This window comes from Sorex araneus, chromosome 2 (genome assembly GCF_027595985.1).
Source record: "Sorex araneus isolate mSorAra2 chromosome 2, mSorAra2.pri, whole genome shotgun sequence".
NCBI classification, from domain to species: Eukaryota; Metazoa; Chordata; class Mammalia; order Eulipotyphla; family Soricidae; genus Sorex; species Sorex araneus.
The window spans coordinates 273978427-274048824 of NC_073303.1; the positions used below are offsets into that span (position 1 = coordinate 273978427).

The window sequence follows — 70398 nt, forward strand, 5'->3', positions numbered from 1 at the left end:
GGTAGCTTGCCAGGCTCTCCGAGAGGTATGTGTATATCTTTTACTGTATTTGGGATATGAATACGCCATGGGGAGCTTGCAAGGCTCTTCCATGTGGGCAATAGAGTCTTGGTAGCTTGTCAGGTTCTCCAAGAGGGAGAACAAGGCTATTACATGTACGGGAGCTTGGTTTTATATAGTCTCTGGCTGTTGGCTGTTGGTGGGATTACACAGTGCCAGGGGCAGTCTCTGGGTGTGGCTGCCAAGCTACAGGAAAATGGGGGGTCTGGGTGGAGAAGGCCCAGTCCCAATCTGAGCAGGCTTGGAGATCTCAGCCCTGGGTCCCGCACACCTGGATTCCTCTGCTGGTCCCTTCATGCGTGAGGCTCATCCTAATGTGTGGAGAGGGGCCTTGAGCATGGCTGTGGTTGGGTTCCGGAGGTCTTCAACTGTCACAGCTCTGCTTGGGGCGGGGAGGGAAAGGCAACCCGTCCCCTCCGAGGGGCCCCGGTGAAGACAGCCAGGCGTCGGGGGCGAGACTGCATCGTCACTCTCTTCCGGGAGATTGGTCTTATAATCTCTGGATGTTGGCTGTTGGTGGGATTACACGGTGCCAGGGGCAGTTTGTGGGTGTGACTGCCAAGCTACAGGAAAATGGGGGGTCTGGCTGGAAAAGGCCCAGTCCAATCTGAGCAGGCTTGGAGATCTCAGCCCCGGGCCCCGCACACGTGGGTTCCTCTGCCAGTGCCTTCATGCATGAGGCTCATCCGAACGTGTGAAGAGTGGCCTTGAGCATGGCTGTGGTGCATAATTATATAAATATATATATATATGTATATATATATATTGCAAAGCCAGTGCCCTGCACCACCTATCCACTTTTTTTTTCTTTTTACTTTTTGGGTGGAGAAAGAACACAGCAAGTAGGGTGTTTGCCTTGCACGAGGCTAACCCGGGTTCGATTCCTCTGCCCCTGAGAGCCCAGCAAGCTATTAAGAGTATCTCGCCTGCATGGCAGAGCCTGGTAAGCTACCCGTGGTGTATTCAATATGCCAAAAACAGTAACAAGTCTCACAATGGAAACGTTACTGTGCTGACAGTGCTACAGTGATATATACATCATACAAAAATTATATATGTCTGCAGAGTATGAACACCATTTTGAAACTAAATGTATATATGTGTAATATAATCTATTGCCATATTTATACATTAAGAACATAATTTTGATACTCTGCATATTCTATGTAGCACTGTGATAGCATCAGAATGTTTACTCCTCAGTCAGACTCCAGGTTGATGACCTCTTTTGTCCTAAAGCCCCAGCCCTGAGGAGGGGTCCGGCTGTGCACTCCAGGTTCCTCTCCTGCTCCTTCTTCCAGCAGCTCCCCGCAGGCAGAGGCCCGGCCCGGCCCACAGGGCTCCCCTGGATCTGGCTTCTTCCCAGTGACAGTTTCTGCTGACTCCAGCCTCTGCAGCCGCTCTGCAGTGCTTTCTCAGCGGAGACCTCGCCAGCAGACCGAATCCTTCTGCAGTCCTCATTTCCATCCCGATCTCAATGAATCAGTGACGGGAAAATGACCAGAGAAATACGAAGAGTAACTAGATCTTTGCTATGGAGCATTCACTTTTTTTTTTTTTTAAGGTAGGATCATTGTGGTCCATTTTTCTTTTCAAACGGTCCTTCTTTAGAGATACATATTTACATAGATGATATGTAATATGTATGCAAATGAGGTGATGGCAAACATTTGCTTCTCCGGGGGAAAAGGCTACAGCCCATCAAGACTGTCGGAGCAGGGAACCGATGGATCGTACACCAGGCAGGGAGCTTGCCTTGCACTCTGCCTACCCTGGTTTGACGGCTGGCCCACATACGAGCACCCCAGGAGTGACTCCCTGATCACAGGGGCAGGAGTAAACCCTAAGCACTGCCAGGTGTGGCTAAAACCAAAAGAAAACCAAAAAAGCCAAAATTGCAGTAACTTGTGTTTTTCTTTTTTTTTTTTTCGGGGTGCCATGGTGTTATGAGTGATCACTCCCAATGGTGCTGGCTGGGGGGTGCCAGCGCTGACCCCACCGATCGCAGGGCATGTGCTCTACCTCTTGAGCCATGTCCCGCATCCCTCCAGAAATGTCCTGACACACAAACGGCCTTTAGGAAAGGAGACGGCTTGAGTAAGAAAGGCAAGCGCCCTCGGGAGTCACCTTCCTCTTTTCCTCCCAACACCGGAGCGGGCCTGTTATCGAGGCCCTCCCGAAAGCCAGCTGCTGGGGTTGGCAAGCAAACGCCAGGTGGGACCGGGATCGTCATCAATCAGCATCTCTGACATCCCCCCGCGGCGGCGCGGTACCCCACTGTGCGCGCATCCCCCGCCCTTCCGGGTTGCAGCACACACATCCAAGATGGCGGGCGGGGACGGCCGGAGAGGTCGGAGCGTTCCCTTCCCGCGTCTGCGCAGGCGCCGGGCCGCGCGCAGGCGCGGAGCCGCTCCCGGGGGGCCGACCTTGGCGGACGGCGCCTGCGCGGTGGGGTTCGGCGGACAGCGCCTGCGCGGCTTCGCGGGCCGGCTGCAGTCCGGGCGTGCGGGCGGCCGCGGCGGCGTCGGTGGCGGCGGCGACGACCATGAGGCGGCTGCTGCTCTTCCTGGTGGCGGCGGCGGCCGTGGTCCGCAGCGACGCCTCCACCAACCTGGGCGGCATCTCGACCAGGCGCCTAAAGATGCAGTACGCCACGGGGCCGCTGCTCAAGTTCCAGATCTGGTGAGTGAGTGCGCGCAGGGGCCCCGGCCGCCGCGCCCCGCCGCCCCCGGCCGTGCCGCGCCGCGCCCGGCCTTACGCGCTACGCGAGGCCCCGGCTCGGCGGCCTAGTGCGCCGGGGAGCGGCCGGACAGGCCAGTCGGGGCCGGCGCTCCGCCATGGCCACCGGGCGGACGTGGGCATGATCGGCGCGGCCCCGCTGACCGCCCGCCCCAGTGACCCCCCCCGCCCCGCTGATCCCCCGGCCCCGCTGTCCCCCCGCCCTGCTGACCCCCGGCCCCGCTGAGCCGCCGGCCCCGCTGACCCACCCCCACCCAGCTGACCCTCGACCCCGCCGTTCCCCCGCCCCGCTGACCCTCAGCCCCGCCGATCCCTCGCCCTGCTGACACCCCGCCCCGCCCACCCTTCATCCCCGCTGACCCCCGGCTCCGCTGACCATCCCCCTCCGCCCCGCTGACCACCCCCCCCCCCGCCCCGGCTGTCTTCCGGGCCCCGCCCATCTTCTGGCGCAGCTGAACCCCGGCCCTACCGACCCTCCGGTCCAGCCATCCCCGGCCCCGCTGACCCCCGCCCCGCCGACCCCCCGGAACACCCACCCGGCCGTTTCCAAATCTCCAGCCCGGCGGGCGCCTCACCTGGGCCCCGCAGAGGTTGCAGAGGCTCGGGATGGAAGCGAGACCCCCGCCCAGTGGGCATCGGGGGGAGGAGGAAGGGGTCGGGCGGGCTGAAGCTGCTGCTTCTGCACCCAGGGTGACCCCTCGTCCATCCCCAGCACCGCCAGGACCGACCCCCTCCACGCGCAGAGGCAGAGGCAGCCTCTGAGCACCACCGGGTGTGGCCCCAAGGTCGGGAGGGGGGGACCCAAAACCCAGACGTCTAAATTGTGCAATTGCAGACGGTCGGGGGCCCCCCAGCGCGGGGCAGGGGCCGGCGAGGGGCCGGCGAGGGGCCGGAACGTCGCGGGGACCGCCCAGGCCGGGCTAGCCGGGCAGTTGGGGCTGGCGAGTTAAAACCCGCTTCTGCGAAGGCTCGCGTGTTGGGCTGTATTCCTGGTCTCGATGTCTGTGCTTCGGTGCCGGTCCCACTCGGTCAGATCTCTAGAAGGAGATCGAGCGATTTCTAAGGAGTCAGAAGGGTGATGAGTGAAAGCTAAAGCCCGTTTCTTCCTGTTTTAGAGAAGCTTCCTGCAGTTTCCCTGCGGATAGCGTCCCTGTAATGCCCAATACCAACCAGTGAATGTTGATTACTAAAATCAAACGATTTTTGGATTTTAGGAATCAAAAAAGGTGGCTAGATTGCAGGTTCCCAAGTTACATGATTTTTTTCCCCCATACTCCCTACTGTTGTGTCCGTTCTTTCAGTTGTATTTTCCCAAAATACTTTAAAGATGTTTGTATTGGAATACTATTAAAATAATTTAAGTGTTCCTTCTCTAAGAATAGTCATAACAAACTTCAAATGCTTAAAACAGTTGTAGGGAAGAGAATAAAGTCCTTCAAATTCCTTCAGATTAAACTTCAAATTTTTTTTTTTTTAATGCTTAAAGTACTTCTTCAAAGAAGTACTTTGCAAAGGCTGAGCTAGGTGTGGCCCAGAAACCCAAACAAAACCTTTGGATATTTAGATTTTCTTTTTCTTTTAAATTCAAATTAATTAAAAAATTTAAATCAAAAGGTCGAATATGAGGGAAATTTTATTTTTGTCACCTTGAGCATGTGCAGAAATGCTTCAGGATTATTTCTCTCTTTTTTTTAAATTCATCTGTAGATTGGAAACAACTAATAATACAGGTGACTTTCAAATACTGGTAACTTTAGTTTGTGACTTGTTGCTTTTCCCCCAGAGATTAGTCTGTATATTGTCAAGTGAAATTTTACTTTCAATTTTGATTTGGTTTTTGATCTGGACTGTCACTTGAAGTTTCTTTGGAAAGGAAAGGAAGCTAAACAATTGAGAAAAGGAAATTCTTCAGTTCCTTTTGAGATTGAGTTGTGAAATGCATTTCCCCTTAGTAATTCTCCCTGTTAGGGCAGAGGTAACCCAGGGGCTGAGCTGTCTGCTTTGCCTACAGATTGGGTTGGATCATCAAGCCCTGACAGGAGGGGCCCCTGAGCACTGAGCCAGGAGCAAGCCTGAAGCATGCCAGGATGCATCTTTTTAAAACAGCAGGGGAAAAAAGCCTAATAAAGGAGAGAACTGTTTTACCTTCTTTCAAATTGCTTTTGTCCCTTTCATTATTTATTTATTTATTTATGTTGGCTCTAGGGTCACACCCAGCAGTGCACAGGGGTCGCTCCTGGCTCATAGACTCAGGAATTACTCCTGGTGGTGCTCGGGGGGACCATCTGGGATGCTGGGAATCGAACCGAGGTTGGCAGCGTGCAAGGCAAACACCCTACCTGCTGTGCCATTGCTCCAGCCCCATCCCTTTTATTTGTTATGTTATTTTCTTTAATTTGAGTTTTATCGTCCGTAAATTGTATCATTTTTGTGACTGCTAATATATCAGAATAGCAGTGTCATGCAAGTGGATTTTAAAACTTTTTTGTTTGTAGTTGGACCACATCTGACTTGGTGTTTAGGGGAGCAAACAGTGGCAGGAATCGAACCCAGGGCCTCACGTGGCAGGTACTGTACTGCTGAGCCACATCCCTGGCTCTGCAAGGAGGTTGGAAGGGAAAGATCATGCTTGCAGAATAGCTTGGAACGACCTTCCCTCTCTGCCACCATGTACTTTTCAATAAGTATTCATTCAGCACTGTTTTTGTGACAGGAACTAAAGATAACTTTGCTTTGCAAGACAGATACAGCACCTCAGGGATTCTGCAGAGGTGGTATGCCCGAGTGTGTGCTTTACTGTGCCAGTTGATAGAATGAAGTAGTTTGACATTAATTTTATATTTGGGGAAACATTGATCCAGCTTGTTTGGATATTTAAATATTAAACATTTTACAAAAGAAAGCACTTAGAGTTTAAGGTTCTCCTGTCCCAGTTTCTTGTTATTTTTATAAGAAAATGTATTTGTACACATGCTTTATATTGTCACATATATGTGATGTAACATGAATAGACTGATAATAGAGTCAGTACAGTTAAGATTTCAAAACAGAATAAAGCAATTGAATTTTAAGGATCTACTGCTGTAATTGTACAGTCCAGCTTATGAATGGAGGGTTAGGAGGTGAATTAAGGAACTACTCCAAGAATGTAGCACTGTAACACTGTCCTCCTTTTGTTAATCGATTTGCTGGAATGGGCACGAGTAATGTCTCCATTGTGAGACTTGTTACTGTTTTTGGCATATCGGATATGACACGGGTAGCTTGCAAGGCTCTGCCATTTGGGTGGGATACTCTCGGTAGCTTGCTGGGCTCTCCAAGAGGGACAGAGGAATTGAAACTGGGTCAGCCACATTCAAGGCAAATGCCCTACCCGCTGTGCTATCGCTCCAGTCCACTGCAAAAAATAGATGTTTAAATTTAAATTTTATATCAACTTAACCTTTACTTTCACGGCATAATGTCAAGAAAAGATCTAAGTCCTATTTGGTTGTTGATACCAGTTATTTGTTTTGGGGGAGCCACACCTGGCAGTGCTGGGGTTTGCTCTGTCTCTGCTCAGGGTTGACCCGAGGTCATGCGGGGCGCCCCCGGTTGGTGTGTGCACCGTGTTGGCATCTGTCTGCTGGACTGTGCAGGCACTTTCTTGGCGCTGGGACTCCACTTCAGTGTTTACGTAGATGTTACGGCAGGAGTCGGTTGACATCGGTCATCATCATTCCGTGGTGAGCACTTTGGGGTGCAAAGACTCAAACCCAGAGCCTTGACACAGCAGTGGTCTGCTGTATCCCCAAGCCCAACCTAAATGCTGTGCAGTCAAGTGGTGGGGTGAGACACTTGGTCTGGCTTCAGGCTTTGTACGGGAAATGAACTCGGAGCTGAGACTCGAGGGGTTTGGGGTTTGGGAGCTGCTAAGAGTGGGATGGACTCGCTCGGTTAGCCGCCTCGAGGGGCAGAGAACACGATTTCAGGGGACCAGTGGAGGACCCGCGGCCATGCCACGTGAGGAGAGACAGACGTGGTGAAGAAGCCTCAGGGGGACAGAGGACAGGTCAGAAACCGCTTACAGGAGTGTTGGAGCTGCCCAGGCGAGTTGAGGAACTTGGAATCAAAAATTTGGCGCAGAACCTCCTGGTAGAGGGGCAGGTTTGGGAGCTGTTGAAAGGACTGGAGAGAGACTCGCAAGGCGCTTGCCTGGCATGTGGCTGGCCCGGGTTCTAACCCTGGCGCTGCGTATTGTCCCCTGAGCACTGCTGGATGTGACACAACAAACACCTCCCCCCCCCATGCCCCCCGGGTCTTTGAATGGGCTAGGGAGATAGCTCTGAGGGCTCGGATGCTGCTTTACGTGTCAGAGACCTGGGTTCAGCCCCAGGCCTGTGGTCAGCACATTTTCATCTCCCCAAAGAACCACAGTAAATCAAACTAGAAACTTCAGTTACTGTATTTCACCAACCCTAAGAGAGACCCTGGTTTTACAGACCACTCCGAAGGGAAGAAGTACTGCCATTAAGTGGACACGCCTTCCTGAGATAGATTATAGCTTTTGTTTCTCTGCGTGTTTCTTCTGTCTGGTTTGTGTGTGGGCACCGCCTGGGTGGTGCTTAGGGCCTGTTGTCCTCAGGGAACCCCACTGTGGTGCTGGGGATTGAACTTGGTTGGCCACATGCACGCAAGCATGCTAACCGCTGTCTTGTTTGTTTGGGGTTGGTTTCTGGGCCACAGCTGGCCGTGCGTGGGGCTCCTCTAGGTGCAGTGCTGGGACCAAGCAGGGGCAGGCGTCACAACGCAGCAAGTGCCCACTGAGAGCCTATCCCGGTGGCCCAGTTTTCAAAGGCTGTTACAGATGTGACATAAGCGCTCAGTAGGGGCTGGAGCGATAGCACAGCGGGGAGGGCGTTTGCCTTGCATGCGGCTGGCGGTAAGAGCTGTTTGCACAGTAAGGTTTGCAGACAGTCCGGTGGGGAACGCGGGTCTGCAGACTGTCTGACAGTAAGGCCTGTTCTAGTGAAAAGAGGGTCTAGAGACTCAGAAGGAAAGATGGACTGCTCAGGGGGCGCTGAGAGGCTTGCGGAGGAGGAGATGAAGCCTGCTGGGGTCTCCATTGGAGCTTTCCTAGCCCATCTCACCTGGTTCCGCATGTGGGGAGGGGGGCGGAAGTGAGGGGGCCTGGAGTCAGTTTAAACTCCTAGCACAGCGCCCAAGCCAGCCGGGTGATCAAGCCTTTGAAGCGCTACTCTTTCGCTTTGCTTAAAAAATAAATAAATAAATAAAAGCAGGTGGAGCTCATGTGGGTCCCGAGGCTGTCCCTACACACTGCTGGTGTGACCCAGAGGCCCACCGCACTCCCAGGTGTGGCGCCCCCAGTAAAAATTTAAAGGGGGGGGCTGGAGCAGTAGCACAGCGGGAAGGGCATTTGCCTTGCATGCAGCCAACCCGGGTTCGATTCCCAGCATCCCATATGGTCCCCTGAGAACCGCCAGGAGTGATTCCTGAGTGCAGAGCCAGGAGTGACCCCTGTGCATCGCCAGGTGTGACCCAAAAAGCAAAAAAGGAAAGGGGGGAAAAGACTAAAAAATAAACAGAAGGAAGTAAAAAGTTCACTAACTATCTGTCAGCAGTTGTGTGTCTGTGTGTGTGTGCGGGGGTTGAGGGCGGGAGGTCTTGGTGCTCAGGCCTCTGCGGGCCCACTCCAGCCAGCCCAGCCTGCAGCACAGTGTCACCCTCTGGTGCCAGGCGGTGCCTGGAACCACACTGCCCTGGCAGCACCTGGGGACCATGTGGTGCCAGGAATCAAACTGGTCCGCAGTGTGCAAGGCATGTGCCTAGCTAGCCCCCTAAGTCTGCAGAACATTCTCTTTTTTCCAGTTTTTTTTTGGGGGGGCCACATGACTCCACACTCAGGGGTCAGTCCAGATGGTACCTGGGGACCTTCTCTGTTGCCCAGGATGGAACCCAGGTTGGCCATGTACAAGGCAAGCACCCTGCCTGCTGATCCATCGCGCCTTCGTGACCTTTCTCTGTGACCTAGTGGTGCTTGTGACCCCGTGGACGTGGCCAGTCGTGAGCACCCTGTGGTGGGCTCGAGCTTCTTCTCTGTAGATGTTGATGATGTTATTCACGTCCAGAGTCGTCTTGGTCCTTTCATTAACTTAGCAGCTTTCCACCTGTTCGTTTTCTTTAGGTGTGCTTGCTTTGTGCTCTCTGTTGCTCTTTTTCTTTTCTTTTAAAGCGTGTGTACACACAAACGGGCGCACACGCATACTGCTGGCCTAGGGCCCTGTCGGCAGCAGGCGCTGCACGGCTGAGTCGCGTCTCCTGCTAATGACGGTGTTTTTGCTTTGGGTTTAGCCCGTCTGCTTGGGAGCTGGGCTTTAAAGTACCTTTCAGCGCTGTGCCGCTGACGGCTTGTGTCCTTCTGCTCTTACACTGGCTGGCTTTTAATAGGAGTCCTGATTGCCGGTTCTGCTCTTCAACCCTTTCCATGAGCACTCAGGCGGTGGCTTTGGTTTTGTTTTCCCCTTCCCCTTGCCTCCTGGCTGCCATGCACTAGGCCGAGGACCCATCCCTGGCACGTGGCTGCGTGTGCTCCCTGCAGAACCCAGCACGCCCTCCCCCCAGGAGAAAATGGGGGGTTTCCTGGGGTGGCGCAGTGATGGTTTTCTGAAAACCAAGTGGACCAAATCACTTGGAGTCACCGCTGTTCTTCAGAGCGTAGGGTATGCCTGCCACAGTGTGGATCAGTGAGCACGACGTGTGGGCCCCAGGCCTGCCCGCTCCTTTGAATTTCTGATGCATGTGGGTAGCGTTGTTCCTGCTACAGCTCTTTCCTGGGAGATTTTAAACCTGTTGCATCTCTTTTTTGCATCGATGGATACATGCAGAAGCTAGACAGCTACTCTCGGCACTGCCGGGGAAGCTTCCGGAATTTATTGTCCGCTTCTACTGCTGTCTCCTGACATGTCCTTACTTCTAGTTGTTTTCAGTGTTTTTGTAAGATTTCTTGAGATCCCTGGCCTTTTTTTTTTTTTTTTTTTTTGCTTTTTGGGTCACACCTGGCGATGCACAAGGGTCACTCCTGGCTCTGCACTCAGGAATTACCCCTGGCGGTGCTCAGGGGACCATATGGGATGCTGGGAATCGAACCCGGGTCGGCCGCGTGCAAGGCAAACGCCCTACCCGCTGTGCTATCACTCCAGCCCCAATCCCTGGCTTTTTTTAAAATTGAGTTTATTCTAATGTCTAAAGGAATCAGTCTATAACAGGTTAATAAAGTACAAGTCAAAAGCAAATCCAAGCTCTCAACCCTATGTTTTTGTTGGTTTTTCTTTTTTTAATGCAGAGGGTAAGAAAGTATTGGAAATAAAAACATAAGGTCATTTGTTTTTTAGGTGTTGTTTTTATTTGTTTTGGTTTGGGGGCACACCCAGTAGCGCTCAGGGGCCACTGCTGACAGCCCGGGAGGTCAGCTGTGCAGTGGGTCACTGTTGGGACAGCCTGTGGGGTGAGATGGCATGTGGGGCATAGTGAATAGGAGGGAAGGTACTTCAGACAGTGTGCTGACAAATGAAATCAAATACTTAGAGAGTAAATATCTGAGATTTTGGCCCGTTTTCTTTTAGGGGAGATGTGAGAAGTTGGGTTAGTAACAGCTTGGCAAGAGTAGGCAGTTTGACGACAATTAGGACCAGGTGTTTTTTGAGGATAGGGAAAAGTGGAATTTTTGGTGGCTTGATTCAGGAGACTGAAAAATCCCTCACTTTCTGAAGCACAGAGTCTGTATTCAGCATCCGCTAGGATTCAGCTGTTCCCTGGATTCCTGAGACGGGAGACTAGCTTGTTCTCCAGCCCTAGGCTAGTGAGGTTTCGGACCAGGAGCAGGTGTGGGCTGCTGTTCTAGCACATGTGTAGCATGCCCACATACTTATCTGTTGGAGGTGTACCGAGAGTCCGTGTCACACGGTGGCCCAGAAAGTTCAGTGTCAGCTGGAAGAGTGGCATGGGTGGCAGGAGTGGGTGGTCCCGGACTGTCAGGTGCCGCTGACCGCTCCACCTCTGGTCAGACGTCTGCTCGCTAGGCGGGCGCGGAGCCATGGTAAAACTAGTGGGCAGGGCCTTGGCACAGTTGGCCCGGGTTTGATCCCTGGGAAGGGACGCTGCCGGGAGCGACCCTTGAGCGCCACCACCTGTGACCCCCAAGCAGACATCTGTCGGCTAGGGAGAAAAAACACCTGCAGCTGTGCTGTTTGACGTTTGAAAACACAAACTTTGTTTTGGGAAAAACATTCATATTGCAAAAAGCTCCTTCATTTTTCTTTCAAATTTCGAAGGCAGATGCCAGGAGGAAAGGGTAGTTATGCAGGGGGTCGGGGAGGGAGGGGTTGAGGCTGCCTTGAGCACAGCCAACCCCGATTCGCTCCCTGGGATCAACCACATATTGTCCCCGAGCACAGCCTGGGATAATTCCTGAGCGTGGTTGTGTGTGACCCCAAAACTAAAATGCTTATAACAATGCCCGTTATTATGCATAAGTAAACTACCAAATTAGTCTTGTATATTAATTTGATCTTCAGAAATAAGAATGGTACAGATTTAATGTCCTTTTTAGGTTTCAAGATTCTAGGCCAACTCTGTTTTAACACCAAGGTCTTAAAACATCAAGATTTAAACAGACGAGAACTGGGAGGTCCGAGTGGGCCTCTGAGGAAGCCGTCCGTGGCTGACCCTTTGGGACAGAATCGCCTTTCGCCTGGAGAAGGGCCGCAGCTTCCCGAGCAAACAGCCTTCCTGGGGCTCGTGTGTTGGTTCTCCAGGAGGGAGAGTCTCTATCTCGGAAGCGTGTCAGAAACACCTCTCTGCTGCCCAGTGGAGACGGGGTGGATACTGGATTTTAGAACCATGGGCAAAGGGGTTTGGTTTGGTTTGGTTCTGGTCTTGGTCTTGGGCCACTAGGGGTCACGGGCAGTAGTGGTGCCGGAAATTCAGCTGGGCTCCTTCGTGCCAGCCTGTGCCCCAGCCCCCTCGGTGTCCGACAAAGTAGGCATTTACTCTGGACATGGTTCTCAGCATACCTGACTGTTCTGTTGGGGGCTCGTCGAAAGGACCCAGGGCCTCAGCTCAGCCTCATCCTTCCCTAGGCAGGGGTGTCTGCTCAGACCCCTGCCGGCAGAGTTGGTCAGCAAAGAGTCGGGTGGTGGAGGGGTCGCAGGATAGGGCAGCGGGGAAGGCAGTTACCTTGCAAGAGGCCGGCCTGGGCATCCACATGGTCCCGCGAGCCCCCCGCTCCCACCAGAAACAAATACCCAGTGAGTGAATAAATGATAGACGGGTGTGGGACCATGGAAACGGTGCCTGATCTAGCTAGGCTCTGTTTATCCCATTTCAAAGAAAAGTTTCAACTCAGCTTATTCGATCCCTAGATGGAAAGTGAGGCCAGTGGAGTCAAGTGCTGTCATTTAGGTGATTGGCTCTGTGGTGAGCGGCAGTGCAGGCGTGACATCAGATGGTACTTCTTGGCTGCAGGGTGATGTGGCACACAGGTGATCTAGACTGTATGAGTAATAGTTTCAGCAGAAGCAACAAAGTCTCAGAAATAGTGAAGACAGAATACCTGTACCTGTGAATGCATGGGGGGCCAAGTGGGAGGGGCCTCTTCTCAGGCACGGCTCCCACCAGCTGCTGTCCCTGTTTCTGCCGCAGGCCGAGCTTTCACGAGCTTTCACCGTAGTCCTGCGCCTGGAGAGCACAGTTCTGCTTTCCTTTTTCCTTTCTTTGTTGGGGGACAGCCCCCCAAGCTGTGCTCAGGCTTCCTCCTGGCTCTGAGCACAGCTCTCACTCCTGGCGGGGCGCGGGGGACCCCTTCAGGGCAGGCACCCTGCCCGCGGTAATGGCTTCAGCTTCACTGCACTCTGCTTCTGGCCGTGCTGCTTGAGTGGCCTGAAGTGCTCCCTTGACTTGAGACTTGGTAGTTGAGGGGCCAGAGCGACCGTATGATGGGTAGGGCTTTTCCCACAATTGCATGTGCCCGACCCAATTCCGTCCCTGGCCCCCAGGGCTTGATCTTTCCTGGAGTCCTAAGTCCTTCCCTCCGCTCCTCACTGTAGATATGACGGACAGATACACATATTTAGGCTAATGATTTGATATGTGTATATAGTTAAGGTTACTTAACGTGCCTATCACCACATACTGCAATTTCGTAATGGTCCATTTCAAGTATACAGTGCAGTGTTGTTGGTCAGTCACTGTAGAGGACACTAGAGCGCCCCCTGTTTCTTCATCTCATCAGTGGGCGTTCGTGTCCTGTGCCGAGTAATGCCTGTCCCCTCCACTGCTGACAATCAGCTGACAGTTTACTGTCGGTTTTTTTTTTCTTTTTTTTCCAGATTCCGCGTGTGAGAGCCCGGAAAGCTTGCCCCTCCCTAGCATGATGCCTTCAGTTCCTTTCCATTCTGTCACAGACATGTTTAGGTGTCAGGGCTCACACGCTCTGCCGGTGAGCCGCATCCCCGACAGGAGCGCCTCGGTCTCCAGTGCGGAATCCTCTCACGGTTGCGCGCAGACGGAACTGTCCGTGGACAGGCGGGCTGTTTCCAGTCCTGGCAGTCAGAAAATGCTGCAGCGACCGTGGGGAGGCAGGCGTCTCCCGCCTCATTCCATTTGAATATCCAGCCAGAAGTGGGTTTCTGGCGATCCCTTTACTTTAACTTTCTGGGGACTCTCATTCCAGTTTGCACTCTCACCTGCTTCCCTCCACACCCTGGCCCACACGCATCTCTTGTGCTTTGGATGAAAGCAGCGAGCTGGTGTCTGACAGGGTTAGTTTGAGTAGCATTTCCTTGTGACTAGTGACACAGAGTACTTTTTTCTGCACTGTTGGCCATTTGTATTTTATTTTATTGCGATTTTTATACATTTTATTTTCATAAAGTAGTTCACAATAGTTCATTGCAGATAATATTCAAACACCCCGTCACCAGCAAGCATCCCACCACAATAAGAGGGAAGTGTGTGAAGGTTGTTGTATTTCATTCTTGTGTGTGTGTGTGTGTGTGCGCGTGCGCGCGCTTTTTGGGTCACACCTGGTGTTGCACAGGGGTTACTCCTGGCTCTGCACTCAGGAATTACTCCTGGTGGTGCTCAGGGGACCATGTGGGATGCTGGGAATCGAACCCGGGTCAGCCACATGCAAGGCAAACGCCCTCCCCACTGTGCTATCACTCCAGCCCCTGTATTTCATTCTTGAGCCATTTAAGCCACATAAGAGGATACAGCAGGTGTGTAAAACCAAACAGATGTGTGCTACTTTGGGTACCTCAGTGGGCTAGAGTAGAAAGAGGTCTTGCTGCTGCAAATGCAGCCGTGCGCCCCAGGAAATGCTGCTTTGCTCTCTTCTGGGAGATTTAGTCTCTGGATCTTGGCTGTTGATGAATTACAAGGCGCGGGGGAGGGGCGGCGGGCAGTTTGTGGGTGTGACTGCCAAGCTACTGGAAAACTGGGGTGCTGAGGGGGGCCCCAGTTCTGATCTGAGGAGGCGTGGAGATCTCAGCCCCGGGTCCCGCATACCTGGGTTCCTCTGCTGGCTCCTCGTGGGTGAGACTTGTTCGAGCGTGTGAGGGTGGCTTTGAGCATGGCTGTGGATGGGTTCTGGAGGTTTTCAGCTGCTGAGGCTCTGCTCCGGGCAGGGAGGGAAACTCAACCCGCCCACCTGCAAGGGCGGGGCTCTGGTGAAGACAGCCTGGTGCGGGGTCAGGAGATTCTGCTCCACTTGTATTTTAGAGTTTGAAAATACCTATTCAGGTTCTTTGCCCATTTGTTTTTGGCTTTGGGGCCACACCTGATGGTGCTCCAGGCTTACTCGTGACTCTGTGCCCAGGGATGCTCCCGGCAGGGCTGTATAGATGCAATGATAGTGTTGCCTTTTTCTCTTGTTGATGATTTACTTTGCTATGCAGAAACTTTAATTTGATATTGTTTCAGTTTTTGTTTTGTTGCCTTAGCTTTGGGCCAAATCCAAAACACTCATTTGTTAAGATTGATGTCGAGGAGCTTCTCTTTCATGTTTCAAGACTTGCCTTGCACTCCCAGTAGTGGCCCGGTCTCCTTCTTTACATGTATGGTCTACATGTATGGTCTAGTTTCCTCTGTCATTCATTCAGGAGATTTGGGTTTGCCTTGGGGACACATCTGATGGGCTGTTGCTCCCGGTGGTGCTCCGGAGACAGGGCGGGGCCGCCGGCCAGCTTCCCGCCAGAGCCACTCGCCAGCCCGCTGGACACGCGGCTTCTCTTCATGGTCTTGACACTCGCTGTAAATCGGTTGGATTTATGTCTAGACTCTTCATTCTTTTCCAATGAATTTTTCATGAATTTCTGTCTGGCCTCTTGGTTCTTTTTCATTGATCTCTGTGTCTTTTTTCTGCCAGTAGCATTAAGTGTTGACCTGCGTGACTCCGTGATGAGTTTGAAGTTTGGGAGTGTGACGCTTCTAGCGTTTCCTCAAGATTCCTTTGTCTAGTCTGTTGTCTTTTGTGCTTTCATACAAATGTTAGAATGATTTTTTTTTTTTCATTTAAAGAAAGCCATTGAGATTTTGACAGGGGCTATGTGGATTCTTTCAATGGTTGTAGGTATTTTAGCAGTGTGAAATCTAGCCCATGAGTGCAAGATTCCTTTTCATTTATTTGCAACTTCGTTGTCCTTAGTATTGTAAAGTTTCCAGTGTACCCTTCCCCACATGGTGCTCGTGGCCACTTTCCCCTTTGCTGCTGCACGCCGCATATCAGGTACATACAGAGCAGTGATGTGCGACTGTCAGGTTGCTGGAAAGTATCTGCCTGACACCTGCCTTCTTGTAGAGTAAAATCAGAATTATATTTTGGGGTTTCTGTGCGGTCCTCGGAGGCCGGGCCACTTACAGCAGTATAGGCCCTGCCTTTGCGTCAGTTCTCGTCCGTGACCGGGTACCACTTGGGCGCAGGGGTGCTGAAGGAGCCGCCACACACGGGCACACGCCCCTGGGCTTTCCTGTGCCAGCCGTGCCTCCAGCCCTGGGGCAGGACTCTAAGTCAGGAACCTGTGAGTGTTAGGGTCCTTGACGTGGGGTTTCTGAGGCATGTTCCTGCACGGGGCAGAGTGAGAACAGAGAGCAATCCCATGCCTCATTCCTTAGCACTCGGTGACTCGTCTGTGCCCTTATTCGGACCTTCTTCCCCCTTACTTGCCTTTTGGGTCACCCCCTACAGTGCTTAGGGTTACTCCTGGCTCTGCACTCAGGATCACACCTGCAGGCTCGGGACCATACAGGATGCCAGGGATTGAACCCAGGTGCAGAGCAAGCGCCCTGCTCGCTGTGCTGTGGCTTCGCTCCCTGTGATTTTGTTCTGGAAGCCCCATTTCAGAGCAAGGATTGTTCTCGGTGTTAGTCCAACCACTGGTGCCCCACAGAAAGCTCAGAGATACTCTCTGGCTTCCGGTATGCCGGGCGTGCCCTCCAGCCCTTGGAGCTATTGCTCCAGCCCTAGAATAAGGCTCTCACGTCAGAAGACTGAGTGTTAAGGACTCTGGCTGGGGTGTGCTCACTGCATGAGCAGGCGTCTGTTGTCCCGCTGTGACTCCACGCTCTCGTTCCCGTGAGGGAGTGGGGACTTAACATTAGTGAAAATATCCCAGTGACCTGTGCCCCTCATCTGACAGTCATCACTCTGTAAGGATCCTTACTCTTGAGAAACACTTTCAATTTGATCATAATGTTAGACCTTGTGTAATTATAAAATAGACCTAGACTTATTTTAAGTCTCTTAATGAAAGTACTTCTGTTTCTCTGCAGTGTTTCCTGAGGTTATAGGCGGGTGTTTGAGGAGTACATGCGGGTTATCAGCCAGCGGTACCCAGACATCCGCATTGAAGGAGAGAATTACCTCCCTCAACCAATATATCGGTAAGGAAATTTACTTTATTCAAATACAGAAAATGTTTTATTTAAGAAGGAGCTTTTTTGTGTGTTTTTTTTTCTCTCCCAGAAATGGTAACATTTATATAGATTTATTTTCTATATGGATTTCATTGTGGAACTAGATCAAGAAGATCCATATTTCATAGAAAGTCAGGGGTTAAAGTAATTCCTTACTGTTGTAATATTGTAGAGACTAAGCTACACAGTTATTTATTTACTCATTTTGACTACGACCACACCCGGTGGTACCCAGGGGTTACTGCTGACTCTCCTGGTTCCGCACTCAGGAATCATTCCCGCCAGTGCCCGGGAGCCACATGCTCGGTCCAGAGCGCCTGCCCACCGCACCATCTCCAGCCGCGTGGTACATGTTCAGTTGACTTTGGGCCACGCCCAGCTGTGCCCAGCTTACTCTGGGCTCTGGAGTCGCGTGCAGTGGTGCTCAGGGCCGTGTGCAGTGCTGGGCGCCACGCCTGGAGCCCTGGGCCCCTGTCCCGCCTGGAGCCGGGCCGCAGCAGGCCGCTGCGCTGTCTCTGTACTAGCATCCCAGAGATGTTGGCGATTGGTCTTCAAGCTGCTGGTTAAACTTCGGTTCACTTTCTTCACAGTTAGGACTGGTGATGTTCAGAGTCGGTTCTCAAAAATGCCTGGACGTGTAATTCATGATGGAGTTTTGAAGTGAATGAAAAATTACGACTTACGTTGAATTTTTCTTTTCTTTCCACAGACACATAGCATCTTTCCTGTCAGTCTTCAAATTAGTAGTAATAGGCTTAATAATTGTGGGCAAGGATCCTTTTGCTTTCTTTGGCATGCAAGCTCCTAGCATCTGGCAGTGGGGCCAAGAGAATAAGGTACGTAACTCAGCCTGGGCAGACCTGTTGTTTCAGGTTGTTTCTTCATCTCGGTGTGTTCTTTTGTTCTGTTTTGTAACCCGACAATGCTCAGGGATTCCTCCCGACTCTGTGCTCAGGGATGACTCCTGGCTCTGTGCTCAGGGGTCACTCCTGGCTCTGTGTCCAGGGATGACTCCCGGCTCTGTGCTCAGGGGTCATTCCCGGCAGGTTTGGAAGACCATATGGGGTGCCAAGGATTCAGGTGGGTTGGCCACATACAGAGTCAGTGCCATGCTATGATATCTCTCCATCCCCTGTCAAAAATTAATGTAATGGATTTTTTCCCCCTTTTATGAGAGGTACTTAATTTTTTTAAATTGAGACAGCTACTTGATTTAAAGAGAGAAAATGTTGAAAAGTTTTAGAGGGGCAGTATTACGGCAAGTGTTGAATAGGGGTTCAGCGGGGTCCCTTGGGCCCCTTCAGCCTCACCACCTCACCCCCATATTGGTAGCCTTAACACTGTCGTCATAAGGGCTTTTCCTTGGATGTTGGCTGTTCTCTTGGGCTATTTCCCCAAGGCCTGGCAGTGCTCAGGATGCTGCTCGGAGGCCTGGGTTCCCTGCATCTCTTTATGCTGCTTCTCCCCAGCACTGGCTTGATTTGTAAAGTACTTTCTGCCTCGTATCTATATTATTTCAATATAAATTACTTTATCTCTGAGCAGGGCAGAGAAAAAAGCTGTTGGCTTTTCTTTGCAGGATCTGGTACAGCCTCTTCTGCCTGGGTCTCTCCCCTGTTTCACTTCAGGTCATCCTTGCAGATGCTGTGGGAAGTGGACCTGTTCTGTCTCTCTTCAGTATTGCTGGGGCTCTCGCCTGAGGAGATCGTGTCACTCAGGGCTATTCTGGGGCTGCCGTTAGCTGATTTTTGCCTGGCTTTACTTTCAGGCAAGGTTTTTTATTTAATTTTTTCACTCTCCCCAGTGGTGCTCCGGGGTCACTCCTGGCAGTGCACAGGGGACCGTGGTGAGGGCCAGTGAGCCTGGCCAGCTCCTGCCCTGCTGTGCTGGCCCAGGCCTCCGGGCAGGGCTCCTCGCAGATGGCTGTCGGGGCATGGCTGTGGTCGTCGTCCATCCTGTTAGTGACAGAATACTGATTTGTGTCAGACTGAGAACTGGTGTTTTATTGTCTTGTGTATATGTGATCTCTATCGATTCTAGATTAACTCGAGCACAGTGTAGTGTAGACAGAGCATTGTTGCCTCACCTGGAGGGGGAATGTGCTTGTATGCTGTCCCCCTTTATAACAGTCCTGGTCACAGTCCCCTCAAAGTAGACGACGTTGCCAGGTGGCAGGGGACAGACTCTCACCTCTGACACTGCACTGATATATTGATATATTGATATCCTCACAGTATCCTGCTTTTTTCAGGTGATTTTGTTGAAACCTATTCCTTCCTTTTTTTTTTTTCCTGTTTGAGGGGCATACACATCGGGAGATGCTCGGGGGTTACTCCGAGCTCTGCACTCAGGAATTACCGTGGAAGTGCTCGTTGGGGGGCATGGTGGCGTCTGGGATGCCGGGGATCAGACCCTGGACAGCCGTATGCAAGGCGGACACCCTCGCCCCGTGCTGGCTTTCCGGCCCCTGTTCAGTCCTGTTAGTTGAGTAAGGTGTTCCCAGTGTCATGGGAAGGCTCGGGGGAGCTTTTTAAAGGGGAATGAATGTCATGGGTGCCTTCTAAACTTCTTTTTCTCCAGTTTGACTTCAGATGATTTATTTAGGACATGACAGGTTATGGTAACTGCGTGGTGTTGCTGATTGTTACATCACTAGTCTCTTGTGAATTCATATTTTAGATCATGAAAATGGCACCGTGAGCCCTTCTGTGTGGATATTCTTCTGTGCAGACTACTCGAGCTATTGTGGTCTCTAGAACATTGTCACTCAGAGTCCCTGTTGAGGTCTCATGTTCTGCCTGGGTGTTTGGGGAGGGGGTGGGCTTGGGCTTGAATCTGTGCTGGGGGTCAAGCCTGCTGTGGCCTCCTGCCAGGCAAGCACCTTACCCCCCTACTGTCGCTGCCTCCTGGGTCTGTCTTGGTTTTGTTGTGGGGGGTGGGGGGAGCAACACCAGATTGTTTGCGTCACCTGAATGAGTGGGATAGTAGTGATTCAGAGAGAAATTTCTAGTAGGTTAAAAAAACAACATTAGCAAATAAAAATGAGGCTATATAATACTATGTATATACTAAAAAGATTACTGTTTTGAATTAGTTTGACTTCAAATGACTACATGTTGTACTTCATTCTGTTTTCTTTTAGGTCTATGCATGTATGATGGTTTTCTTCTTGAGCAACATGATTGAGAACCAGTGTATGTCGACTGGTGCATTTGAGATCACCTTAAATGGTGGGTTCTGCAAAGTTTACACTCCGATCAACTTTAAGTCCTGTGTAACGGGCCTTCGGGTTTTCCTGTATCATGCTAAATTCTCTATCTCTGTCTCTCTGTCACTCTGTCCCTCTTTCTCTGTCTCTCTGTCCTTCTGTCTCTCTCTCTCTCTGTCTCTCTCTCTCTCTCTCTTTCTCTCTCTCTCTCTGTCTCGTTTGGTTTTGGGGCCACACCCAACGATGCTCAGGGGACTGTATGGGGTGCCAAGGATCAATCCCGGTTGGATGTGTGCAGTGCAAACTCTTACCACTGTCCTATTCCTCTGCCCCGTAAATGACCTTTTTAGGTCATTTACGGTATATCCCCCCTTTCCCATCCTCCCCCTGCCTCCATGGCAGACAATATTCCCCATACTCTACTTTTGGGCATTATAGTTTGGAATACAGACACTGAGAGATCATCATGTTTGGTCCATTATCTACTTTCAGCACACATCTCCCATCCCTACCAATTCCTCCAGCCATCATATTCTTTTTTTTTTTTCTTTTTGGGTCACACCTGGCATTGCACAGGGGTTACTCCTGGCTCCACTCAGGAATCACCCCTGAGGAATCACACCTCAGGGGACCATATGGGATGCTGGGAATCGAACCCGGGTCAGCCGCGTGCAAGGCAAACGCCCTACCCGCTGTGCTATTGCTCCAGCCCCCAGCCATAATATTCTTAGTGATCCCGTCTCTGTTCCATCTGCCTTCTCCCCTCCACTCATGAAGCAGGCTTCCAGCTTTGGGGCAATCTTCCTGGCCCTATTGTCTACTGTCCTTGGGTGTCAGCCTCATGTTATGTTATTTTATACTCCACAAATGAGTGCAGTCCTTCTGTGTCTGCCCCTCTCCTTCAGACTCATTTCACTTAGCATGATACTCTCCATGTTTATCTATTTATAAGCAAATTTCGTGACCATCTCTCCTAACAGCTCTATAGTATTCCTTTGTATAGATGTACCAAAGTTTCCAGTCATCTGTTCTAGGGAATTTGGGTTGCTTCCAGATTTTGGCTATTGTGAACAGTGCACAATGAATATATAGGTGCAGATGTCATTTTCACTGTGCTTTTTTGCATCCTCGGGATATATTCCCAGAAGTGGTATTGTGGGGTCATATGGAAGCTCAATTTCTAGTTTCTGAAGGACTGTCCATATTGTTTTCCAGAAAGGCTGGACCAGTCGGCATTCCCACCAACAGTGAAGGAGCGTCTCTTTTTCCCCACATCCACGCCAGCACTGGTTGCTTTTGTTCTTTTGAATGTGTGCCAGTCTCTGTGGTGTGAGATGATATCTCATTGTTTTGATTTGCACCTCCCTGTTGACTAGCAATATGGAGCATTTTTTCATGTACCTTTTGGTCATTTGTATTTCTTTTTTGAGGAAACTTCTGTTCATTTCTTTTCCCCTTTTTTTGATGGGTTAGAGGCTTTTTTCTTATACAATTCTCCTAGTGTCCTGTATATCCTGGATATTAATCCTTTATCAGATGGGTATTGGGTAAATATTCTTTCCCATTCTGTGGGCTTTCTGTATTTTGGTCACTATTTCTTTTGAAGTGCAGAAGCTTCTTAGTTTGATGTAGTCCCATTTGTTTATGTTTGCTTCCAGTTGCATGGTCAGTGCTGTTTCATCCTTAAAGATGCTTTTAGCTTCAATGTCATGGAGAGTTCTGCCTACATTTTCCTCTATGTACTTTGTGGATTCATGTCTGATATTGAGGTCTTTAATCCACTTTGATCTGATATTGAGGTCTTTAATCCACTTTGATCTGACTTTTGTGCCTGGCATTAGACAGAGGTCAGAGTTCATTCTTTTGCAGGTAGCTATCCAGTTTTCCCAGCACCACTTGTTAAAGAGGTTTTTCTTGTTCCACTTCACATTTCTTGCTCCTTTGTCAAAGATTAAGTGGTCATATATTTGGGGGTCTCTGACAGAATATTCAACTCTGCTCCATTGGTCTGCAGGTCTGTTTCTAGCCCAATACCATGCTGTTTTAATTACTGCTGCTTTGTAGTAGAGTTTGAAGTTGGGGAAGGTGATGCCACCTATCTCTTTTTTCCCAGGATTGCTTTAGCTATTCATGGGGGTTTATTGTTCCATCTATCAGTTGTTTTTGTTGTTGTTGTTGCTATTGTTGGGATAGTTATTTTTTCCCCCAGTTCGTTTATTTTGTGGGGAGGGACCTTACCCTGCAGTGCTCAGGGCCTATTCCTGACTGTGCTCAGGGTTACTGCAGACGGAGCTCAGGGACTGAGTGTGTCTCTGGGGATTGAGCCCAGGCGGGTGCGTGGAGGGCCAGCTTCACTGCTGCCTTAGCTCTCTGACCCCCGACATCCGGCCACGCGGTCTCCCTTGTTCTCCGCGTACAGTGGGTCACCGAGTCTTGATTTCTGCCGTCTGCGTTTTCCTGAAGTCCGCTTCTGTTACTTTCACTGCTCTCACCCTCGTCCTGCCACAATTACTTTGTTTACCCTCTAGTACATTCTCTAACCTGGAAGTTGGCAAGTTCCAGCAACTAGACGTGCTTTTTCTGGCCTTCTAAAGATTGAAAACTCAGAAGACTATTCTGTGGCATACGGGAATTAAGTGAAACTCAAATTTCAGTATTCATGTCTTAAGGTTTTAAATTTGAATGTTGAAGAATTCATGGAACTTTAGTTCCAGTATATAAGCACATGTATTACATGTCTTTGCTGTTTAGTTCAGAAAGCGTGAAATACTTTCTAGCCTAGTACAGAAAAAGATTTTTTAATCCTTTCAAACAATGAGGGGTTTTGTTTTGTTGTTTTTAAATGCACGTCATCTCTTTGCTTCATTGCCTTAAATTCACCCAGAGGTTTTGTTCACCAGATAATGATCAGAACATTTGCATCATCCAGAGGCCCCGATGCCACAGCCGCTGGCTCCGTGACCTGTGCCACGTGGCACTGTAGCTGCTGACTGTTCTATAGGCAGCTCGGTTGGCTCCTAACCAGGCCCGTTCATCTGCTTGTCCACTCACCTGCTGCCACTTTCAGACTCCAGCTAGAGTGGAGTGTGCGTCTCTCCCGCCCGATAAAAAATCCTCTCTGGCTCGTTACAGTGTGTTGGTCCCTCTCCATCCCTGCCTCCTTGCATATCCCCGCATTGGATACCCAGGTTGAGTCCGAATCTTAGTCATTGTACTTGGTGCAATAATGAATAATCCTTATTCATCACTGCACTTAGGTCCTTTTGAATGAAATTCTTGTGTCCTGGCTGTAGATGTCCCAAAGTGGAATTGGGTCAGCCGGCAGTTCGAACTTTCCAGAGGACTCTGCGCGCTGTTTTCCACAGGGGTTGGACCAGACCACATTCCCGCCAGCAGTGGACAAGAGTTCCTTTCTCACCACATCCCAGCCACACAGATTGTTCCTGTTATTTTTGATATGTGCCATTCTCACTGGTGTGAGACAGTATCTCGTTGTCTTGGTGTGGATTTCACCAGCGATAGTTGATGCTGGCCATGTTTTCCTGTGCCTGTTGACCATCCACTTGTCTTCCTCTGAGAAGTCTCTGTTTACTTTCTCTCCCCATTTTTGATAGGATTTTGAAATTTTATTGATTTTTGTCTCAGCATCTTTTAGCTTTAATTCTTGCAAACAGTTGTAAAGTAGCTGTTTTTACAACTTATTATTTCAGAGTAGAGATTACTTAAGAGCAAGAAACTGAATTATTTGACTCACTTTTTCCTCCTATGCTGTATACATAGACAATACTAACAGGATGATGTTACTTTTATAGATGTACCTGTCTGGTCTAAGCTGGAATCTGGTCACCTGCCGTCAATGCAACAGCTCGTTCAAATTCTTGATAATGAAATGAAGCTTAACGTGCATATGGATTCAATCCCACATCACCGGTCATAGCCCCACCTCTCAGCACTGGAAACTCTTTTGTAAGTTGTGTGAACATCGGTGTTTAGGTATCAGCTAATAATCCCAGTTAGCAATATAATAGTAACATATATCATCTTCATTCAGGATTCAACAGATGGGTGTTTTCCTCCTTAAGATGTATAAATGGTTCAGTTTGGGCCAGAGGAAGGTTGTGCTAATAGTTGTATCTTAGAGGTTTGATAGGTGGACCTGAACTTCTTGTACTGCCTGCCTGGTTGTAGGGATTCACGTGTGCCATGATACTGACATGCACGCCCTGTCCTCAGTTTCATGACTTCTTCCTAAGAGTACAAATTCTTGTAATATGGCCTGAGATAAACATTTAGGGCTGAAGGGCTAATACAGGGGTTCGGTGCGTGCTTTGCTTGGCACTGACCCCCATGCCCCATGCTTCCTGTTACTCTGAGCGCTGCCCAGCACTGCCGGCTGGGCCCAAACCTCCTCGCCCCTTGTAGGAACAAAAAGAACATTTACAAGCAAACCTGTGTGAGCACAAGGAGGTCTTAACATTTGCCTGGTAGAGATGGTCTTCTCTGATCAGGGAATTATTTTACAAGTGGAGTGATAGCACAGCAGTTGGGCGTTCACCTTTCACACGGCCGACCTGAGTTTGATTCCTCCGCCCCTCTCGGAGAGCCCGGCAACTTACCGAGAGTACCAAGCCCGTGTGGCAGAGCCTGGCAAGCTACCCATGCGTATTGGATATGCCAAAAACAGTAACAATAAGTCTCAATGAGAGAAGTTACTGGTGTCCGCTCGAACAAATCGATGAGCAACGGGATGACAGTGACAGTGAAATTTTCTTTCCGCTTTTTTTTTTTTTTTCCTTTCTGTACCACACTCGGCAATGCACAGGGGTTGTTCCTGGCTCTGCACTCAGGAATTACTCCTGGTGGTGCTCCGGGGACCATATGGGATGCTGGGAATCAAACCCGGGTTGGCTGTGTGCAAGGCAAATGCCCTCCCCGCTGTGTTACTACTTCAGCCCCACTTGTAAATTTTCACATCTAATATTTTTCTCTGTTTTCCTTCCAGACATTAAGGGATTCTCCAAGAGCAGCGCGGCTGCCCTCATGAAGGCCTGCACTGAAGACAGCAGCTGTTGGTGCAGGCTGGATCTTCCTGGCAGGCTCGTTGTACCTCTTGGGAAACCTCAATGCAAGACAGTTGCTCAGTGCTGGCACATTTTGGAATTCTGCACATTCGAGGAGTGCAATAATACTGTATAGCTTTTTTCTCCCTTTCCCAAATCCACTCAGTTAAGAGTTTTTTTAAAATGTGACATTACTACTTGTACCTTTTCTTTCTTAGTCATATTTGACAAAGTAGGATATTTAGTTACAATTAATTTCACTTCAAAAGATGCCTGTTTAAATCTGTTGTAATTTTATATGAATTTTCCTTTTTATAGTTTAAAATCAGTCCTTTTAGGAGTATAGTTGAAGTTCCCAAATACTTTATAAGAGTCTATCAGACATCTCTGATTTGGCCATGTCCAGTTTATGGTCTCCAGAAATACCGTAGAGATTGTGAGCAGTGCATTATACAAAATTATGGGGGAAATCCTATATCCAGAGTACTCTACCCATTTGTGTGTATGTGTGTGTATGCGTGTATGATTACCAAGAACTACTAAAAGACCAACTGCTTTTTCAGTCCTGTTGTGTAGTTCGTGTCTTGCCTTGACCAATCTAATGAGTTGATTAACTGGGTCTTTATAACTTAACCCAATACAAAACTAAGCAAATATAAGTTAAATAAAATGTTTGAATTTATTGCCCAATGTACCTGTTAACATATATAATCGTCTGCGTAAATTTTCATTCTTACAGATAATTTCATAAGGGAAACACTTTAAATGCACACAATTGCCATCTTGTAGAATAATCGAAATTCAACTCACTAAAGGAGATTCCATTGGACTCCTTTTCCATTATCAATACTAGGTGAATAGAGACCACATGTCTAATATTTAACTTATCTAATATATATATAAGAGTTTTATTATATGAGGAACAATGTTGAAGATTTTTTATGCAGTGAATTAAAGATTGCCAGAGTTCTAAAACTATAATTTTTAAAGACTTAAATTAATAATAAAGATTATAAGAGTAATTAGTAGAAATAGGGCTGTGATGTCGAAACTGGCTGTAGAGCAGCAGTCACGGTATACTTGAGCTTCCCCGTAGGAGTGGAGTTGGTCAGTGCAGAGAGCACTGCGGGAGCTGAGGTAACAGCAGGCTGGGGCGCTGGCCTGACTGGGCGACCCAGGCTAGATCCCCGCATTCTGTATGGCCCCCGAGCATCGCCAGGTGTGGCCCAAAGACAAAACAAAAAATACAGGATTTGAGGAAAAGCGGTAATTTACCAAATAGTACAGCTTTGTACTTAATTGGTCACCAGGTGTTTGTCGAATGCATGTCTGGCAGTGATTGTGATTGTGACAACCTCAAGGTGGAAGGAATTTCCTCTAGCTGTTTGGAAGTTAGTCTACTAAATTCACTGCAGAAATGTCTCCCTTTTGCCTCAGACTGCAAAACTGTTAGCCTAAATTCACGTAATTCCAAGAATCAGAAACTACTGAGCGCTTACCGTTTACGTTCAAAACTAATTTATCTTTAATTTGGGCTTCAAACCACATTAAGTTGATGTGTAAAGCCCATGCTTTCTCTTTTCTGTAGGGTTCTGCCAAGTATGTGTAGTATCTTTCATTTCCGACTGGTTCACCTTTTGTCGCAGACTTGCCGATCGGGGCCTGTGATGTGTCCTGAGCCCGCCCCGGCCTTCCTGCTGGAGGGGGCCGCCTGTGTGGAGAGAGCTGGAAGGCTCTGGTCAAACCCAGCTGTTTGTTGAAATCCTTCTCAATATTGTTGTTTTCTCTTCCACCACATTTTGATCTAGGACTCAAGGGCCTAGTTAAAAATGGAAAGTGCCGAGGATTCAGACGGGTTCGGCTGTGAGGTTTACTGGTGCCCGTCTAGAATCTGACAGCGGGTCAGCTAATGTCGTTTGGAATTTACTATGGTCATGATCGTGGGAGAAATTGTTAGAGTGATTTTTTTTTTTAATGTCAATTTACTTTCATACCTCGATGTCCCGGCATGCAGGAGATGTGCTTTCGGAATGGAAATGCGGAACTCACGGCTGGCTGCTGCCAGCAGGTGACCAGCCTTCACAAACACTGTCAAAATATAAGAGGATCCCAATAGTTTTTCTTATTTTGCAATGTTACGAATTTGGGAAGCCTTAAATACTTGGCATTTTATCATTGTCATAATTTAAAAAATCACATTTTTAAAACAGCCTATAGGATTATTAAATTGTTACTACTAAGGCTTTAAAAAACCTTTTTTGAGAGAAACATAAGAAATTGTAAAATTTGGGGGATTTAGCATTGCAAAAATAAACTTTTATTAAGCTGATGTGGAAAGAATCCTTTGTGGGCCTAAATCTGTGCTAGAGTACCTGATACGATTGCTGTGTGTAGGAAGTGTCACGCCCTGTACGTGTTGCTGCTATGTCCTGGGTTTACTTACTAATGGCTCGAAGACCAGCCAGCACTCCCCCCGACCCCTCCAGCCTGGCACTCCAGGCTTCGCACGGACCCGTCCCTCTGCCTTGGCAGAGGTGCCCCTGGGTGCTCTGGGAGTGTCGCTGAGCTGGGCGGCTGTGTGGGACCGTCTGTGCGGGCCCCGAGCAGGACGGAGCCACTTAGAGCTCTGTCCACGGAGACCTATCCCCCTCCCCCCAATGGATGCCTGGGAGTTGACACGGCCACCGCACTGCTGGGGGGAGCAGACAGGGCTTTCCCTCTTGGGCGTGGGGGTAAAATAATCTCAGAAGAGGGAGTAAAGTTGAGGCATGGGGTGGGGAGGGGAGCGAGGCAGCAGCACCCGGCGTTGCTCAAGACTTCAAACTGGCTCTGCACTCAGGGATTACTCCTGGCGGTCCCGGTTCTACCGCACGGGGATCAGATCCAGGTCAGCCGTGTGCTAAGCAAGCCCACGCCGGCCCCAGAGCTCAGCAGAAGCTCAGCCTTTTGCTTAAGCGCTCCTTTTCCTGGATCCCAGGAAGGCGGGTAGGAAGCAGAGCTGGTCTGGACATTCGTCTGGAAGAACGGTATAGGCCGCTCTCGATCCACGGCGCGTCTAAGGATGGGGGTGCGTGCCCGTCGACCCCCGAGAATCTGAGCTGCTCTGAGCAAAGGCCCAATCATTTCCTTTCCTGCCAGGCGTCCCGATAGAGCTGACATGTCAGTCTGTGGTCCACACTGAGAGCTGGTTGCCACAGCACAGAGGCAGACGATTCGGCCGAAAGGAAAAGGCACTCGGGGAAGAGAAAACTACACGCTGCCTCACATCTGTAGATGAGACGCACAAGAGCTTGGGGAGGAAGAATGGGATAAGAGGGAGATTATCTCTAGGGAACACTGAGAATTAAAACAGTGAAGGTAGTGAGGTGGGACAGTCGCCTCTCGAGGTAAGGGCACTTGCCTTGCACATGTCTGACCCGGGTTGGAGCCCTGGCACCCCACAGGGCCCCAAGCCCTCCAGGACTAATGTTCTGAACTTACTCCAAGCTTCAAAAAAATCCTTGATCAACTCAATAATTTGCTGCATTGGGATGCAGTGCACTTGCAAAACTTAGGGTGTGTGTTGGAAAAGAAAACCTTAGGCCTGAGGAACCAGAGCACTGCTTCCGTGGACAGGAGGGCGTGCGGGGCCCCACATGGGGAAGGCCTGGGACCCCTGAGCACTGGCAGACGTGGCCCAAAGAAATGATCAGGCTGGATCGTGTGCCTGGCCAAAAACAGTAAAATACTCATTCTTTTGAGTATATAACTCCTTTGGATTGCTACCTTTTCTCAGAGTAAATAGGCAACATGTTCACATTATGCTTAAAATTATTATTATTTTTTTTTTTACCTTTTTCTTTTTGGGTCAAACCTGATGATGCACAGGGGTTACTCCTGGCTCTGCACTCAGGAATTATTCCTGGTGGTGCTCAGGGGACCATATGGGATGCTGGGAATTGAACCCGGGTCAGCCGCGTGCAAGGCAAACCACCCTACCCGCTGTGCTATTGCTCCAGCCCTGCTTAAAATTCTTTGACAACCAATTTTTCACATAAGAATTTAATAATTTCCTATAAGAACTTAAGTTCTTATAGTTCTGAGTAGGAAAATTGCATACTTTCACTATAGTAGCACTGTCGCACTGTCGTCCCAGTAACTTCTCCATGGTGAAACTTGCTACTGTTTTTGGCATATCAAGGGGAGCTTGCCAGGCTCTGCCATGCGGGCGGGATACTCGGTAGCTTGCCGGATTCTCTGAGAGACGGAGGAATCAAACCCTGTAAGAAACATCTGCCGGGAGGTGGGGGGGGCGGGCCTCAATCCTTGTTGCAAGGGGGGAAAGGACAAAGCAATGTCATCCTACAGAACCCAGGTCCGCTGCATGCAAGGCAAATGCCCTACCCGCTGTGCTATCTCTCCAGTTAAACTCATTATAGTAACTGTAACAATTCTTTAAACCACTAGGGAAACCCAATTTGAACTTTGTTAATAACTGACTCCTGCCCCCTTAAAAAAAAAAAAAAGAAAAGTTTATGATTTCGTGGTTACATGTTTTCAAATGGGGAGATCAGCTACTCCGGTAACATCTGGAGTGAGTAGCCGGGAGTTGGTCGCTGGTCTTGGTAGGACAGATGTCAGTGCCCGACCCACAACTGCTGTCAGCCGTCCCTGGGGTGCTTGGGAAGACTGACTCCACGCAACTCTTACTAGAGAACAATAATTACTGCTGCTTTGTTTGGTGCTGCTCTTGCGTCGCTAAGGACAAGTCTCTGCCAGGGAGTTGCTGATGACATTCCCTTAAACGTTTTTTTTTAACATATTAGAAAATATTGCTGCTTTTTAGTTTTTAATCGCCTATAGCTCTAGGGATGAAACAGTATTTTTATGAAGTATCCTTAGAATATATACTGACTTGAGCAGGGTTACTTACAAAAGTTACCCTTGTCAGTCAAATTCTTTCTCTTCCAAAAATTTGTGTAATGTTCTAGAGGGGTGTGGAAACTGAGGTGTTGCAAAAGGTTTTCTGAGATCTGCTTTAGTGCTTTGAGAAGATGGAGAGGCCAAGACTCTTGGCCCATTGTTCTGGAGAAGGCGCCCTTGGGTGGGCCCTGCAAAGGGGGAGCGGGAGCCAGCCGGGTCAGGGATGGGTCCAGGGTGAGGCCCCGGGTCCGTCGCCCTCCCCAGACACACCAGCCCCTGTGAGCCGGGCTTTGTCGGACATCACTCCGGGTTCGAGGAACAAAACAAAATTTGACCTTAATTCACTACATAACTTTTTAAATAAACTGGCCCACACTGGAAATGTTCAGATCAGCTAAACTGAAAAATAACCGGGGCGGGTGTGAGGCAAAAGAGGAAAAGGCTCGTGCAGATGGAAAACTACCCTAACAGAACTCACTTTATTTTTAAATTTTCATTGATTTTGTTTTGGGGGCCACCCCCAGCTGTGTTCAGGACTCACTCCTGGTGGCGCTCGGGGGACTCTGGGATTCTCTGGGATCAACCCGAGGCTGCTGCGTGCAGCGTAACTCAGTCTAAGCTACAGATCTGACTCTCTTACTCCCCCTCCACCCCCACACACCCCCGGAAAGGAACTTGATCTAAATGTGGGTTTAGGAATTGCAGTTTCCTTGAGCACTTAATCTCGCTGCTTACGTGGTAAGAATTGCAAAATGTACAGCGAGATTACCGCTGACCCCCTTCGTTCCATGGACTTAGCTGGGGAGATTGTCAGTGGTTTTTATTTATTTTTTTTTATTTTGAAATTATATCTTAATTTAGGAATAGAAAACACCTTGGAAGAAAAATAGGAAAAACACAAAATATGTGGGGCAAATTTTTACTTCATGAACTTCTCAGTCTCACTTCTTCACCAATCCCCAAGATGAAAAACATTCATCTGTAAAGATATTCAGCCACCAACAATTATGTTATTAATGGAGATATGGATCAATTTCACAAAAAAAGCCAATAAATCCCGTTATAGCAAATCCTATTGCTGTTGCCATGGCAATCTTCTGGAATTCTTTTTTTTTTTTTGCTTTTTGGGTCACACCCAGCGATGCTCAGGGGTTACTCCTGGCTCTGCACTCAGGAATTGCTCCTGGCAGTGCTTGGGGGACCATATGGGATGCCGGGGATCGAACCCAGGTCGGCCGTGTGCAAGGCAAACACCCTACCTGCTGTGCTATCGCTCCGGTCCCCTGGAATTCTTTTCTTTCAGGCTTGGTGCACCTTTTGACCAGGCAAATTGAGTTCTTCACAAACCCCCGACTTGGCCCCACGAACTGCATTACCTGATCCATAATGTCTGCCCGAACACAAAAAAGATGAAAAAGACACCAGCTTCTCATCTATTAGGGTCACAGATTCTCTTGATGTTCTCACAGGTTTTGTTAGTTGGTTCGGATCTGGGAGTTCTCTCCTGGTGGGCCTCGGCCTTGTAGGGTGCCAGGGTTTATACCCTCTATCTCTCTGGCTCCAGGACTCATCTCCTTTGAGCTAATTTTTTTTTCTTTTTGGGTCACACCTGGCAATGCACAGGGGTTACTCCTGGCTCTGCACTCAGGAATTACTCCTGGCGGTGCTCGGGTACCGTATGAGATGCTGGAATTCGAACCCGGGTCAGCTGCGTGCAAGGCAAACCCCCTACCCGCTGTGCTATCGCTCCAGCCCCTGATCTAAAGTTTTTATAAAACTAAATTTTTTCTATACATATAACCAACACTTAACAATTACTGCTGTGATTATAAAGGTGTTCGAGTGATGAGACAAAGGTGTACTCGGAAAAAATCCAGAAAGTGTGGAAAACCATGAAGTGAGAAACACCAATGAGTTTCAGATGTTGCGTAGAAGTGTAACCATCTGAAGTGTAACAATGCTGGGAGCACTTGCGTGTGAAAGCAGAGTCTCCCAGCCACGGAGTCTCTCTGGGGAGCGTTGGTGAGCCGTGACAAGATCATCATGCGAGGGTATTTCTTGTCCCCCTGGCGGGGAGGCAGGTGACTTGCTTTGGCATCAGAAATGATGCTGCCTGTCTGCACCGCCCAGGGCCCGTGTCCTCAGGACTTCTCTGAGAGCCGGGCGTCGCCCGAGGGCTGGGGGGGTGCTGGGGAAGGTGGAGAGAGACCTGTTAGCCGCGTGCTCGGCAGGGCTGCCTCCTGGGGTTCCGGGCGGAGCTGCTTCACAGCGTCCCCCTGGGCTCGGCCCATTTCCCCGGGCGGCGGGAGGGGAGGGCAGAGGCTTCGTGTGCCCCAAAGGCTCTCCTTGGCGTTTCTCTGGCTTCTCCGTTTTCTGCCTCAAGTTTGCCGAGGGCCTGGAGAGCTAGCCCAGTGGGTAGGGCACTCGCTTTGCTCCCAAACTGGGTTCAATCCGGGCACCCCATTGCTGTTACCTGGGCACTGCCCGGAGTGATCCCTGAGCACAGAGCCCGGAGTAAGCCCTGCACGCCACTGGGCGTGGATAAAAATACAATAAGACTTACAGAACGTTCTCCTTTGAAGCCTATATTCCCCATGGCCCGCTGCGGGCTGCCTAAGTTTAACGGCCAATTAGAAATGGCTCGTGGACCAGGAAAGATGAAGTCATGAGATTGTCTCCTACACGGATGGCATGGGGAATATGCTGAGGGAAATGAACCAGGGGGCCAGGGTCCGAGAGAATGATCGCACTCATTTGTGAGATGTTAAAACAAACCAGGATCCTCGGGACAGCAGAAACAAGGTGGGGGGCAGGGAAGGCCAGTCAGGGCAGAGAAGGGAGCGCTGTGACAGCAGTAGTTGGAAATGATGGCTCGGGATAAGAACTGAGTGCTGAGAGTAGGTAAGGGGCAAAAATGATGACCTCTCAGTACCTGTATTGAACCCATAACACCCAAAAGGAAAAAGAGAAGGAAAGTTCCGGCCGTAGAGGCAGACAGGGGTGGAGGTAGCAGGAAGGAAACCGGGGGCCCTGGCGGTAGGAAACGGACACTAGGAAGGACCAGGTGCTGGAACGTATGAAGGAAACCCCATCAAACAATCTTGTAACTGTGTATCTCATGGTGATTCTGTAACAATGTTTTTTTTTATTTTTTTTAAATTTTATTTTATTGAATCACCATGTGGAAAATTACAATGCTTTCAGGCTTAAGTCTTAGTCATAAAATGCTGAAACAACCATCCCTTCACCAGTGCCCATATCCCACCACCGAAGACAAAAAAAAAACAAAACCCACAGTACACCTCCATCCCGCCCGCCCCCCCCCCCCCCGCAACTGATAAATTTCACTTTACTTTCTATTTACTTTGGTTACATTCAATATTTCAACACAAACCTCACCATTATTATTAGGAGCACCCCACTAGAGTCAGACCTGTTGTGAAGAGAAATGAGGTCGCGTGGTTTTGTATTTCTGTACTTTAACAACTAAGTCCAGGGAGATTTCTTCTGGATCATTGCAAGCTGGTAAACCCCATCTGTGGTCGTCATAATATGGCGGTCCCCACGCCCTTCATCCCCGGGAAGGGACAGGCGAGAGAGAGAAATACCTTTCCCCTCCTGGGCGGGCATGGGGTCGTGGCTTAGTTCTCTGGCTGGAGACAATCTGCAACGAGCAGTCCATGTTGGAGTTGGCTCAGCTGGGTCTGGATTCACGCTCGTGCAGCTGTGGAGGAGCCGCACTCGCGTGCGGCCCCCGGGGTCACATCTCCAACAATGTTTTTTAAAGAGAAATAGCTGTTTGGGGGCAGAGTGGCATTACAGCAGAGTAGGGCATTTGCCTTGCACGTGGCCGGCCTGGGTTCCATCCTCGCATCCCGCATGGTGCCCCGAGCACCACCAGGAGTGATCCCTGAGTACAGAGCGAGGAGTAACCTTGGAGCACCTCCATGGGCAAAAACAGAGAAAGGGGAGGAGGAAAGAAGAGGGCGGGAGAAGAAGCAGGCTCCCTTAGGTCCTTCTTCTCTCTTGATTGGAGGGGGAATCAGCATAGCTGGGAGGACAGGGGGCCGCCTAGGACAGCGCCTCTTCGAGGGATGGATCTGGGGAAAATCGCCTGGAAAGGGAAGCCCTGGCCAGGAGCAGCTTTGAAATGTCTTATTTAAAATAGACCCTGATGTCGGGGAGGTTTGATCTCCTGGAGGTATTTGCATTATTAATGAGCTTCTTGCTAAGAGCTGATTAATTTTTCAGATCAGAGTCCAGAAATATCTTCCATCCGTTAAGTAACCCCTGCTGGAATCCTCTCGGTCTCTCAGGATGACCCAGAGGGGAAGGGGCTTTGCAGCTCACAGTGAGAGCCCGGCAGAGGACAGCCCGAGTCATTTTTGTTCTTGGAATTCTCCAACTTACCCAATAATGTTCCTCTTGGTCTTTTTACTCCCTGCCCCTCCCCCCACACACACACCCAGTTGCTCAGGGGCCACACCTGGCTCAGTGCTCCGGGGACCACAGTTCTGGGGGCTTTCATCCATGCTAGATAACACAAAAGAGATCAGTTTTTTTTTTTTTGGTTTTCTTTTCTTTTCTTTTCTTTTTTTTTGGGGGGGGCACACCTGGCGATGCTCAGGGCTGACTCCTGGCTCTGCACTCAGGAATGACTCCTGGCGGTGCTCGGGGGACCATATGGGATGCTGGGAATCGAACCCTGGTCGGCCCCCTAAGAAGAGGTCAGTTTTGCAGTTTCACGGGGGCCAGGATGGCGGAGGGCACTCGGATCTGAGGGACGGGGCTACGTTCCACCTGGAGGCCACCAGAGGGCTTGTCAGGTGAGGGGTGTACTGCCTTCTGCAGTGAGGATGTAGCGGTGCTGGGGAAGCCACAGTAGGTCATCTCTCTGGGGCGGATCAGAGCGCACAGAGCTAATGTGTGTTACAGGTGGGGGCCCTGGTGAGTCCTGGCTCTTGGGCACCGCCGGGTGTGTCTCAAAACCAAACTCCAACCAAAAGCCATGAATTGGCATCCCCCTGGCATTTCCCTTTTTGGAACCTTTGACCACGTATTTATTCCATTAACTGTGCCAGGATTCGCAGCCAGCTACTCGGCATTCTCCGGAAGTTTTCATTTTGCTTGAAGATTTCGCATCAAACTGGATCTTAATCTATAGTGTCGTGTTTACAGTTTTGCTTTTAACCCTTGGGCATCCTTTCAATTCCTCTTGGTATCTGTTGGCTGGGCGCCTGCCTTCTTGGCCTGAGAGAACGAATGCATCTCAGTTAACGTGCCCAGTGCCAGTGCTTTGGTGGTGGGATTGTTCTGTTTCTCTGAGACACGCGAGCACACGCACAGAAACACATGTGCGCGCACGCACACACACACGCACGCACGCACGCACACACCAGTTGGGGTGGGGGTGAGGGGGGACAGGACGGGAGAAGCACTTTCTGTTTGTTCAGTTGTAGATTATCAGGGAATGTTGAGTCTTTTTGTTTGTTTGTTTTTGGGTCGCACCCGGCGATGCACAGGGGTTACTCCTGGCTCTGGAGTAATTCCTGGCACTCAGGAATTACTCCTGGCGGTGCTCAGGGACCATATGGGATGCTGGGAATCAAACCCGGGTCGGCTGCGTGCAAGGCAAACGCCCTCCCTGCTGTGCTATCGCTCCAGCCCCTGTTGAGATATTTTTAAAAAATGTTTTTGAATTAAAGAACTGTGATTTACAAAGTTATTGACACTTGCGTTTTAGGCATATAATATTTCATTTGTTTGCTTTGTTGGGCTTTTTTTGGGGGGTGCGACACCTGGCAGTGCTCAGGGGTTACTCCTGGCTCTGTGCTCAGGAATCACTCCTGGTAGGTTTGGGGGTGCCAGGGATTGGACGGTGGCAGCCACATGCAAGGCAAGTGTCCTACCCACTGTACATATAATATCTATGTATATTATACATACATTTAATATCCCCATATCCCCAGGCATGTAATATCTCAACAATCCCACCCCAGTGCCCGCTTCTCTCCGCCAGGGATCCCGTGTCCCCTCCCCTCCCCCAGCCCCCAACTCGACAGGCACCTGCCAGCGTCCCAGTGGCTGCAGCCTGGCTGTCCTGTTCTCCGTGTGGCGGAGTCTGTGTTTGGACACGGCTGTTCCCCTCCCCGTATCCCCGGGGTGTCTGAACCCCGATGCCTGCTCACCCGTCTCTTCCCGTTCCCTTTCTCCTCTTCCCCCCCCCCGATTTCTCTCCTTCTCTGTCCTCCTCTCTGAAGATGGGGGCCGAGGGTGATGGAGACATCCCCCCTGTATTTAATATGGTACGTTTCCTCCTCCAGTATCCCGCCCGCCGGGTGAGTGAGTCACCCTGTGCCGGTCTTCCTCCTGGCGCACTTCACTCAACCTCGTGTCTTCCGGTTCCAACTAGTTGCAGCAAATTTTGCATGATTTGATAGTTCCTTTCAGCTTTGATTGACTTTTTTTTTTTATTTCCCATTTCCTGAAAAGAGGGTGGTAGATAGGCCAGAAAAAGTTGAGAATCTGAGTTAAGTGATTATAAGGTGGGGTTGAAACAATAGCACAGCGGGGAGGGCGTTTGCGTTGCACGTGGCCAACCCAGGTTTGATTCCCAGTATCCCATATGGTCCCCTGAACACTGCCAGAGGTAATTCCTGAGTGCAGAGCCAGGAGTCAGCCCTGAGCATCGCCGCGTGTGACCCAAAAAGGAAAAAAAAGAGAGAGAGAGAGAGATTACTAGGAGACCCATGCTTCTGAGCGTGGTAAAATTAGGAAGGTTTATTAGGAGGGTTAGTAGAATTGGACTAACCTTCCTAATAAACCACAAGTTGGGGAAATCTGTGGAGTACTGCTTTCAGAAATTGGACATCGAACTTGGTTGGTCATGTTACCTATTAAACTCTCTGGCCCCAAGATAGATCTTTAACAGATCAAAAATAACATCAGTTCAGTAAACTTTGAGACTGTGGGGTGAACATGTAAATTCAGAAGGGATAAAAGGAGAGTTTTTTTTTTTTTTTTTTTTCCTTTTTGGGTCACACCTGGCGATGCACAGGGGTTACTCCTGGCTTTGCACTCAGGAATTACCCCTGGCCGTGCTCAGGGGACCATATGGGATGCTGGGATTCGAACCTGGGTCGGCCGCGTGCAAGGCAAACGCCCTACCCGCTGTGCTATCTCTCCAGCCCCAAAAGGAGAGTTTTAAAGAAGACTTACCTCACATATTTTTTGCAAAGGTAATGCTACACTGCTATGGCATTTAGATCCCATTGGGTTAATTATATAAAGTGAGACTTTATTTAAAATGCCACGGTTTCCTTTAAGTGTCAAGATTTACGCCTCATTAGAGATCACATTCTTCACAACTATTTCAGCTGATTAATTGTAGATGTCACTTGAAAAATGTGACGGGATTATTTTCCTATTTCTGCTAGCTCTTGTTATTATAGAGAATTCATAAAAACAAAACCCCCCTAGATCACCTTTTGGTCACGGGAGAGTCTAGAAAGGCTCACGTGGCCCCGCGGGATAGGGACTCTGCTGGTTCCCGTCTGGTGAGTGCTGCCGGGCTGGTGTGTGGGGACGGGGGTGTCCCTGTCTGCGGGGGACTTGGGCAGAAGGCGTGTGGGCGCACACGACAGGGACAGTCTCCTCCGATGGAGAAGTAACGGCCCAGCCCGCAGGATCACACGTAACCTGAACTGAAGGCAGTCGGGTGGAGAGCTTCGGAGTTGCCTGGGCTCCCCTTGGAAGCGACCTCTGTCCCCAGAGACGGGAGATGGGGGCAGGGTCGGGGTAGCGAACACGCCAGCACTGCGTGCGGGAGGGAAACCTCTCCCGTCCTTGGGGAAAGACAGGAAGTTTCGGTTTGTCTTGGATTCTGCTTTCAATAATTCGGGGAAGGGGAAGGGGGAAGAGAAGGCAGCTCAGATAGAGAAGGGAACACCAACTTGCCCCGTCACAGGGGCGGGGAGGGGTGGGGGGGGACAGGATAGGGGGCTGGGAGGGGTCCTGGGGCCATCGGTGGAGGAGAATGGGCACTGGTGGAGGGATGGGTACTCGGGTGTTGTATGGCTGAAACACAAGCACGAAACTCTGTCACTCATTAATAAATTTTTTTTTTAATTCAGTGTGGGGGCTGGGAGGCGGCTAAGGGGCAAGTGCCCACTTGGCCTTGCCAAGGTCCTGCCGGTGGGTCCCCACGCCCTCTCCGGGGGCCGGCACGGGGCCCCAAGCCGGGGGGGGGGGCTCTGAACACAGCCAGCACGACCCCAAAATAAACTCCAAAAGTGCTGCTTGGAATAGCCACTTGACCCTGGCTCGAGTGGACGAATCTCTCCGGGCGCCGGCGTGCTTCTTGGCCGTCATTTTTACTTTGAGTCTTTAGTGTTGGGGTCACATTGGCAATGCTCAGGGGTCCCTCCTGGCTCTGCGCTCAGGAATGTACTCCCGGGGACCGTGTGGGATGCCGGAGATCAAACCCAGGCCGGGCACACGCAAGGCAAGCGCCCCGCCCGCTGTCCCATCTCTCGAACCCATGGGTCATTTTCAGAGTGAAAATCAGTGACCGAGGGGAGGGCGGGAGAGGTAGGACAGGGGGTCTGGAACGGGCTGTCACCGCTCGGGCCCACCGCTGAGAGGCCTCTCGAGTGGGGGTCGGGTGCTGTCCCCAGATGCCCCTTGGAGCTTTCCTGCTGTCTCTGTTGGAGTCCGCGGAGGGAGGACCAGCAGTGCCTCGGGGGGACAAGTCGCCCTCCGGGTCCAGTGACCGGCATTCAAGAGCAAAGATGATGCAGAGCAGGATCCAGGCAGGTTGCCGTGGCTACCAGCCCGCAGCGTCTGGCTGCCTCTGTCCTGGCCGGCCTCCCTGGGCCTCTCCCGAGTCCTCCCTCGCATGGGCGCCGCCAGCAGAGCCCTGCCCTCTTGGGGTCCAGGGTAAGATGCTCGCCCTCATGTTGGCTCCACCCCTGACCCCGCAGAGGGTCGGTCCTGAGAGAGAGCCGGCTCACCCCTGACCCCCGCCCGCCTGCACCCCAGCTAATGAAAATCCTCTGACTCCACGTCTCCTCTGCCTGGAACTCGCTTCCCGAACGCTTATGTTGTTGTTATTTTGTTATTAGTTTTGTTTGTTTTTGGGTCACACCCAGTGATGCTCAGGGGTTACTCCTGGCTCTGCACTCAGGAATTACCCCTGGAGGTGCTCGGGGGACCATATGGGATGCTGGGGATCGAACCTGGATCAGCCACGTGCAAGGCAAACGCCCTACCCGCTGTACTATCGCTCCGGTCCCTCCCAGAACGTTTTAACTGGAACCCTGCTCTTCCGGCTTCTCTGACCTGCCCTCTCTTCCTCCTTCACATGCGCCACGAGGTGGCCAGATGTGCTTGGTCAGAGACGGGGTCGCCCGGACCACCTCTGGCCTTTCTTCCATCCTGATGTGTGGGAGACTGAGGCACCCGCTGGGCCTCCGACTTCCTGCCGCTCTTAGATGCCTGTGATTCCCTCGGGACCTGGGAATCCTGACGGGGGCGTCTCGGAGCACATGCCCCCACGGCCTGGCTGGCAGCTGTCTCAGTGTGGTCATTCCCGCACCCCGCGTGACACCCGGTTCCAGACCGGGATGGGTGCTGACCTTACCTCGTTGTCATGGTTCCTCTGGGGATAGAGAACTAGGGTTTGTTTGGTGTCACTGTGTTTGGCACGAGCAGGTGGTGGATCAACACGCAGTAACCGTATGAAGTCGTGTACAAACCACGGTGACCCTCGCCCCGGAGACGAAACCCAGTTTATTAGCACGTGCTCTTTCTGTGGAGAACAGGGCAAGCGGCTCCTGGGAGCAGTTTATAGTCAGAGGCCAGAGAGAGTACAGCAGGTAGGGTACTTGCATCCTTTACGGCCCTCTGAGCTCACCAGGTGCCATTTAAAAAGGAAGGAAGGAGGGAAGGAAGAAAGGAAGGAAGGAAGGAAAAAAGGAAGGAAGGAAGGAAGGAAGGAAGGAAGGAAGGAAGGAAGGAAGGAAGGAAGGAAGGAAGGAAGGAAGGAAGGAAGGAAGGAAGGAAGCCGTTTGCCTTGCATGCGGTTGACCTGGGTTCAATCCGCAGCATCCCATATGGTCCCCCAAGCACCGCCAGGAGTAATTCCTGAGTGCATGAGCCAGGAGTAACCCCTGAGCATCGCTGGGTGTGACCCCAAAAAGCAAAAAAAAAAAGAAAAAAGAAGGAAAGAAAGAAAGAAAGAAAGAAAGAAAGAAAGAAAGAAAGAAAGAAAGAAAGAAAGAAAGAAAGAAAGAAAGAAAGGAAGGAAGGAAGAAAGGAAGGAAGGAAGAAGGAAGGAAGAAGGAAGGAAGGAAGGAAGGAAGGAAGGAAGGAAGGAAGGAAGGAAGGAAGGAAGGAAGGGAGAGAGACAGACAGAGAGAGAGACAGACAGAGAAACAGAGAGAGAGAGACAGACAGAAACAGAGAGAGAGAGAGAGAGAGAGAGAGAGAGAGAGAGAAGGAAGCCATTGTCAGCTCAGCTCAGCTCCGGGGAGAAACCACTTCCCACAGCCATCCTGAAGCGGGCACTTGGCTTTCACACAGTCGCTTTTCCTCTTTCCCAAACTTCCGGGCAGGAGCAGAGCCCCCAGCCCCCCTCGCTTTCACTCCGTGTCTCGAGTCTCCCCGGCAGAGATCTGACCTGGTTTCCTCCGCCTGGGCCAGGTGCTGCGACTTCTCCGGTGCTGGCACTGAGGCGTGGCTCGAGGACGCCCCTGCTGGCGGGGCCCTGGCTCCTGGGACCCGGTGCCCGGGCTGGCGGGCTGCCACCAGGTCCTCTTCCTTTCCCAGCGCCCTCCCCGGAGGGCTCGCGCGTGTGGGAGCAGGGGGCGTCGCCCTGAGCCCGTGTGCCGTCCCGCTGCCAGGCCGTGGCGTGTGACCGAGAAACTCCCGTGGGTGCTCTGTCGGCTCACTTGCACGTGCCAGGTGGCTCAGACCGGAGAGCTGGTTGGAGAAGAGATGCTCGCGCCCCCACAAGGAAGCGTGGGGCTGGAGGGACTCTGCTCTCGGGTTCCTTCCGCAAGGGGGTCAGGACTCACACTGGGGGAACAGATTTTTTTAAGATTTTATTTATTTACTTATTTTTGCTTTGGGGGGCACACCGGTGATGCTCAGGGGTTACTCCTGGCTCTGCACTCAGGAATTACTCCTGGCAGTGTTGGGGGACCATATGGGATGCTGGGAATCGAACCCGGGTCGGCCACATGCAAGGCAAACGCTCTCCCCCCTGTGCTATTGCTCCAGCCCTGCAGGAGACAGCTTTGCTTCTTCTTCTTCTTTTTTTTTTTTTTGCGTCACACCTGGCTCTGCACAGGGGTTACTCCTGTCTCTGCACTCAGGAATTATCCCTGGTGGTGCTCAGGGGACCATATGGGATGCTGGGAATTGAACCCGGGTCGGTTGTGTGCAAGGCAAACGCCCTACCCGCTGTGCTATCGCTCCAGCCCCAGCTTTGCTTCTTATTTTCTGTTATTTCCTTATTGCTTCATTTGTATTTCTCCCCCTCCCTACCCAATTTCTAATTTTTTTTAAATATTACTGATAGGACTAGAGCGATAGCACAGCAGGTAGGGCATTGGTCTTGCATGCACGGCCGACCCGGATTTGATTCCTCCGCCCCTCTCGGAGAGCCCGGCAAGCTACTGAGAGTATCCCACCCACACAGCAGAGCCTGGCAAACTACTTGTTGCATATTCGATATGCCAAAAACAGTAACAAGTCTCACCATGGAGACGTTACTGGTGCCCACTCGAGCAAATCCATGAACAATGGGAGGACAGTGCTGCAGTGCTACTAATATTACGGATATTTCTGAAGTGCTCCTTACCCTGCCTCAGAAGCAAGGTCAGAGGTAAATAAAACAGGCCTACGTATTGTTGCTTCACAGGAAAATAAATCAAGCATGATTAGGATTTGACTTGAATTGAAATCTGTTTTTCTCTTGTGGATTTTCTAAAGGAGTTGGATAAATGTACAGTGTAGTTCTGTTTGAAAAATCAAATCTTTATTAAGGGAGCCTGAGAGAGCTCAGCCACCCGTGTGCGCCCCCCCAAGGACACCATGAGCACCTCCGGTCTGGCCACCCCCTCCCCAAATTAGGACATAAGACATGATTCAACTCCGAATATGTGATTGGCATCCCAGATGCTTATAATTTTATTGCAACGCATTTCACAGCTATCAGCTCAAGGCTTTTCACCATTCACCCACATATTTTTTTTCTTTTTGGGTCACACCCGGTGATGCACAGGGGTTACTCCTGGCTCTGCACTCAGGAATTACTCCTGACAGTGCTCAGGGGACCATATGGGATGCTGGGATTTGAACCTGGGTTGGCTGCGTGCAAGGCAAACGCCCTACCCGCTGTGCTATCGCTTCAGCCCTTCACCCACATTCTTATAAGCTGACAGTAAAGCTACCAGTGAAAATCGTAATATTAATAGATCTACCAATTAATAGTTTCCAGTTTACTAATAAATAATGTGCGTTTGCTTTATTTGGCCTATCTCCTAGCTCTCTGATAAAATTCAGTTTTCTGCAGCTTTTTCCTGTTGGGAGTAAAACATTCAGTTTTCTTCCTATCTTTCAAAACAATTTTTTTTCCAAGAAAGACAGGGAGATTTATTCAAAAGTAGAAGAGAGCAACCCTATCTTTCAAAAACTTCTTATTGGCACAAACGAATCCCTGTTTGAAATTTTTTTTTTTCCAAAACACGCGGAGGGGCTGGAGTCCGGCGCCAGAGCAGCTGGTGCAAGCGTGAGGCCAGGCTCGGGGAAACACCCACTCGGGGCCAGGAGCAGGACCGGGTGGCTGCGCAAGGCCCTGGTGCGCTTGCAGCACGCGGAGATGTGCTGACATCACCTGACCCCGCCCCCAGGAGTGACCGCTGAGCACCAGGCTGGGGGCCCCGAGGGTCCCTGGGTAGGGCCCAACACGCTTCTTTAAAGGGAAGGAGGACGGCCCACACCACAGCGCCTGCGTGACAGGGCGGGGGCGCCCGCGTGACAGGGCGGGGGCGTGACAGGGCGGGGGCGCCCGCGTGACAGGGCGGGGGCGTGACAGGGCGGGGGCGCCCCGGGACCTTTCCAGTCCGCGTGTTCCTGCGAGTCTGTGGCGGGTCAGCGTGACTGTCCTGCTCGGGGCTGGAGAGCGAGACCCGGTGTCGCTGCCCCCTGGGACTCCAGTGGCCCAGACATAGGTTGGGGGCACCCAAGCACCCCCAGCTTTGGCTTAGAGACCCCCCAAGCACTGCCGGGCCCACAGAGCACCACATCCTTGGGGCCGCACTCAGCTGTTGGCCCTGTTGGCTGACAACCACCCACCCTCGCCCCAGCTGCCTCTCTTCTTGGCTCCAGGGCACCTGTGTGTGTGTGTGTGTGTGAGAGAGAGAGAGACAGAGACAGAGACAGAGAGCTAGGGCATGTGTGTGTGAACAAGTGTGTGAGTGCATGTCTGTGTATGAGCAGAGGCATGTGTGTATGCATGTGTGTGTGAGTAGGTGTGTGTATGTGTGTGTGCATATGTGTGTTTGAGTAGGTATGTGTGTGAGCAGGTGTTTGCATGTATGAGCAGGTGTATGTGTGAGCAGATGTGTGCGTGTATGTGAGCAGGTGTGTGTGTGTGAACAGGTGTGTGCAGGTATGTGAGCAGGTGTGTGTGAGCAGGGGTGTGTGCATGTGTGTGCAGGTGTATATGTGAGCAGGTGTGTGTGAGTAGGTATGTGTGTGAGCAGGTGTGTGTGAGCAGGTGTGTATGCATGTGTGTGCAGGTATATGTGTGAGCAGATATGTGTGTGAGCAAGTGTGTGTGTGTGAGCAGGTGTGTATGCATATGTGTGCAGGTATATGTGTGAGCAGATATGTGTGTGAGCAGGTGTGTGTGCATGTGTGTGTGCAGGTGTGTGTGTGAGTAGGTATGTGTGTGAGCAGGTGTGTGTGAGCAGGTGTGTATGCATGTGTGTGCAGGTATATGTGTGAGCAGATATGTGTGTGAGCAAGTGTGTGTGTGTGAGCAGGTGTGTATGCATATGTGTGCAGGTATATGTGTGAGCAGATATGTGTGTGAGCAGGTGTGTGTGCATGTGTGTGTGCAGGTGTGTGTGAGTAGGTATGTGTGTGAGCAGGTGTGTGTGTGAGCAGGTATGTGTGAGCAGGTGTGTGTGAGCAGGTATGTGTGTGAGCAGGTGTATGTGTAAGCAGGTGTGTGTGCATGCAGGTGTGTGTGTGAGCAGGTGTGTGTGAGTAGGTGTGTAAGTGTGAGCAGGTGTGTGTGTGAGCAGGTATGTGTGTGAGCAGGTGTGTGTGTAAGCAGGTGTGTGTGCATGCAGGTGTGTGTGTGAGCAGGTGTGTGTGAGTAGGTGTGTAAGTGTGAGCAGGTGTGTGTGTGAGCAGGTGTGTGTGTGAGCAGGTGTGTGTGAGCAGGTATGTGTGTGAGCAGGTGTGTGTATAAGCAGGTGTGTGTGCATGCAGGTGTGTGTGTGAGCAGGTGTGTGTGAGTAGGTGTGTAAGTGTGAGCAAGTGTGTAAGTGTGAGCAGGTGTGTGTGTGTGAGCAGGTGTGTGTGTGTGTAAGCAGGTGTGTGTGAGCAGGTATGTGTGTGAGTAGGGGTGTGTGTGAGCAGGTGTGTGTAGCAGGTGTGTGTGTGCGAGTGTGCATGGGGACCGCAGCTGGAGTGCACACACCAGCCCTCCCGCAGGCTGAGCCCAGCCGGGCCGGGCTTCTCTGGCTCTGGCGGGGGGCGGGGGAGGTGTCGCGAAGACACCGGCGCTCACCCTTGGCAGCCGGGCTCAGGGGAGAGGCGGTGAGAAGCGCCGTGAGCGGCCGTGGAGCTGCCGGCAGGCATGTGGCACGTGCGTGACCGGCGGCCTCGCCCCCCCGCCCGCTGGAGACCCCAGAGCGGCCTGTCACCCACCCTCCGGTGTCTTCACCGTCTCTCGGGCCCGGTTCCTGGGCAGCTGCCCTGGAGTGGGGCCCGAGGTGTGTCGTGTGACTCTTTCTCACTCGGAGACATTTTTGCTCTTGGCTTACGGAACAGGGCCAGGCCCGGGCTGGGACCCTGCTAGAGCTAGGCCTCGTGCCCTGGGCGTGCCCGCGGAGTGCCCCCCCAGGACATGCCCTCTGCACTCCGGGGGTCACCATTTCACGTCTCCTAGGCCCGGGGGCCACACGCACTGCGGAGGGGCTGCTCTTCATGTCCGGCTGCTGTCGGGCGCACCCAGGCCTGGTCAAAGCCTGCCCCAGTCCATTGGTCTCTCGGTCCCACCTGCACCAGCACCTCGTGCCACCCTGTTAGCATCGTGTTGCACATCTGCCATAAGATGAGGGACTTGGAGCTGGAGCGATAGCACAGCGGGGAGGGCGTTTGCCTTGCACGTGGCCAACCAGGGTTCGATTCCCAGCATCCCATATGGTCCCCTGAGCACCACCAGGAGTAATTCCTGAGTGCATGAGCCAGGAGTGACCCCTGTGCATCATGTGACCCAAAAAGAAAAAAAAAAGAAAAAGAAGAGGAGGGGACTTCCAGAGCTCGTGTTTCTCCCGCTCCCGGAGGAGCCAGGATCCTGTCTGGAACATTCTGGAACATTCTGTCTGGGGATGGAATGCAGGGTTGGTGGCACCAAGCAGGAGGCAGGGGCTGGGCCTGGCGGCGTCTCCACATCACCCACCTCTCAGAGCAGGGACCCAGCGACGAGGTCACGTTCCCTGTCCCTGCATGGTCCCCGGCTCCTGGCCATGCTGCTCTCCTCTGAGTGCTCCTGCAGCTCCCGGGTCATGTCCCGCTTCCTGCTGGGGTCCCTGAGAGCCCTCCTTTCCCGGGGCTCCCCAGGCCAGCGGGGACGTCTTGCTTTGGGGAGGGTTCTGGAAGCATCTCACCCTTCCCTCCTGTCTCGGCAGACATCACCCGTTGTATTTGGTGATCGCCGGTGTTCGCACAATTGCTTATTCTGTTTTTCTACCAGCGACGTCAACTAGGGCCCCAGAGAAAGCGCCATGGGCTGGGGCATGTGTCTGCACGTGAGAGCCCCAAGATCCATCCCCAACACGGCATGCGTCTGCCCAGCACCCATGAGCACTGAGCCGAGAGTAGCTCCTGAATTCTGCTTGGTGTGCCCCCACCCCTATGGTGGGTTTTTTTGTTTTTGTTTTTGTTTTTTGGGTCACACCCGGTGATGCTCAGGGCTGACTCCTGGCTCTGCACTCAGGAATCACTCCTGGCGGTGCTCGGGGCACCATATGGGATGCTGGGAATCGAACCCGGGTCGGCCACGTGCAAGACAAACGCCCTCCCCGCCGTGCTATGGCTCCAGCCCACCCGTGTGGTATTCCCACGGTGTATACCTTTGTCCAACCTCCCTCCTCGCTCCGCAAGCCCCCAGCACCACACCGGCACGGCGCTTCTTAAATGTCTTCGTTTATTATAGCTGTGATCGTCTTCACGGTCTCCTCGGCGACGCCCAGGTTGTGGCAGAGGGCGAGCAGGCGGAGGGAGAGGGAGGACAGGTAAAGTGGCGGCCTCTGTTTCTCCCAGACGAGGCTGGAGGGGAAGCTGCTGCACCCCTGCAGCTTGTGGAAGAGGCGTCTCACCCTGATGGACACGGCCAGCAGCAGGAGGTCATCGTCACTCAGCCCGTGCAGGGGCGGGAGCGCCTTGGGCGCCAGGAGCTGGGGGCAGGGAGGGAGGGAGGGAGCTCAGGTGCAGGCCGGGGGGCCGGGGCTGGGCCCCTCTGGAGTCTGGCTCTCTGGAGACGGGGGCACGCGTGTTCTCTGAGCCCCAGACATGGGGTGCGGGGGGAGCGGAGGTGGCAGAGACCGGCTCAGTGGTCTGGACACTCACAGCTTCTCAGGGGCCCAGCGGCACCAAGGGGATGGCCAGCAGGCTGGCGCCGGGCAGAGCTGGGCCTTGGGATTACTCTTCATGAGTCTTTTACTGTGGGAGGGGGAGGTGGGGGCTTGGGTCACACCTGGCAATGCTCAGCCATACTCCTGGCTCTGTGCTCAGGGATCATTCCTGGTCTGCGTGGGGACCATGGATGCCAGGGACTGAACCCAGGCTGCCCACGCTCAAGGCAAGTGCGCTACTCACTGTACTACCTCTCCGGCCCCCTAGGCATGTGATTTTTTTTTTCTTTTTGGGTCACACCTGGTGATGCTCAAGGCTGACTCCTGGCAGTGCTCAGGGAACCATATGGGATGCTGGGAATCGAACCCGGGTTGGCCACATGCAAGGCAAACGCCGTCCCCGCTGAACTATCAAGCACGTGATATTTCTGGCAGTGCTCAGGGGTGCAGGGCTGGAACCCAGGCTGGAATCGCGCCGTCCGCACTGGCACGTCCCCCTGGCATTCCGTTTCCCCTCTCACTGGGTCCCATCATTCCTGGCGGCCAGCCCACGGCGTGCGGCACAACGTGTCCCAGCGGCACGGACGCGCCTCCCCATGACTGACCCTGGGGACGCGCCCACCTCCACTCTGGTCCCGACGCTGATCCGCGCCTGCTGGCCCATGGCCAGGAAGGTGACGGCGATGTTGTCCTGCTCCAGGATGCGGACGCCCACGTGGTGGTTCAGGGCCAGGAAGACGGGCTTGAAGGACGCGAAGGGCACAGGGGCCAGGGGCGTGGCCCAGCTCCACACCCGCAGCCTGTTGCCCAAGGGGTCCGAGTACTGGCCGCCCAGGAGGTTGGTGCACACCCTGGGCCGCAAGAGACAGAGCGCACGGTCCCCTTAGCGTCGCTGGGAAGAGTTGGGCCCGCCGCCGGCTCACGGGACCCCAGAGCCGCAGGACACGGCTCATCTGAGGCCCTGCGGGGGCGGACTCATCGCGCTCCCCCTGACGCCCCCTGAGAAACCAGGACCCGGACCCGGGGCTGGAGAAGTCCCTGAGGGAGCAGAGCCCCGCGGCTCCGGTTGGAGGCCTCGATGGCTGTCATCGGGCCCTCCTCCCCCCCTCCTCCCCTCCTCCTCCCCCCTGCCTCTCCTCTCCTCCCTCTCCTCCCTCCTCCTCCTGGCCTCTCCCTCCCTTCTTTCCTCCCTCCTCTTCCCCTCCTCCCCCCGTCCTTCCCCTCCTCCTCCCCTCTCTCCCCTTTTTCTCTTCCTCTTCCCCCTCCTCCCTTCTCCCCCTCCTACCCCTCCTCCTTCTCTCCACCTTTCCCACTCCCCCTCCTCCTCTATCTTCTCCCTCCTCTTCCCCCCACCTTCTTCTCCCCTCCTCCTTCCCCAACCTCTTTCCCTCCTCCTCCCGTTTTTTCCTCCCCCCTCCTCCCCCCTCCTCCCCCTCCTCTTCCTCCTTCCCCCTCCTCCCCACACTCCTCCTCCCCCCCCTCCCCCCTCCTCCCCCCCCTCCTCCTCCTCCTCCTCTTCCTCCTTCTCCCCTCCTCCTCTTCTCCCCCTCCTCCTCCTCCCCCCTCCTCCTCCTCCCCCTCCTCCTCCTCCCCCTCCTCCTCCTCCTCCTTCCCCATTCCCCTCCTTGTCCCCCACTTTTCGTCCTCGTCCTCCTTTCTCCTAACTGCCTTCCCTTCCGGAGCACTGGGCCCTTGCTGAAGAGAAAGGACGGGTACAGGGCGGAGCTCTCCAGCTCTTAGCCAACTGGCTCAATTTGATCCTCAATTTTTGTTCTGTTGTGCTTTGCGGGGGCACCCCCAGGAGTGCTCAGGGCTGACTCCCGGGTTCATCTCTGCTGCCAGGTCTCCGGGGCTCAGACAGGGTGCCAGGGCTGGAATCCGGTGGGCCGCACACAAGGCAGGCGGCCCACCCCCTGTCCTGTCTGTCCAGCCTGTGAAGTTTCTTTTTTTTTTTTTTTTTTGCTTTTTGGGTCACACCCGGCGATGCTCAGGGGTTACTCCTGGCTCTGCACTCAGGAATTACCCCTGGCGGTGCTCAGGGGTCCATATGGGATGCTGGGATTTGAACCCGGGTCGGCCGCATGCAAGGCAAACGCCCTACCGCTGTGCTATTGCTCCAGCCCCTAGCCTGTGAAGTTTCTTAAGGCTTGGTGCCCCGGCGGCAAGGATCCTTGCGCTAAGCCAACTCACATTCACACCCCAGGAGTGACCAGAGAAGGACAGGTCAGACCCGGCCTCACTGCGTCTGGGAAGGGCTGATTTCATTTCAGGTTGAAATGTGGACGGGGATAATATTTGGATAAAATCATCTGGGTAAATTACGTTTTGACACTTAGCAGCCTTGGGGCCACCACAAGGCCAGAGGCCACCACACTGCCACGGGAGAGTCTGTCCGATTGTGGCGGGCAGCCGGAAGGGGTGACTCGAGTCTCAGGGGCTCAGCTGGTGGCCAGCGGCCTCCCTAGGGCCAAGGAAGCCCCGAGTCCTAGAAGCCAGTGAAGGAAGCAAGCGCCCACCTCATGAAACGCACGTCTGCCACCGAGCCCTGAAAGGGGAGGAGTCCTCTGCTATTCATGGTGCCGCCGGGGGACAGCTGATACATGACAACACCCCAGCAGCGCCCCGCGCCCCGGCTTCCCAGCACTGGCTGAGACGGGGGCGGGGGGGGCTCCGAGTGTAGGACGGGAAGGGGGAACAGCCAGGATTTTTAGTTGTATTTGTGACTAGGGGCTGGAGCGCTAGAACAGAGGTAGGGAGTTCGCCTTTCATGCGGCCGACCCGAGTTCGATTCCTCCTCCCCTCTTGGAGAGCCCGGCAAGCTACTGGGAGTATCGCACCCGCATGGTAGAGCCTGGCAAGCTACCCATGCATATTGGATATGCCAAACACAGTAACAATAAGTCTTTCAATGAGACGTTACTGGTGCCCACTCGAACAAATTGATGAGCAACGGGATGACAGTGACAGTGACAGTGATTTGTGACTAGGGTCCGCCTTGCCTGTCTCAGGCTACGTGACCTATTAAGTCACAAGTCTCAGCGGACCCAGTGGGATGGCGGTCTGGGTTCCTCTAGAGATTTCCTTATTCATTGCCGTGGGTGGCTCAGGAGGGGTGTGGGAAGCTAGTTGCACCTCCGGGAACAGCTGCTGCCCCCCTGCCAGATTCCCTGCAGAGGTGAGACCACCTTCAGGACAGTCACCCCCAAAGACCATAATGGGTTCAAACCCCAAATCTCCATGTGAGACCATGGGATTCGCTCAGGGATTATTTTTTCCACATTGAAATGGCAGTGTGTGTTTTCTTACTGTTCTAGAAAGAATATGAGCACTTAGTTTCAACGACAAGGAAAAATACAATTTCACAAAGCCCCGAAATATGGGTAGTGGAGACGCTAGAACCCTACCAGACATTTCCATTGGGGTGATAGCAGGTGATTCTTCCACAAGATCCAGCACAGCCAGGATGGCGGGGTCAGTGAACGCGTCTTCTTGGATGATGCAAGTGAAACCACTGTTCTTGCTGGGTACTCGAATGATGGCAAGGTTTCCCGATGGGTAGCTGAGATCAGATAAGGTCATTTGAGTTGCTCTAATGGTCCTTGACTATCGTGGGAATAAACCCAGTTTGTGAGAAAAGCCCTTTGAAGCTTTAAAGAGTTAAAGTAAACTTAAAAGAGTTAAATAGGGGCTGGAGAGATAGCACAGCGGGTCGGGCGTTTGTCTTGCACACGGCCAACCCAGGTTCAATCCCCAGCATCCCATATGGTCCCCCAAGCACCACCAGGAGTAATTCCAGGAGTAACCTCTGTGCATCGCTGGGTGTGGCCCAAAAAGCAAAAAAAAAAAAAAAAAAAGAGTTAGCTAATGGCACTGTTAGTGCAAAAAGGAGTTTGCTTTTTCCATGGAACACCGGTCTTCAACAAAATACTAGTAAGTAAATGGAAGCAAGTAACATGTGCGAAAGATTATGCATGATTATACTATGGCTGGTGGTGTTTATCCTAGAAATGCGGGAAAGGTTTGATACCTAAAGATCAATTAATGACGACAAATTTAATAAAATAAACGGCAAAAGGCCTCACTTGGATCATCATCTAATAGACACTGCAAAGGCATTTGAGATATCCCAGAGGCTCTTCACGATCCAGAGACCTCAGTGAACTCAGAATAGAGAGCGAGGCCGTTAGAAAGCAAGTGAGGAGAGAGACCTGCTCTCACCATTTCTACTCAGAGCTCACGGGTGGTTCTAGGTAGGGAAATATTGCGGGGAAAAAACAGAAAAAGAGAGGAAAGGGAGAGGAAATGAAAGGAGGGAATGGTGGGAGGGAGGAAGGAAGGAAGGAAGGAAGGAAGGAAGGAAGGAAGGAAGGAAGGAAGGAAGGAAGGAAGGGAGGGAGGGAGGGAGGGAGGGAGGGAGGGAGGGAGGGAGGGAGGGAGGGAGGAAGGGAGGGAAGAAAGGAGGAAGGGAGGAAGGGAGGAAGGAAGGATGGAAGGATGGAAGGGAGGAAGGAAGGAAGGAAGAAAGGAAGGAAGGGAGGGAGGGAGGGAGGGAGGGAGGAAGGGAGGAAGGGAAGGAGGGAAGGAAGGAGGGAGGGAGGGAGGAAGGGTGGAAGGAAGGAAGAAAGGAAGGAAGGAAGGAAGGAAGGAGGAAGGAAGGAGGAAGGAAGGAAGGAAGGAAGGAAGGATGTTACAAATCAAAGGGGAGAATAACCCAGCGAGTGAGGCACTTTCCCTGCACGCGGCCATCGGGGTTGATTCCCGGGGCATCTGGTCCCTGAGTTGAGCCCGAATGATCCCCGAGAGCAGAGCCAGGCACCCAGTGCTCAGGGGTCACTCCTGGCTCTGCACCCTGAGCACGCCAGGACGTGGCCCACCCACCCCCGCCCACCCCAAATGAAACGCTGCTCACAGACCGGGAGCTGGGAACAGGGGTAGATTTTCTGGGACACAGAAATCTGTCAAAGCTTTTAACTCTCCATCATTTCCTTGGTTTGTCTTCTGGGTCACGCCCCAAGGTGCTCAAGGCTTACTCCGGGCTCTGTGCTCAGAGATCACGCGGAGGGGCTCCAGGAGTGCCAGGGATGGGACCCAGGCTGACCGCATGCAAGGCAAGTGCTCTGCCCATCGTGCCTTTCTCTGACCCCAAAACCCCATTTCTTACCCGGGGATTGTGAGGGAAATAAGTGATAAATATACGTCAAGCTGTTCACTTAACCTTGATGTGCAAAAACATCTGAAATCCCCTTTGTTCAGGAATATGGATGAGTCACAAGAATAAAAGGAGAGGGGCTGGAGCGATAGAACAGCGGGGAGGGCGTTTGCCTTGTACGTGGCCAACCCAGGTTCGATTCCCAGCATCCCTTATGGTCCCCTGATCACTGCCAGGGGTAATTCCTGAGTGCAGAGCCAGGAGTAACCCCTGTGCATCACCGGGTGTGACCCAAAAAGCAAAATAAATAAATAAATAAATACATAAATAAAAGAAAAAAGAAAAAAGAAGCCCCACCACCTCCAAATAAAGGGCCAGAATCGAGGCCAGAGCGATAGTCCAGCAGGGAGAGCATTTGTCTTGCATGCGGCAGACCCGGGTTCGAAGCCTGGCATCCCATAAGGTCCCCCCAAGCAGCACCGGAGGGTAATCCTGAGTGCAGAGCCAGGAGTAGCCTGAGCATTGCTGGGTGTGACCCCCCACAAAAAAATTAAAGGGGCCAAATCATGGTATCTAGTGCACAGATAGGCTCATGATTTTATTCAAGACCCAAACTTAATATTTTATAGCCTGCCTTGGCAGCAGGGAATAACATCAGAAGCACTAGTGGAAGGATTGATTATTATTATTTTTTAAATTTTTATTATTATTTTTAGGGCAGAGATATTTATCTATTTATTTATTGCTTTTTGGGTCACATCCAGCGATGCTCAAGGGTTATTCCTGGCTCTGCACTCAGGAATTACTCCTGGCGGTGCTCAGGGGACCATATGGGATGCTGGGAATCGAACCCGGGTTGGCCGCATGCAAGGCAAACACCCTCCCCGCTGTGCTATCACTCAAGCACCCAAGTATTGATTCTTATTTTATTTTATTTTTCCCTTTTTTTTTTCGGGGGGAGGATCACACCCAGCAATGCCCAGGGGTTACTCCTGGTTCTGTGCTCAGGAATTACTCCTGGTGGTGCGTGGGGGGTACCATTTGGGATGCTGGGGATTGAACCCAGGTTGGCCATGTGCAAGGCAAAGGCCCTACCCTCTGTGCTATGGCTCTGGTCCCCAAGCATTGATTTTTAAAGACCACCGTGAGAAAAAAGGGAAGGGCCGGTCCCCGGGGCGGTGTCCAGCAGCTTGGAAAGAAAGGATACAAGATTTGCATTGTGCCGTCAGGAAAGAAAGTCAGAAACTTGCTTCCGTGTTTGTAGTTTCTCCCCAAGAACTCGTCACTCAAGGTCTGCACGCCACAGAAAAGCAAAGGGCAGTCAGCAGTCTGTCGGCGGTGAGGCAGCGCGCCACGCCCAACACTGCTAGCAGCTGTGTCAGAACTCCAGCTGCCCCGGGACCCCCACCAAGGCTGCCCCCAGTCCCGGCAAATGGCCTGATACAACTCTTCCTGCAAAAGTCTGATGTCCCGGGGCTGGAGCAATAGCACAGCGGGGAGGGCATTTGCCTTGCATGCGGCCGACCCGGGTTCGATTCCCAGCATCCCATAGGGTTCCCCGAGCACTGCCAGGAGTAATTCCTGAGTGCATGAGCCAGGAGTAACCCCTGTGCATCACCGGGTGTTACCCAAAAAGCAAAGTAAAATTAAAAAATCTGACATTCCGTGTAACTCTGCAGGGTTTTGTGGCTTTGGGTTGTGTTTTATTTGTTGTCTGTTTCTAGGCGTGCTGGGGAGATGGGGCGAAGGGTGTCCTTGCTTTGCGTGTAGCTGACCCTGATTGACCTCCAGCACCACAGATGGTTCCCAGAGCACCGCCAGGGGCCGCTCGTGAACACAGAGCCAGGAATAGCCCCCGAGCACCACCAGCCCCTGACCAAGGCCCCACCCCAAAATAAGTACTTGAAAAAATAGAATGAAACAAGATGCCAGTCAGCCTGGGCACGATGGGAATACTTCTATAGCTCAGTTGCTATAATGTTTGCACAACTATCAACGTTCATAGACCCGTATGTCTAAAAGAGTGAAGTTTATCATATTAAATTGTATGTCATAACCCCAACTTTTAACTGCTGTGTAAGCCGCAGTAGCTGGTATCTCTTGAAGATTGAAGATTATTCTTTCAGGTCAATTCAGCGAACACTAGCATAGGACCAGAGCAATAGGACAGCCGGGAGGGTATTTGCCCGCACACGGCAGACCCGGGTTTGGTCCTCAGCAGCCCATATGGTCCCCAAGCCCACCACGTATGATCCCTGAGCTCAGTCAGGTATGGGGGTCAAAGCAAAACAAATTCTCTCTTTCTGAGTGGAACAAACCTGGTCTCAATAATTGCATTTTTAGAAATCTATTTTGAGGAACTATACTTATAGAAACATAAATTGATACACAAGGGTATTTGAAGCAATATTTTTTAGCAAGTCAAAAATAAATACAACAGGGCTGAAGCAATAGCACTGCGGGTAGGGCGTTGGCCTTGCACGCGGCCAACCCAGGTTCAATTCCCAGCATCTAATAAGGTCCCCTGAGCACCACCAGTAGTCATTCTGAGTGCAGTCAGGAGTAACCCCTGTGCATAGCCGGGTGTGACCCAAAAAGCAAAATAAATAAATAAATAAATATGTTTATAATTTGTGTGCCATGGCAGAAGAGCACGTAAGGGTTCCATCCCTGACACCACAAAATAATAATAAAGCAATCAAATCAAATCAAATCAGGACTCCTGTTATTGTGTCTCCAATAACAGGGAAATGGTTACATAATCTATTTTTTAAAAAATCACAGGTATTAGAATGATATGTAAACTGAGATAATGGGAATACTTTATAATTAAGCTTAAAATTAGTTATAAAAATTTATTGAATTTACCATATACTGCATAGGTGACACAATTATAAACATTTAAAAAAAATCTATGTATAAAGAGAAGTCTAGAAGAGTGCTATCTACTGCAACTGTAGGTGACTATAAAAATGTTCTATATTTGGACCAGAGCGGTAGTACGGTGGGTCAGATGCTTGCCTTGCACACAGCCGACTCCTGTTCAATCTCAATACCAGGAATGATTCCTGATTACAGAGCCAGGAGCAACTCTTGAGCACTGCTGGGTGTGACACACCCCACCAAAAAACCATTTTTTTCACATCTGCATTGCTGGGTGATAGTCATTTTGCAGCACTCGGGATGTGGCTCATGTGACTGAAAAGTTACATTTTATTTATTTATTTATTTATTGCTTTTTGGGTCACACCTGGCAATGCACAGTGGTCACTCCTGGCTCTGCACTCAGGAATTACCCCTGGTAGTGCTCAGGGGACCATATGGGATGCTGGGAATCAAACCCGGGTCGGTCGCATGCAAGGCAAACGCCCTACCCGCTGTGCTATCACTCCAGCCCCTGAAAAGTTACATTTTAAAATTGTATTTATTTCAAACCTGAAGAATCTGCAGCCAGTACTCATCAATACACTGGCTCAACTCTTCACATGCTACCTGTCTGAATGCAAGGTTCCGTCTCAGTGGAAAACTAGTAGGACCATTCTGTTGTACAAGAAGGGAGACATCCACGACATCGGCAACTATCGCCCAATATGCCTGCTGTCTGTCGTCTACAAGTTGTTCACTTGTGTCATCCTGAATAGAATAGGCAGAACACTAGACGAAGGACAACCATGTGAGCAAGCTGGGTTCCGAAGGGGATTCAGCATGATATACCATATCCATAGTGACCAAACTCATTGAAGTTTCTCGAGAGTTCTAGATGCTGCTCTGTCTAACGTTCATCGACTTAAAGAAGGCCTTCAATTCAGTTGAGACTGAGGCTGTCATCGGAGCCCTGGCCAAACAGGGCATTCAAACTCAGTATATCAAAATCCTCCTCGAGCTGTATTATGGATTCACCACCAGGATCTCACCATTCTACAAGGAAGTGATCATTGTTGTAAAGAGAGGGGTTCGGCAGGGCAATACCATTTCACCGAAACTCTTTAGTGGCACCCTTGAAAACGTTATGCGACGACTGGAATGGGAAGGAATGGGAGTGAAGATAGACGGTTGGCAATTACACCACCTTTGCTTCGCTGATGACATCGTTCTCATAACACCAAACATTAACCAAGCGGCACAAATGCTGGCCGACTTCGACCACGAGTGTGGAAAGGTCGGATTGCAGCTGAATCTCAACAAGACGATGTTCATGAAAAACAAACTGGTCCCTGAAGCTCCATTTGCTCTCAATGGAACGAACATCTCCGAATGCAGCAGCTATGTGTACCTGGGTCGGGAAATCAACATGAGGAACGACTTGGTGCCAGAACTGCACAGGAGGAAGAGAGCAGCGTGGAACGCCTTCAAGAGTGTCAAAGAAGTGGTTAAGAGAACGAAGAACATCCGACTCTGGGCACATCTTTTCGATTCCACCGTTCTTCCTGCACTAACATATGCCTCAGAGACCTGGGCCCTACGCAAACAGGATGAGAATGCTATTAGGGTATTCCAAAGAGGAATCGAAAGAGCTATGCTGGGAGTATCACGTCTCACTCAAGTGAGAGAAGGAATCCGGAGTTCTGACCTCCACTGACAGTCAAAAATCAGGGATGCTGTCTCGTTTGCCAAGGCATCAAAAATCAGATGGGCCGGTCATGTAATGCGATTCAGAGACAACAGCTGGATTAGAGCTGTTACTGACTGGATTCCACGGGACGTCAGAAGACCTCATGGCTGCCCACCAACTAGATGGTCAGATTTCTTCATCAAAACCCTGAATGAACGATTTGAGGCTCTTCCTGTTCCTGGAGCAAGCAGATATCATTGGGCTGCACTGGCACGTGACAGGGACAAATGGAGACGTTACTGGCGCCCACTCGAGCAAATCGAAGATCAACGGGACTATAAGTGATACAAGTTCAAATGTATTTTCAATTCAGAGAGCCCTCTGCAGCAGGTCTTACCATATTGGGCACTGCAGGTCCAGAAAATACTGGTGGCCAAGAGAAAGCGGTGAATCTCTCCCCTTCACCTAATTTTCTAGGAGTATCAAAGGTCCCTAAATGTACACTTATCATAACTGTTTGGGGCCACATCGGTGGTACTTGGAGGCTACTCCTAGGTCTGTGCTCGGAGCTGCTTTTGGCGGTGGCCGGGGGACCAAATGTGGTACTGGGGGTTGAACCCTGAGCCTCCTGCATGCACAGCCTGTGGCCGGCTCCCTGACCTCACTCTCTGACCCTACAGTCAGCACATTTTAGAGTTAAAAAGATCTTTGACCCAAGCCACCCATCCTAAAACACATCAGACACTGTGACAAAGTCTAGTAAATGCTAAAAGGCTGAGTCCGTGCTTCTGACGGAGTGAACAGTCCCCGGACCACACTGGATTCCTCCCGACTCCTTTCACAATGTTCAGTAAAACAGTGTTCAAAACCACCAGGTCGGGGGCCAGAAATGTGGCTCAGTGGTCAAGCTCATGCCGCCACATGCCCGAGGCCTTGACCCCCATTCCTGGAAGCATAAAAGGAAAACATAATTGCGAGTAGGAAAAAATTCTAAACTACTTACCTTTCCACCTGCTATGACAGTATCACAACACACAATGGATATAATTTTTTTCTTTAGTAGTTGATCACATAGACTTTCCTCTTCTTTCTTCTTCACTTGACTATCCATAGAAAGCTGGTATGAAATTTTAGCATGTCTGGTGTCTGGGGAAAGAATCGTTGGAAAGAGCTTATTGTTTAGGGTTTTCCAAAACCTCCCTTTCAACACTAAATTGTAAACTTGGTTGCAAATGCCTTGATCCTTTGGACATTTTGATGGGGGGAAAAAAAACTAAGCCCCTCGTTACATTGACACAAGGCATTGCCTTTGTTCATATACATATGAGAACATTCTCTTCTGTTTTGTTTTGCTTTGTTTTGGGGCCACACTCAGCAGCGTTCAAGGGTAACTCCCCTGGCTCTGCATCCAGACTCGGGGAACCACAAGGGATGCTGAGGATCAAACCTGGGTCAGCTGCGTGCTAGGCAAATGCCTTACCCGGTGTACCCCTTCTCAGCCCCCAGAACATTCCTTTCTTAAAAAAAAATATTTTTTTTTCTTTTTGGGTCACACCCAGTGATGCACAGGGGTTACTCCTGGCTCTGCACTCAGGAATTACCCCTGGCGGTGCTCAGGGGACCATATGGGATGCTGGGAATCGAATCCAGGTCAGCTGCGTGCAAGGCAAACACCCTACCTGCTGTGCTATTGCCCCAGTCCCTAGGTTTTTTTTTTTTTTTAAGTAAAAGTTTCTGAACTTAGGTGTAGTTGGTAATTGTTGACTATCAAGGTTTTCAAGAGAAAAACTGAAATTATATCTTCTTTCAGAACCCTTTCAGTGTGCTGGGCAATTGAAGTTATTCTGAGTAAGCGAGATGGAGGGAAAAGCAGGGATAGGAACCCAGAGCTGCTTTTGTCTCTAGAAATCAGTCCTTACACATACTTATTTCTGTTGACCAGCCGACTGCCTAGCCAAGACAAGCAAGCGGATCGGAATCACATTTACTCTGAACAGTCTCCATCTCCCAGTTTCTAAAACGAAACGGAATATGTATACCGAACGTAACAGATCATGAACTCAAAAGTCTCCTGGTCACTCTCTGTCAAATTGCTGATCTAATCCAATCACAGCAATGAGATGAAGACCAAAATATTAAAAAAAAACCCCAGGGGACCAGGACCCCCAAATCTTCAGAGCCACCTGGACGGATGCATTGATTGAAATGAGAAGATTCCGTAACTAGCAAGCTTCTGGCCACTCAGGGGTTCATCCTTACAGCCTGCGTGGATGGACACACCTTCGTCCGCTGCGGCATGCTGGTCAGCTTTCACTATCATCGCATACTGCCTGGCAAATTGTTGCTCCACTTTCCTACAAGATAGAGAAAAAAAAAAGTACATGACGCATGAGTCCAAAATGTGTTTGCCGCTAAAAAAAAGGAGCGGACCCCTTTCTGCTTGTACTGGCTGTTCAGGGAACCCAGTCATTAAGTCTGGATGTGCCGTTCTTTATTCTCTATTCTCAGTTTCAATGCACAGGGGTTACTCCTGCCTCATCCACTCAGGAATTACTCCTGGCGGTGCTCAGGGGACCACATGGGATGCTGGGAATTGAACTCGGGTCAGCCTCGTGCAAGGCAAATGCCCTACCCGCTGTGCTATTGCTTCAGCCCTGGTTTTGTGGGCACATTTCCCTAGGCTGGAATCCTAGGCTGCTCTGAGCTGGGGGGTATCACACTTTATTGGGCTGTTTAGTTATCTAGGGGGCACAGCTGGTGCCAGGAGCACCTTCCGCTTTAAACCAAGGCGTTGGCTGAGCTTTGGGGAGTTTCTGAATCTCCACCTTTTCACCAGACCCCGACAGGCTTTCTTGGGTCCAAACTGCCCAAATTCCTGGTTCCTGAGTTCCCCGAAGCTCAGCAAACACATTGATTTCATTTCTTTGCTTGGGCAAAGAACTTCATTACTTCGATTCACTGTTCGAAGCTCTTTGAGCAGGGCCTCCCCGCGTTCCCATGGCGAGTAAACGCCCTATCAAACCTCCGCAAAGCTTTTTCCTTTGCTCTGATTCTCTCGACTTCCGTGCCGTGAGCTGCGTGGGGGCCGATGGCTATTAGCTTCAGTTCCGGGGTCTTCTGGTCTTCGAAGATGTAGTCGAGGAGACTTCGGAAATAGCCACAACAGGCGCTCTGAAAGACAGAGAGGTCGAGGGCATCTCCCAGTCCCGGACAACAGTGACGGGGGAGACAGAGGCACGGAAAACGCCCAGGCAGGTGTGGGGCACAGTCTCGCCAAATCCTTCTTGGTAAGTGCCTAGTTGGGATACACTAAGTTCACGTGCCACCCAGGTCACCACACTTGGGCGCCCGAGAGGTAGTGCTGGTGTGTCTCCCTTGCCCACGCTTGACCCGGTTTGATCCTTGGCATGGAACAGGGTTCCCCAAGAGTGACCCTAAAAGAGCCGAGAGGAAGTCCTGAGAGTTTGGTTCAAAAAGGCGGGGAGGGGACCCAAATATAAAACAGACCCTGATTTGGGGCTGGACTGATAGCACAGCGGGTAGGGCGTTTGCCTTGCACGCGGCTGACCTGGGTTCGATTCCCAGCATCCTATATGGTTCCCTGAGCACCACCAGGGGTAATTCCTGAGTGCAGAGCCAGGAGTGACCCCTGTGCATCCCCAGGTGTGACGAAAAAAAAAAAGACCCTGATTTAAAGTGTGTGATTCACTGGTTTCTCATGTGTTCGCAGCGTTGTGCAAACACCACCAGAATCAGCCTCAGAACAGCGAGGCCGCGGGCAGCCGCCCCCTCCCCAGCTGTGTGCCCGGCCCCACCCACATGAGCCTGAGACAACTGCATGGCTCGGGCTGCTCCTGGGAAGGAACCGGGTAGCTCAGTGGTTTCAAAAGCCACCTGTACTGGAGGATGGTAAGGACTTCCCCCTCCCCCTCCCCTGCTTTCCCCTCCCCCTCCTCCTCCTCATCTCTCATCTCCTCATCTTCCCTCCTCCTCCTTCTTCCTTCCACTTCCTTCTGCTTCCTCCTCCTCCTCCTCCCCTCCTCCTCTTCCTCCTCCCCTTCCTCCTCCTCCTCCCCCTCCTCCTCTTCCTCCTCCCCCTTCCTCCTCCTCTTCCTCCTCATCTTCCTCCTCCTCCTTCTTCCTTCCACTTCCTTCTGCTTCTTCCTCCTCCTCTTCCTCCTCCTCTTCTTCTCCTCTTCCTCCTCATCTTCCCTCCCTCCTCCTTCTTCCTTCCACTTCCTTCTGCTTCTTCCTCCTCCTCCCCCTCCTCCTCTTCCTCCTCCTCCCTCTTCCTCCTTTCTCCTCCTCCTTCTTCCTTCCACTTCCTTCTGCTTCTTCCTCCTCCTCCTCCTCCCCCTCCTCCTCTTCCTCCTCCTCTTCCTCCTCTTTCTCCTCTTCCTCCTCCTCTTCCTCCTCTTTCTCCTCCTCCTCCTCCTCTTCCTCCTCTTCCTCCTCTTCCTTCTCTCCTCCCTCTCCTCCTCCTTCCCCTGCTCCTTCTCCTTCCTTTGTTTCTTCTTCTTTCCTTCTTCACAGGGCCCACCTCCGGCGATGCTCAGGGGTTCCCTCCTGGCTCTGCACTCAGGAATCACTCCTGGTGGTGCTCAGGGGTGCAGAGGCTCAAACCCGGGTCAGCCGCATGCAAGACGAGCCCCGTACCTTCTGTGCTACCGCTCTGGCCCCAATTTCATTTCTGGAAGGACGACTCTTCCAACCTACGGCTCTGTCACTCTGACCCCCCTCCCCCAGCCGCCAGCCACCTGCCTACCTGTCTCTTCTTGGCTGACATGGCGCACGGGCTCTGAACACTGATGTGCAAGTCGCACCCCCTCTCTCCTTTGCAGCGGCAGTTGCTGACACGCCTGGGGGTCACGCCTGGGGTGTGGCCCGGGATTCCCACTGGCCAGGCCGGGAATGACACTCAGCGATGTGTGTTCTGCAGTGCTGGGGGGTCACACACATGGTCGCACACACTCCCCTGTAGTCAGCACTCCTGGCGGGAACTGCTGGGTCAGCCCTCTGCTGACAGCTGACAGAATATTCCCCAAAGTAGCTGCCCTGCCATTCACATCCCTCTGCGGAACTGGACGCTTCTTTCCTGTCCTTCCTCACCCAGACCCTCGTCACCTGCCTTCTTAGTGACAGCCAGTCCTGGGCGCTGCATGGTAAATGCACTTGGGGGAGGATTTCCAAATTTCCTGATGCGTATTAGTTGTCTTCCACAACCAACACACATCTCTTTCTAGCACAACTTTGTGTGTGTGTGGAGGGGGGGGAAGTATTAAGGGCCATATCTGGCAGTACCCCAGGGACCACATGGTGTTAGGGTTTAGGTTCGAACCCTGGGCTCCCGCATGCGACGCAGGCAGCCTTGCCCTTGGTGACATCTTCCTGGCCCTTTTAAGAATGGAATGCAGGGGGCCAGAGTGATAGTACAGTGGGGAGGGTGTTTGCCTTGTACACAGCTGACCCCTGTTCAATCCCCGGCATCCCATATGGTCCCCCAAGCACCGCCAGGAGTAATTCCTGAGCGCGGAGCCAGAAGTAACCCTTGAGCATCAAAAAGAAAGAAAGAAAGAAAGAAAGAAAGAAAGAAAGAAAGAAAGAAAGAAAGAAAGAAAGAAAGAAAGAAAGAAAGAAAGAAAGAAAGAAAGAAAGAAGGAAAGAAAGAAAGAAAGAGAGAGAGAAGGAAAGAGAAGGAAAGAGAAAGGAAGGAAGGAAAGAAGGAAGGGAGGAAGGAAGAAAGAAAAAGAAAGAAAGGAAGGAAGGAAGGGAAAGAAAGAAAGAAAGAAAGAAAGAAAGAAAGAAAGAAAGAAAGAAAGAAAGAAAGAAAGAAAGAAAGAAAGAAAGAAAGAAAGAAAGAAGGGAGGGAGGGAGGGAGGGAGGGAGGGAGGGAGGGAAGGAAGGAAGGAAGGAAGGAAGGAAGGAAGGAAGGAAGGAAGGAAGGAAGGAAGGAAGGAAGGAAGGAAGAAGGAAGGAAGAAGAATGGCATGCAGGGGAGTTCTGTGGGATAGGAGCCTCGCCTTGCATGTGGCCAACCCGGGTTCGATCCCTGTCATCCCATCACGTCCCCTAAGCCTGTCAATAGTGATTTTTGAGTGCAGACCCAGGAGTAAGCCCGGATGTGGCCTAAAGAAGCCAGCCAGGATGGATGCAGAGGAAGACGCGCGGAAGGAGGCGGGCAAGGATGCCGTGTCGTTCTTAAAAATACCAATTCTTCAGCCAGCCTGCTGTGCAACTTACACTTTTCACTGGTTCCAGGCTGGTTGTGTCAAGGTTCGTGTCCACCGTGGTGAAAAGGGCCTTCAGATTTCCCCCACAAAACTCACACTCCAGCTCCAGCTCCTCGTCTTCCTCCTTTCGTTGGAAGCGAAACTCAGCGGGCGCCTGGCCCTGAGCGCCAAGGCAGGAGCCTGGCCTCGTGGAGTGGCCGCGGCCCCTGGATGGCAGGGAGGGGGAGCGCGTGCAGCTCGGGCTGGACAGCCGGGGCAGGGGGGGTTGCCCAGGAGGGGGGTGGGCTTTCAGGGGACAGAGACGGCAGGACCCCAGACCGGAGTTCTCTAGCCACGAGACCACCTTGGTTGAAGGGCAGGCGGGGTGGGGGGGGGCAGTGTGTGTGTTTGTGTGTTGTGTGTGTGTGTGTGTGTGTGTGTGTGTGTGTCGCCGTTACCAGAGCACAGGTGAGCCCTCCAAGAGCTTCAGGGGGCCTTGGGGGGCCTCGTCAAAGGAACAGGGAATGGCAGAAATGATGTCCCGTGGCTGTCAGAGGCCCGGGGGAGGTGTGGGGAGGTGAGTTTGGAATGGATGAGAGAGAATGAGTGTGGATTCTGGCTGGGACAATCGGCCCGAAGCAGTGACCCTCACCCACTGGCGCGGGGGCGCTGGCCCGCAGGGGCAGACAGACTGGACCAGCTGGTCTAGGGCCCCGGGTGTCCCTGCGGGCCGTGGGTCGTCCACAGGCGTGAGAAGGCTAAAGAACGCTGGTTTGAAGGGCCAAACTGCCAAGAAGTGCCGGATCCGGAAACAGTCTCGGCATCACGACACGGGCTGCCCTTTACACAGAGAGAGAGAGACCCCCAGCGTCCTGTGTGGTCCCTCGGCATCCCTGGGTGGGCCAAAAAGCAGAAACATGAAAAATTCTTTTTAAAAGGTGATAGACTCCCTGGGGCCGGAGCAATAGCACAGAGGGTTGGGGGACCCGGGTTCGATCCCATACGCTCCCCTGAGCCCTGCAGGAGTAATTCCTGAGTGCAGGGCCCTAAGCTTCACCGGGGCTGGCCCCCCAAAATGAAACAAAACAAGATGATGGGCTCAAGCAAGCCTTTCTCTGTGTCCAGGCTTCCCAGGCCCTGAGAGGGCTGAGCTGTACAGCCCCCCACCCCCCTTCCTTGGGCCACCCCGAGTCCTTCCTGTGACCTCACGCAGAGACAGGGATCTTTGCGGATGGAACTGGTTCTGGTAAGGGCACTAGGGTGACCCCGGAGAAGAGGGACACGCAGAGGATGCTGGGAGCAGTGTGGCCACAAGCCCGGGCAGGCCAGGACAGATGGACCAACAGGAAGTAAGACAGAGACAAGGGTGCTCTCCCTGGGACCCTTGGCCGACCCCCCTGCCATGACCAGGGACGTGTCCAGCCTCCCAAACGGTGTGGCAAAGGGTCTGTGTCCCAGCCCGCCTGGCACTGGGCAGAAGCAACGGCTTGGGCACCGTGGGGCCGTGTCCACAGGCCCCGCGTCCTGCAGCCTGTCCCGGCAGCGTTACGGTCACCTTGGCTTTGGGGCCCAGGAAGCCCAGCTCGGGCCTGAAGGCCAGGATGCGCGGGGGGCCGACGCTGGGCAGGGTTCTCAGCGGGGGCTCCTCGAGGCTGGCGAAGTCTTCCTGGAACTGTGTGGATGGGGCGACAGCGAGTGACCCCGACGAAAACACGGCCGGGTGAGAGACCCCCCAGGGCTGGGTGTCCCTCCAACAGCGACTCTCACGGCCGGCACCGCGGGGACACCCGAGCCTTACCTCCAGCTGGCATAAAATGTCGAGTTTTGCCTCTTCTGGATTGATGACCCATTTTTCTAGGGGAAGGAAGGCCCGGCTGAGGGGCGCGAGACGCGTGCGCTGCATCTCATCTTCCCTGGGCGACCCGAGTCCCCCCCCACACGCTCTGCACGGCCGAGACCTTCTCTGTCACCCGGCAGGGAGGCCACTGCCCAGCGGCCACTGGCCTTTGGAGCCAGCATGGGGGTGGCGGGATGATGCCGAAGCCCCCTTTACCGCTTTGATTTTTGAGTTTGTTTTGGGGGCCACCCCTGAGGGTACTCAGCGCTGACCCTTGTTAGGACCCACTTAGCCGGGGAACGACCGTGACAGGCTTAGTGGCCTTCTGAGTGACTGAGGCCTCTCCCGGGAACAAGGAAAGCAGGAAAGCCAGATGCTTTTGTCAAAGATGACATCCCCAGAATATGATCAGTTCTCCGGAACGAGACCGTCAGGAGGTGGGTTAGGTGTTGAGGGCCAAAACAACAACAAGAGCAACAACAACAAATAGAGGTGCACTCTGCAGGTAATAGTAATGTGCTGAGCAGTGCTGACTCGCCGAAATGAAGGTATAAGAACTTGCTGAGCTGGTGCTCGGGGTCCTTGTTGAAGCCCCCTGCGTCGGGCAGACACTCGGACCCCAGCCAGCCGGAACCATAAACCTCGCTCTGTGATTTGCATCATCGGCTCTGTTCTCTGTCCATGAGGGGCGGTCGGCTCCGGACCCCAACACCCTTAGCTCTGAAGTCAGGGCTCAGGGGACCATATGGGACGTCGGGGCTGGATCCCGAGTTGGCCATGTACAAGACAAGTGCCCCGCCCATGGTACTATGGCTCCGGCCCCACCTCTGTTTAATTTTGTGTCTGTGTGTGTGGGGGGGGACATCGGGGGCCACACGCAGGGGTGCTTAGGAGCTACTCCTGGTCCGTGCTGAGGAGCAGCCCCTGGCAGTGCCCGGGGACCCTCAGTGGTGCCCACCCGGCCATCCCGTGCCCAGACCCCTCCTCTACCATCTCTCTGACCCCACATGGACCCCTTTACCTCTTAACATAGAAGCCTTTGTTTTAGTTTCAGGAATCTTTTCAGGCGATGTTTTCTTCACTACTTAAAGGAAGAAGAAAACAAAAAGTATGCATTTTTCCCTAGGAAAGAAGTCTCATATATATATATATAAAACTTCTTTATATATATATTAAGTCATATATATATGACTTAAATAAATTGCATGACTTTATATGCTCTTAAGGCTGTGTAGTATTCCATTATGTTTACGTACCACAGTTTCTTTACCCAGTCACATATATATATATATATATATATATATATATATATATATATATATTTTGGGGGGGTCACACCTGGCGATGCACAGGGGTTACTCCTGGCTCTGCACTCAGGAATTACTCCTGGCAGTGCTCAGGGGACCATGTGGGATGCTGAGAATCGGACCTGGGTCGGCCGCATGCAAGGCAAACGCCCTCCCTGCTGTGCTATCACTCCAGCCCCAGGGGTCTAAAATATTAAATTAGGCTGCCAGATGTGGCTCAGCGGGAGGTCATTTGCAACACAGGTGTGGGAACCCCAGACAGAGCAAAAAAAAGAAAAAAGAAAAAGAAAAGTCCTCTTGGGAAATTAAGCACCATTCATGTGTTTCCTCTTTTTAATCCTCCCCTCCTTTGGTCCAAGTAACATTTTGCCAAGAAACCAAAAGCTCAGGAAACACTCCGGGGGTGCTGAGGCAACCACATGCCCAGCCCCACCCACCGAGCTGCAGCCCACACCTTCCTACTGAGACCAGTTCTTCTACTGCCATCGGGCATCTGATATTCCCGCAGGAAGTTTCTTCACGTCCCACACATGAGAGGTCATTCTCAGTGTGTTCCTCTCTCTCTGGCTGATTTCACTCACCATGAACTCTCCAGATCCATCCCTGTTGCCCCAAATTGCATGATTTTATATGTTCTTAAGGCTGTGTAGTATTCCATTATGTTTACGTACCACAGTTTCTTTACCCAGTCATCTGTTGTGGGCCCTTGGGTTGTTTCCAGGTTTGGCTATTGTGAATAGGTTCAATTCTCTGCAGTGAGCACAGGCATGCAGATGTCTCTCTTGCTTTGTGCTTTTGGGCCCTTGGAGTATATTCCCAGCAGGGTAATTGTTGGATCATCTGGAAGCTCAATTCCAGTTTTTTTGAGGAATGTCCATATTATTTTCCAAGAGCTGGACCAGTCCACATCCCTACCAGCAGTGACTGACAGGCCTTTCTCCCCCTTACCCTCGCCAACACTGGTTGCTGTTGTTCTTTTTCAGGAGTGCCAGTCTGTGTTGTGAGGTGCTAGCTCATTGTTGTTCTGACTTGCAATTCCCTGATGGTTATTTGTTAAATAGAGCATTTTTCCTCACATGCTTTTTGAACATTTGTATTTCTTCTTTAAAGAAGTTCCTGTTCATCTCTTCTCCCCATTTTTTTTCCTCCTTAATCAATCATTTTTATTTTTTATTTTTTTTCTTTCTAAAAATACCTTTTATTTATTTTTTTTTATAATTTATTTATTTTTAATTAGAGAATCACCGTGAGGGTACAGTTACAGATTTATACACTTTTGTGCTTATACTTCCCTCATACAAAGTTCGGGAACCCATCCCTTCACCAGTGCCCATTCTCCACCACCCGTAAACCCGGCGTCCCTCCCACCCTCCCCAATCCCATCTCCCCCCCACCCCACCCTGCCACTGTGGCAAGGCATTCCCTTCTGTTCTCTCTCTCTAATTAGCTGTTGTGGTTTGCAATAAAGGTGTTGAGTGGCCGCTGTGCTCAGTCTCTAGCCCTCATTCAGCCCGCAACTCCCTTCCCCCACATGGCCTTCGACTACAATGTAGTTGGTGATCGCTTCTCTGAGTTGCCCTTTCCCCGGAACGTGAGGCCAGCCACGAAGCCATGGAGTCAACCTCCTGGTACTTATTTCTACGGTTCTTGGGTATTAGTCTCCCACTCTGATATTCTATATACCATAGATGAGTGCAGTCTTTCTATGTCTGTCTCTCTCTTTCTGACTCATTTCACTCAGCATGAAACTTTTCATGCCCATCCACTTAACTACAAAATTCTTGACTTCCTTTTTTCTAACAGCTGCATAGTATTCCATTGTATAGATGTACCAAAGTTTCCTCAACCAGTCATCCGTTTTGGGGCATTCGGGTTTTTTCCAGATTCTGGCTATTGTAAACAGTGCTGCGATGAACATACATGTGCAGATGTTGTTTCGATTGTACTTTTTTGCCTCTCTGGGATATATTCCCAGCAGTGGTATTGCTGGGTCAAATGGGAATTCAATATCTAATTTTTTTAGAGTCGTCCAAATTGTTTTCCAGAAGGGCTGAACCAGTCGGCATTCCCACCAGCAGTGAAGAAGGGTCCCTTTCTCCCCACATCCTCTCCAACAGCGGTTGCTTTTGTTCTTTTGGATGTGTGCCAGTCTCTGTGGTGTGAGGTGGTATCTCATGGTTGTTTTGATCTGCATCTCTCTGATGATTAGTGATGCAGAGCACTTTTTCATGTGCCTTTTGGCCATTCGTATTTCTTCCTTGGTAAAGTTTCTGTTCATTTCTTCGCCCCATTTTTTGATGGGGTTGGATGTTTTCTTTTTGTAGAGTTCAACCAGTGCTTTATATACCATTGATATCAACCCCTTATCTGATGGGTATTGTGTAAATATCCTTTCCCATTCTGTGGATAGTCTTTGTATTCTAGTCACTGTATCTCTTGCGGTGCAGAAGCTTTTTAGTTTAATGTAGTCCCATTTGTTGATCTCTGTTTTTACTAGATTGCTTAGTTCCGTGTCACCTTTGAAGATACCTTTATCTTCAATATCGTGGAGGGTTTCGCCGACCTTGTCTTCAATGTACCTTATGGTTTGTGGTCTAATGTTGAGGTCTTTAATCCATTTTGATCTGACTTTTGTGCATGGTTCTTCTCCCCATTTTTTGATAGGGTTGGATTTTTTTTTTTTTAGAGTTCTACCAGTGCTTTATAAATCTTGGATATCAATACACCTGAGAATTTTTGACATGACTCTGGGGTATACAGGTATATAAAATAGCCATGCATAGAAAACATTTCCTGAACACTAGTGGGGCTGGAATCAGACTGATCTCTCCCATAAACCAATGCACAAATATCTCCCAGTAGAGGCTGAGGAAAATACTTACGGGGGCTCTTATGCCTTTGTAATGATGTTTTTTGGAGCCAACTCTCGTCTGTCTGCACCGCCACCTGAACTACTTCCAACGCCTGAGAGACAGTCCTGAAATTTAGACAAAAGGTTAGTTCTGAGAACCCCAATCTAGTTCAGAGTCTTCCAACATTCAGTGCACTTCACAGTAACTCAAGAAAGAGACTTCTAGTTTCTTTGGGACATTTTCCCCACCCCCCACACTCTTCTCAGTGAGGTTAGCCACTGTGTCCTCGAGTCCTCACTGTTTTCTAATAAGTTCTCTTGAAATTCTGGAAGCTCGGGCCTGAAGCTATAGCACAGCGGGAAGGGTGTTTGCTTTGCACAGGGCCGACTGGGGTTTGATTCCCAGCATCCCATATGGTCCCCTGAGCACCGCCAGGAGTAATTCCTGAGTGCAGAGCCAGGAGTAACCCCTGTGCATTGCCGGGTGTGACCCCTCCAAAACAAAAGAAATTCTGGAAGTTCTCCAAGAGGCCCCAGGGAGGAGGGACCCTGCTGTTACCTACGTCTGGGTGTTAGCTGACAGCCGCCTCAGAGCGTTTGCTGAAACATGCGCTTTAGTTCTCTTGGAACGGTTCGGTGTAAACAGCTTTAAAATAACCCAGTTCTCACAGGCTGGAGCTACGGAAAAGGAGATAAGGCTCTCGCCTTGCGTGCAGACAACAGTTTGAATTCTCAGGCGCCACATATGGGCCCCTGGGCCGTGGCTGGGGTCACTCCTGAAGACAGAGCCGGAACTAAGCTCTGAGCACTGTGGGATGTGGCCCCCAAACCCCAGTAAATAAATACAGTAACCCACATTTTTAAAAAAATGGTAAATAGTTTTTATCATAGTTTTAGTTGGGAAGTATGAGAGAGGGGAGAGAGATGGAGAGAGAGAGGGAGAGAGATGGAGAGGGGGACAGAGAAGAGTGGGGGGGGAGAGAGAGAGAGGGAGGGAGGGAGAGAGAGAGGGAGGGATGGGGAGTAAAGGAAGAGAAGCTGGGACACAGACGATGCTGGAATGGAGAATCCCCTCCGTTAAGTCTCATTCATTTTGTCTAGTTATTTTGTGCTGCATCTGGCCCAGTGCTCCGGGGGCCATGCAATGCCCGGAAGGCATGCCTTCACAGCACCACAATTTATTGGGAACGGGGAGACCTCCCAAGCAGTGCTCAGGAGAGCCATGCGCGGGGCCACCAGTGATTCTCGGCCAGCTGGGCTGGCAGTGAGTATCAAGGCTCAGGACGGCGGTACTGCTTGGGTCCCCTAGTGCTGTGGGGGTCCTGGTCACCCCCGCAATGCTGGGGTACTCCAGGCTGCACCCGATGGTGCTCAGAACCAAAGCTGGCTCAGGCTTGTGCTGGGCAGGACCCCTAACCACTGTACTATCTCCTGACCCCCAGATCTATTTTTTTTTTGCTTTTTTTGGGTCACACCTGGCAATGCTCAGGGGTTACTCCTGGCTCTGCACTCAGGAATCACCCCTGGCGGTGCTCAAGGGACCATATGGGATGCTGGGAATCGAACCCGGGTCGGCTGTGTCAAAGGCAAACTCCCTACCCTCTGTGCTATTGCTCCAGCACCCCCAGATCTACTTTGAAAGGACTGCTGCGTAATGATCCTAGCCAAGCAACCTGGAC

General features: G+C 51.5%; 2 protein-coding genes and 1 pseudogene across 2 annotated transcripts; 1 reads left to right on the top strand and 2 right to left on the bottom strand.

The window, feature by feature from the left end:
- The first annotated feature begins 2522 nt into the window (after window positions 1-2522).
- SELENOT (selenoprotein T) lies at window positions 2523-27367 on the top strand. The gene is made up of 6 exons (XM_055128197.1): window positions 2523-2742; window positions 16627-16737; window positions 17480-17606; window positions 19913-20000; window positions 23791-23944; window positions 24981-27367. The coding sequence occupies exons 1-5, from the start codon at window positions 2606-2608 to the stop codon at window positions 23913-23915; spliced, it is 588 nt and encodes a 195-aa protein (XP_054984172.1). The 5' UTR covers window positions 2523-2605; the 3' UTR covers window positions 23916-23944; window positions 24981-27367.
- Window positions 27368-30931: 3564 nt separating this feature from the next.
- Window positions 30932-31325, bottom strand: LOC129402460 (protein transport protein Sec61 subunit gamma-like; annotated as a pseudogene).
- A 15048-nt stretch (window positions 31326-46373) lies between these two features.
- On the bottom strand, window positions 46374-68769 carry ERICH6 (glutamate rich 6). The gene is given in 13 exon segments (XM_055129349.1): window positions 46374-46637; window positions 47437-47665; window positions 50219-50261; window positions 50264-50373; window positions 53171-53256; window positions 57519-57661; window positions 58796-58869; window positions 59538-59686; window positions 62756-62869; window positions 64280-64396; window positions 64523-64578; window positions 65583-65642; window positions 68751-68769. Coding segments are annotated over 12 exon segments (1395 nt in total). The 5' UTR covers window positions 65593-65642; window positions 68751-68769.
- Between the last annotated feature and the right edge of the window lie 1629 nt (window positions 68770-70398).